The 61076-nt window shown below is 38.8% G+C and overlaps 6 protein-coding genes, 1 non-coding gene and 1 pseudogene across 24 annotated transcripts in view; 5 read left to right on the top strand and 3 right to left on the bottom strand.

The window, feature by feature from the left end:
* The first annotated feature begins 12365 nt into the window (after positions 1-12365).
* LOC122073999 (geranylgeranyl pyrophosphate synthase, chloroplastic-like) lies at positions 12366-14115 on the top strand. The gene has a single exon (XM_042638761.1). It carries the CDS (start codon positions 12786-12788, stop codon positions 13917-13919), a length of 1134 nt encoding a protein of 377 aa, XP_042494695.1. The 5' UTR covers positions 12366-12785; the 3' UTR covers positions 13920-14115.
* A 1100-nt stretch (positions 14116-15215) lies between these two features.
* Positions 15216-17098, bottom strand: LOC122073998 (pentatricopeptide repeat-containing protein At1g08070, chloroplastic-like). The gene has a single exon (XM_042638760.1). The coding sequence runs from the start codon at positions 17020-17022 to the stop codon at positions 15250-15252; it is 1773 nt and encodes a 590-aa protein (XP_042494694.1). The 5' UTR covers positions 17023-17098; the 3' UTR covers positions 15216-15249.
* A 78-nt stretch (positions 17099-17176) lies between these two features.
* Positions 17177-17248, bottom strand: TRNAD-GUC. Its single transcript has one exon. It is a non-coding gene; the product is annotated as a tRNA-Asp (tRNA).
* A 5592-nt stretch (positions 17249-22840) lies between these two features.
* On the top strand, positions 22841-41791 carry LOC122074117 (NAC domain-containing protein 83-like). Of its 9 annotated transcripts, none has more exons than XM_042638969.1 (9): positions 22841-22994; positions 24559-24759; positions 26058-26284; positions 26369-26524; positions 26850-29028; positions 38785-38830; positions 38967-39028; positions 40480-40737; positions 40854-41791. In XM_042638969.1, the coding sequence occupies exons 2-5, from the start codon at positions 24597-24599 to the stop codon at positions 27129-27131; spliced, it is 828 nt and encodes a 275-aa protein (XP_042494903.1). In that variant the 5' UTR covers positions 22841-22994; positions 24559-24596; the 3' UTR covers positions 27132-29028; positions 38785-38830; positions 38967-39028; positions 40480-40737; positions 40854-41791. The 9 variants fall into 9 exon arrangements, with proteins under 9 accessions (XP_042494903.1, XP_042494896.1, XP_042494902.1 ...); XM_042638962.1 differs by having other exon boundaries at positions 38369-38830; XM_042638968.1 differs by lacking the exon at positions 38967-39028.
* On the top strand, positions 37072-41791 carry LOC122074147 (annotated as a pseudogene).
* A 2021-nt stretch (positions 41792-43812) lies between these two features.
* Positions 43813-48871, top strand: LOC122073321 (NAC domain-containing protein 83-like). The gene is made up of 6 exons (XM_042637887.1): positions 43813-43968; positions 44930-45130; positions 46168-46394; positions 46486-46641; positions 47022-47355; positions 47878-48871. The coding sequence occupies exons 2-6, from the start codon at positions 44953-44955 to the stop codon at positions 48117-48119; spliced, it is 1137 nt and encodes a 378-aa protein (XP_042493821.1). The 5' UTR covers positions 43813-43968; positions 44930-44952; the 3' UTR covers positions 48120-48871.
* A 3893-nt stretch (positions 48872-52764) lies between these two features.
* The window catches only part of LOC122074708, a 13869-nt gene continuing 5557 nt past the window's right edge, over positions 52765-61076 (bottom strand). For 3 of the 9 annotated variants that reach the window (XR_006139023.1, XR_006139024.1, XR_006139026.1), the window contains exons 2-5: positions 58590-58709; positions 55853-55979; positions 55536-55748; positions 55283-55418 (exon numbers count right to left, since the gene is read on the bottom strand). Coding sequence is in view for 1 of the 9 variants with exons in the window: in XM_042639656.1 (XP_042495590.1) it covers positions 53414-53416; positions 53566-53626; positions 53703-53974; positions 54079-54102 (360 nt within the window). In the remaining 8 variants the exon portion in view is untranslated. Of the gene's footprint in view, positions 53417-53565; positions 53627-53702; positions 53975-54078; positions 54123-55282; positions 55419-55535; positions 55749-55852; positions 55980-57618; positions 57700-58589; positions 58710-61076 lie in introns of those variants that run through there. The other 6 variants (XR_006139025.1, XR_006139030.1, XM_042639656.1 and 3 more) reach the window with 5 other exon arrangements.
* LOC122074706 (UPF0496 protein 1-like) overlaps positions 55023-61076 on the top strand; it is a 7125-nt gene continuing 1071 nt past the window's right edge. For both annotated transcript variants that reach the window (XM_042639655.1, XM_042639654.1), the window contains exon 1: positions 55023-56264. In XM_042639655.1, the coding sequence (XP_042495589.1) occupies positions 55203-56264 (1062 nt within the window). In that variant the 5' untranslated portion in view covers positions 55023-55202. The remainder of the gene's footprint in view (positions 56265-61076) is intronic.

The following is a 61076-nucleotide window of genomic DNA, read 5'->3' as shown; positions in this document are numbered from 1 at the left end:
GATCAACCTGAGCCGTTACAGGGTATAAAACAGCCACTCCTTGGCCTGAGAACCCATCGCTCAAAGGTTCTTTCTCTGTCATTAGAGAACCGAAACTACGGAGTAACCTGCAATAGGGCGTGGCCTAGAACATCAGTTGGACTAAGAGAGGTTCGAACCGAGAAGGGTCAGCCGCCGGAGACGGACCTTAGCCGGAGAAGGGGGAGGGGGATGGCTCTGATACCATTCTTATCTCACTGGTAGACGTCAAATGGGCTCTGCCCAAATCTATTAACTCAACGGCTTTAAATAGCCAAAGGATACAACGGATAAGGGAAGGGGAAGACATGTGGGACCCTGATCATGTGTCCTTCACATGGACTTCACATGCTTGTGGGACCGTATGTCGGAGGTGTCGGCATACATACTCAATACAAACTTAATACATACTCAATACTTAAAATACACAATACATACTCAATACTGAATACACAATACATACTCAATACATACTCATACTCAATACACATACTCAATCAGTATCGGGGTCTGAAGAACTACTGTATGGGTAGAATGCTGCCTTGTCAATGAGCCAATCGTCATAGGCATCCATAAGAGGGATGAGACGTGGGCAAGGAAGACGACCGTTCTGGTGAAGTTCCCAAGCAGAATCAACAGTCTGAAGAAGAGGGGCTGGGACTTGATGTGGCTGAGTATCATTGGCTTGGCACATGTTATGAAGAAACTGTCGCCACCCTGATCGATGCTGTCGGCGATTAATGAAGAGAGTATAGGGCTTTGTTTCATAAACATGGAAGTCTGTTGTGTAGGTAATGAAATGGCAGGGGTTTAGGGTATGTGGAGGGTCAGTGATTTGGAGCACTGCTGGAGATCTATGGAATAGGATAATAGTATGGTGCATAGGGATATCAGGGGAATCAGCTGGTGGAAGAAGAGAGGTGAAGAGATCCAACCACGTTTCCATGGGAGCAAAGAGCTGTAGAAACTGGAGGATAGGGCGGTTCGGCTGGTGAGGGTGTATAGGATCACACCATCGAGAACACATACCATAAATGGCTTGAAGAGGAAAGCTGATGGCGATAGAGTAGGCTGTACATAAATGCCAGAGGATGCATTTATATATGAGGGGTAATTCCTGTAGGTCATGGAAGGAATTGAAGGTGAATACTGTGAGGTAAGGGTAATCTGGGTGGCAAGAAGAACCAGCAAGAAAGAGGCCTTCTTGTCGAAGGGCTATTCTGAGAAGCTGGATTGCTGTGAGCTTGCTATAGGTAAGGATGGCTTTGTAGGTTAAGGTGTGAAGGATTTCGGGGGGAAGATGAGGAGGGATATTACAACAGAGGTTATGGCCGGGTGAAGGTTGTGGTGTGGCTGAGGAGGAGGAAGATGAAGCTCCTGGGGTTAAAGGGTATAGGAGTGGGATAACCGAAAAGGTAGAGGATGGTCGGGATAGGAAGTCTGCCAAGACATTTTCTTTTCCTTTGATGTGTTTGATATCAAAGGACCACTTTGAGAACCATTGAGCCCACCGGAGTAGTTGATCATTAGGAAGCTGTTTCTGTTGGAATTCAAGCATTCGAGGAAAGCTTGACATATCCAGTTCAATGAGGAATCTGTGTCCAATAAGGTGAAACTAGAATTTTTCAATGCCACGGCGAACTGCAAGAATTTCCTTGAATGTGGAATGATAATGGGCTTCAGAGGTTTTGAATGAGCCACTCTTGTAACCACAAACTATTCTTGTAGAATCAAGATTTTCTTCCAAGAGAACTGCTCCCCAGTGAGTATCACTAGCATCTGTTTGGAGAATCCTACGCCCATCAGAAGGAATCTGTAAATAGGGAAGTCTTGTAGTTAGCTGCTTCAAAGCATGAATAGCTGCAGAATGTTCAGATGACCAGGGAGGAGCATTCTTTCTCAAAAGTTGATGAAGGACAGACGTGTGTCTGATTTGTTGAGGAAGAAACTCAGTCATATAGTTGACTATACCAAGGAATTGCTGGACCTGATGTTTTGTCAGAGGACCATCAGAAAATTGCTGTAGAGAGGTAGCAATATGTGGTTGAAGTTCATATGTTCCTTTGGTAATAGTGACGCCAAGAAAATCAATGGTGGAGACACCAATCTGCATTTTCTTTGGGGAGAGCATGATTCCATAGTTCTGAACAATCTGATGAAATTGCTGAAGAAGGCTTAGATGTTCATCCTGTGTAGATGAAAACAGAAGAATATCATCAATATAAATCAGGGCCTGTTCTTGAATGGGAGCAAAAATTTGCATCATGGCACGCTGGAATATTGATGGAGCCGTCTTCAAACCAAAAGGCATAACTGTCCACTGTAAATGATGACCAGGGACGCAAAAAGCTGTCTTTGGTCGATCTTCAGGAATAATACCAAGTTGCCAAAAACCTGCTTTTAGATCAAACTTGGAGAAGACAGTTGCTGAGGCTAACTGAAGTAACAGAGCAGGACGGGTTGGTAATGGAAATTTATCATCAGCCAGGAAAAAGTTCAGAGGCCGATAATTAATAACCATTCTCATTTGTCCAACACCTTCTAACTTAAGGGAACGATATGAGTCAGGAGATACAACAGTTGGCCCCTTAAGTACAGAAACCCGGTATCCTTTTATGGTCAAATATGGAAACCCTCTTCCGGAACCACCTTATATTCCACCTCCGGTCTGTAAACCTCCTTCACCACCCAAACCACCTTCTCCTATGGTCCCCCCTTGTTGCATGTATGCTCCAGGATCTTCTTCTTCTTCTTCTTCTCCTGTAAAGAATTTTCCTGGTCCTACAGATTATGGTCCTGATTCTCATGGTATCCGTCATGTTTGGAAAGTTAAACCACCTATTCTCCCTTCTGGACAACCAAAAGAGATCTCCCCAGCTGAAGCAGCTCTTAATTGGCAAAATGAAAATGCCATAGTCCAAAACCAGTACTTGGAACGTATTCTTGCTACTACCCAGCACACTCATAGTACTGTTGGCCGGCATACTCAGTTGATTCAATCCCTGAAAACTGAGATGGATCAAGTCCATATGGAACTTGCTGGTATAGCTTCCTCGACTGCTGATACAGCTCAGGCCTTTGCTCTTATAGGCCAAAAAGAGAAACATCTGAGGTTTCTTGAAGCACAGCTTCACAGCCTTCACCAAGCTCCACCTCAGGCGGCAACATCTAGTCGACAGCAGCCTCTTCCTTTAACAGTTCCTAGTATGGCTCCACCTCAAGATCCTTTTGCCATATACACTATTCCGGCTCCCCCGGTGGCTTCTCAGAGATCCTTCCCCCTTGAAGAATTAAAGGCCTTACAACGCCAGCAACGAAATCTGAACCCCAGGCAACAGCAACAGAAACAGAAAACCCCAACCTTGGAAAAACCCTCTCCCCCGCAATTCCAACCATATCCTATGGCTGTTTCCTATCCTGCACCAACACCACCTATCCCGAGCTATCCATCACCCTTACCTTCACCTTCACCTTCTCCACCTCGAACCAAACCCAAATACCCTCCTATAGGTGCCATAACCCCTTCTGGTGATGATATCCTCACAGATCTCCTCACCACTTTAGCCCTCCAAGATCCAACACCTGTCCCTTCTTTCATGAATACAGGCCAAGATCCTCCTGCTCCATATCCTGCACCTCCTACTGTTGATGAGATGGATGGTGATCAGGATGACCCTATGGTCCATAATCCTGAACCTGCACCACAGCCCCCTCCAACATATGCTCCATTTTCAAACCAAGACCCTAAACAGTTCTTTACCTTGGATGATGTCCCTGTCTCTAAGTGGGCATCTAAGTTTGCTGATTTTCATGCCTGGATTAATGCTGAACTTCTACAAGAAGGTGCTACCTCAGTCAGTGTTCTGACTAAGTTTGTTGCCAGACTTCAAGGAAAACTCAGGGAATGGTACTTAGCTCTTGGTGGATACAGACAATTACAACTTGTCCAACTTCCTGAAGGCCAGTTTATCACCGTCTTATATCAAGAATTCCTTGGTCCTGTCTCGAATGATATTACAAAAGCTCGTGAAGAGTTTTTACAATTAAAGTGTTGCTCGTTAGCTCGATCAGATCTTGACAAACACTATATCCGAATGACAGACAGGTTCCATAAGATTGGTGGCCTTGATGATGAGAACCTCAAGCAGATCTTCCTGAATTCCCTTCCAGATCCTCTTGGTGCTGATACTTTGCAGTTCCTCAGAAATCAGAACATTGCTCTCGCCTCTTGCAGCATCGGCTCCTTATACAGCTTTGCTCTCACAGCTCTTGACAAACTTTGTAATGTCAAGAAAATCTGGAAAGAATTACAGTCCAAGTCTGATAAAGTGTCCTCTGCCTGTGACACTTCCTGGATGAAGATCAAGTGTAAAGATTCTGATCACAACTGTGATTGTCCGACAAAGAAGCAGTTCCATCACAAGCAGTTCTTTCATTCCCCTAGAAAGCACAAGAAACGGTTTCCGTTTAAGCCTTCTCGGTACAAACGGTTTAAACCCCAGTGGAAATTCCTTCGGAAAAAGCAATTTCGTGGGAAATCCAGAAATACTTCTTGCTTCATTTGTAGAAAGGATGGCCATTTTGCAAAAAACTGTCCTCATAGAAGTAAGAAAGAAAAGGTGCTACATATGCTTGCCTCTCTCCATCATGATGATCTACAAGATGCTGATCTTGAATCTCTGTATTCCTTAGATGCAGAGCCTACGGATCTCTCCCTCTTTGCTATTGACTACCCAGATGAGGTTGATCCCCAACACCTCACAGACTCAGACCCAGAGTCTTCTTTTTCCGAGTCCGAGGATTCATATCCCCTCTACCAGGTTATCCCTTTCCTTTCCCAGAAAAAAGAACCAACACCTCCTCCCTGTCAGTCTATTACCTTACCTCATGCAGCAGTAACCCTTCTTCCTGAACCATATGCTAAACCAATCCCTCTAATAGCTTTTCTAGATACAGGTGCTGCCACAACTATTTTATCCCCCAAGGTTCTTCCTAACCAGTTCTGGAAACTTCAAGTCCCTCCTCTGCCATTTTTAGCAGCTAATGGTGAAACTTTCTATATCACCTTAGTTACTAGAAAACCCATTAAAATACAACTCCTTCCAACCCTTTCCTTCTCCCATGTTATGTTAGGATCCCAGTGTCCCGGAAAAGACCTTATAATAGGTTTTGATGTCCTGAGTCATCTCCCCCTTAAATGGACTCATTAAGGTCTTGTGTATAAACAACAACTTCTCCCCTGGTCTCCTTTTTCTAACATATTTCTTGCAGAAACAGGTCCCACTTTGTTTGATGAATTTAGAGGAAAACTTCTGCAAACCTCTTGTGCAGATTCTCATACAGAATTCCTGACAAAGTGCAAACATCCCCTCTGGCAGAATTCAAAGTTCTTCATCTCCTTGCCCTTTAAGAAGAATGAAGATGTTAATCCAACAAAGGCCAGTCACCCTGGTATGCCCCCTGAACATTTAACACTTGCCATCCAAGAGCTGAGTCAACTACAAGCTCAAGGTTTACTTGAACCTACGGTGTCTCCCTGGGCATGTCAGGCGTTCTATGTGAACAAAAGAACAGAACAGATCCGTGGAAAAATGAGAATGGTTATTAATTATCGGCCTCTGAACTTTTTCCTGGCTGATGATAAATTTCCATTACCAACCCGTCCTGCTCTGTTACTTCAGTTAGCCTCAGCAACTGTCTTCTCCAAGTTTGATCTAAAAGCAGGTTTTTGGCAACTTGGTATTATTCCTGAAGATCGACCAAAGACAGCTTTTTGCGTCCCTGGTCATCATTTACAGTGGACAGTTATGCCTTTTGGTTTGAAGACGGCTCCATCAATATTCCAGCGTGCCATGATGCAAATTTTTGCTCCCATTCAAGAACAGGCCCTGATTTATATTGATGATATTCTTCTGTTTTCATCTACACAGGATGAACATCTAAGCCTTCTTCAGCAATTTCATCAGATTGTTCAAAACTATGGAATCATGCTCTCCCCAAAGAAACTGCAGATTGGTGTCTCCACCATTGATTTTCTTGGCGTCACTATTACCAAAGGAACATATGAACTCCAACCGCATATTGCTACCTCTCTACAGCAATTTCCTGATGGCCCATTGACAAAACATCAGGTCCAGCAATTCCTTGGTATAGTCAACTATATGACTGAGTTTCTTCCTCAACAAATCAGACACACGTCTGTCCTTCATCAACTCTTGAGAAAGAATGCTCCTCCGTGGTCATCTGAACACTCTGTAGCCATCCATGCTCTGAAGCAGTTAACTACAAGACTTCCCTGTTTACAGATTCCTTCTGATGGACGTAGGATTCTCCAAACAGATGCCAGTGATACTCACTGGGGTGCAATTCTCCTTGAAGAACACACCGATTCTACAAGAACAGTTTGTGGTTACAAGAGTGGCTCTTTCAAAACCTCTGAAGCCCATTATCATTCCACGTTCAAAGAAATTCTTGCAGTTCGACGTGGCATTGAAAAGTTCCAGTTCCACCTTATTGGACACAGGTTCCTCATTGAACTGGATATGTCAAGCTTCCCCCGAATGCTTGAGTTCCGGCAGAAACAGCTTCCTCATGATCAATTACTCCGGTGGGCTCAATGGTTTTCAAAGTGGTCCTTTGACATCAAACACATCAAAGGAACAGAAAATGTCTTGGCAGACTTCTTGTCCCGACCAACCTCTACCGTTTCAGTCATCCCACTCCTATACCCTCTGACTCCAGGAGCCTCATCCTCCTCCTCCTCACCCACACCACAACCTTCCCCTGGCCACAACCTCTGTTGTAATTTCCCTCCTTATCTTCCTCCTGAAATTCTTCAAACCCTAACCTATAAAGCCATCCTTACCTACAGTAAGCTCACAGCCATCCAGCTTCTCAGAATAGCCCTTCGACAAGAAGGTCTCTTTCTTGCTGGTTCTTCTTGCCACCCAGATTACCCTTACCTCACAGTATTCACCTTCAATTCCTTCCATGACCTACAGGAATTACCCCTCATATATAAATGCATCTTCTGGCATTTATGTACAGCCTATTCCATCGCCATCAGCTTTCCTCTTCAAGCTCTTTATGGCATGTGTTCTCGATGGTGTGATCCTATACACCCTCACCAGCCTAACCGCCCTATTCTCCAGTTTCTACAGCTCTTTGCTCCCATGGAAACTTGGTTGGATCTCTTCACCTCTCTTCTCCCACCAGATGATTCCCCTGATATACCCATGCATCACACTATTATCCTCTTTCACAGACCACCAGCAGTGCTCCAGATCACTGACCCTCCACATACCCTACACCCCTGCCATTTCATTAATTACACAACAGACTACCATGTGTATGGAACAAAGCCCTATACTCTCTTCATCAATCGCCGACAACATAGATCAGAATGGCGACAATTTCTTCATACCATGTGCCAAGTCAATGATACTCAGCCCCATCAAGTTCCAGCTCCTCTTCTCCAGACTGTTGACTCTGCTTGGGAACTTCATCAGAACGGTCGTCTTCCTTGTCCTCGACTGATCCCTCTTATGGACGCATATGACGACTGGCTCATTGATACGGCTGCCTTCTACCCATACAGCAGTTCGTCAGATCCTGATACAGATTAGAATAGTCCTAGTATTGTTTGTATTTCAGTATTGTTTGTATTCTAGTATTGTTTGTATTTAGTTCAGTATGTAGATGTATGGTATGTATGCCGACACTCCCGACATACGGTCCCACAAGCATGTGACGTCCATATGAAGGACACATGACTTGGGTCCCACATGTCTTCCCTTAACTCTGTAATCTTTGGCTATTTAAAGCCACTTAGTTAATGGATTTGGGCAGAGCCCGTTTGACGAATACCAGTGAGAGAAGAATGCATATAATATGGAACCATCACTTCCCCTAAGGAAACCCAAGGAGGACGTTGGAGGACATCCTACGGTGGAGAGGAGGAGAGGAGCTGTTATTCCGACGGCTTTTTCAAGTGATGTCTCCAGTGAAGGTGGGCGGAGCCATCCAATTTGAAAAGAAAATAAAAGACGTCAAGGATATATCTAATAATGCATATGATTGAACATGAAAACTCCTTCAAAATACTGGGCAAGACATGCCCTTGATTTCCTGTATTTTTGATACATCATATAATATGGTTCACGGCCATGATCAGGGAGTTCTGAGATTGCTACTGCAAATATCAATTATGATCTCTGCTTGGCATGAGCAGGACCCAACATATACATATATATACCAACAATAAAAAAAGATAGAAAGAAAAGAATAGATAAAGAGACGGAGGATAAAAGAAGGGATCCTTTCTTTGAACAGTACCTAATAACTAGTATAAGAAAAATGATACACTCCGATTCTGCTGTTCTGAAGGTTTCATATTATTTAGACTTTTTGAGTGGCAGACAAGCCCCAGAAGAAGAACAGGAGGATTCCAATATTCCGTATTAAACAGTAAAAAAGCTAGCACTGGTTTGCTTTTTCCCACCATGGAATTCCTTATTCAAACTAATGGATTAATAGGTGCTGTTGCCAGTTGGTGGGTTAAAAGGTTTAATATATAAGAAGGGTAGGAATTGGGAGGAAGGATATGCGATATTGGAGTACGATTTGGAATCGTTTTTCGGATCATCACAAAACAACGATATTGGAGTATGAATTGGAATCATCAGATCATCACAGAACAGTCGGACGTTCAGCTTAGGCCCTCCGCATTCCAACCGAACATTTTCATTTCGTCGGAAAATGCAGCGATTTCCATTTTCGCCGGACAAGGTAAGCTCCGTAGAACTTCCATCTCAGAGGATAAGGAGAAGCCATCCAAGTAGCCTTCGCCGGAGAGGAGAAGCCGTTGCCCGTTGCCAGTCGCCCCCTCGCCAGTCGTCCGTCGCCCGTCGCCCGTCGCGTTCCGAGTAGCCTTTGTTGGAGAGGAGAAGCCTTCCCGTCGCCCCGTCGCCTAGCTCGTCGCTCGCGAAATCTAACTTTAGAAAAGGGGAGAGGATTTGTTGGGACAAAGATATATGAGGGTATTTTGGAAAAAAATCGTCTGTAATTCTGATCTCGTACAATTTCGTGTAATATCACATTTAGACGGTGACACGTGTATTGATACCAATACAATGGTCCAGATCTGATTTAAATGTCTTTTCACTGATTTAATGTTTTATTAGTTATACAAGATCTGGGCCATTGTATTGGTATCAATACACGTGTTACCGCCTGAATGTGGTATTATACGAAATTATACGAGATCGAAATTGCAGACGATTTCAACCCAGGTATTTTGTCTTCAAAAAGTTTCAATAAACCTAAAGGTCTAACTTGAATAAGATGATAACAGTATGAATTTTGTAGGTTTAAATGTAATTTTTTGATTTTCAAGAGGGATTATGTAATTAGGTGACAAACGATAGGTGAAGTTGATGTTAAAAAATATATATCTATATTAGGATACTAAATTTTTTCTTTTTATAATTCAAAATCTCTAAATTATTGTCAGCTTCTCATTATTTGTTCCCTCCTCCTTTTCAAACCTTTTCCTCCCCCTCTAACAGCCCCCCTTCCTCTCTCCATTGTCCCAATCCGCCCCCACCACGCCTTTAGGCTTTTACCTATCACCCTTCACCCACTGCCGTCGCCACCCTTTGCAGTCTTCTATGTGCGATTCATCATCGTCGTTAATACATTCTCCGGAGGAATGGAATGCCAAATGTCAATGCATTTTTGTATATAAAAAAAGGAACCAATAGTTTAGGGTTTGGCTGATGAAGAAGCCTTTACCAAATGCATATTAGGTAACAACCATCTTATTACCTCCTCCATCATAGTCCAACTCCAATAGCATCGAAAAAGATGGACAAAACCCCACTTTAATAATTCCTTTATTGAGGGGTTGATGTGTTTTGTATTTTGTAGATTGTGTTTGTTACGTGGGGTAATTTAGGAGAATCGTCTTTTTTGTTTCATAAAAATTGTTGTGATGGAGGGTTATTAGGGTGATTGGGAATTCTTTGTAAAAATAAAGAGGTGTGAGGAAAAGAGCACGTAACCATTTCTACATTGTTAGTGAAACATTTTCTTATCAAAAGACGTAGACACCTTGTCGAACCACGTAAATCTTTGAGAAATAGTGTTTATACATGAATTTCATTTGATTTTTACCAAAAGGTCAAAACTCTACTAAAGTTTCAATGGCAAACATGAAACTGCTTCTTCAACTAAATTCTTCATTTCAATGCTTCAGTATTTCAGCTATGATATTGTGGTTTTCATGTGTTTCGATGGAGTATTCATAAACATGGTAGAACTTTAGATTTGGAAAATTTGTCTTCTCCTTTTTCTTCTCTGCCCGGCCCAATCTCTGCATCCCTCTTACCCCTCCCCCCTTTATATGATCAAGGCGAATCAAGATCAACCCATCCTCACCTCACCCCACCATGAGGGCGATTTAAAGTCAGATTTTCAAGCCCTGAGCCAGGCCGAGCCAGGCCAACCTCAGCATAACCATGGGGACAACGCCCAGCCCAACCCAGAGTCCTGTTGCAACCCTGAAAAGCCAAAGGATATACAATCGTATCAGCATTGACCACTTGTCGAAGGAGTAATTGACCCGTGAAGCACATTGCACTTTTGGACTTTCTTAGAGATATTTTTTTTGTCGAAAATAAAGGCCATTGCACGGAGCACCGACCATTTATTAATTATTTTAAAATGAAGGGTGTCACTGTATCAGTCTCATTCGAAAGAAAATTTCATTTCGTACTCTCTACCCAATTGGTAGAATCTTACAAGTGGAGGCTCCACTACTTAGACCAAATGTCCATGTGTCCAGCCAAAAGTGCACCCCTACAATTCTCCACTCTGACACAGAAGACAATATAACGGCACGTTATAACCGTTACCTATGTCATAACGGTTTTTTTTTTTGTAATTATTTAGTGTACTTAATATAGAGTTTTCTTATTAATGAAATTGGTAGATGTAATACTTCAATTTTTTTTTTATTATTATTATTGCGAACAACATGTATGGCCTCTCGTGAACTCATATTGATCTCACAATCACATGAATCGAATCATGTATGAGTAGTCTCGAAAAGATAAAAAGACTAGAGTTGAAAACCACACACTTTGTTATGCAAAGATCTCTCACCAGCTTGATGTTTTTTTTGTAGATTTAATTAATTAAAATACTTACAACTTGTTTATTAACCCCACAACTTATATTGTAATTATTGAAAAGAGCAAAATTTCTTTTGGAAGAACTGACATACATAAAGATAGTGGAAATCTCAATAAAAGGTAAAAAGGCAACAAGTTGGCAATGGATAAGAGCCAGAAATTTTGAGTGGCGTGACTTGTCCCAAATTAATGTCTACAATATGGTTTCAAGTATTGGTATCATATTAGTTGTATTGATCATATCGTATCGAATCGATATCGGTTGAGATCGATTCTTGATCTCAGATCGATCTGAAATGGTTACCCATATTGTTTTAGGGGTAAAATAGTAAAATAATTGTACTTAAAAAAAAAAAAAAAAAGCAAAAACAAAACCACACCAATCTTATATATCAGATCAATATCAGCAGACCGTCCCCTAAATCCATGGTCCACAACCATTCTCAACCCAAGCCGAATGGGCAAAGTATTTTTGAAACTTGATTAGATAGTAATTTCTGCTTTTTGAGCTGTAAAAATGGTAGATTATGTACATAGCGAATGCAGATTTTGAAACTATTTTTTTTTATTGCTTATTTTTTTATGATAAGTAAATACTTTTGTGTATTTTTATTATAAGAAAAAAAAATTAATACATCATATTATTAATCCAACCTCCACATCCCATTATTTGATAAGAAGATTATTCTAAAGCATTTTCTTAAAAAAAAAAATCATCAACAATGGTGAGTATCACACTATCACATGGTTGAGAAGCTACTGGAGTACGTATTCAGATACTCTGCAAAGGATGTAGATTTATATTCTAACAGTGTTTAGTCATTATCGCATTATTAACGATTCCCTCCGGTGCACCAGTCCTCTACGAAAGTGAAATCCCTTAATTTTTTCTACTATTTTTTTCTCTTGTTTCACCTCCTCTCTAACTAAGAGGATTGTAGAAGATCTAAATCCAATCCCAAGGATCTCTCATCCATCCGATGTGCGTTGGAAAGGACCATGCACGTGAGAGTATCTATTTCCGTATGAGGTTGCTATGAAAAAATAACAGGGAATTTCATATTCTGAGTAAGCAACGAAAATTCCATATTTTAAGAATGTCTTTTCATTATAATTTTATTTTAAACATGTTTTAAAGCACCTTTGCAAGATTATGTGTGGAGGAAGAACTGGTTTTAGCTTCCATTCACATACTCCTTTCTGACATGTGAAAGCCAACCAGAGAAAAAGAGAGAGAGAGAGAGAGAGAGAGAGAGAGAGAAAGGGTGATGGTGATTATCGTGTTGGTGTGTTGCATACACTCTAGGCGTTGCAGCTTTCTTGGAAAATCCACTGGGAAGTTTTGACACAAACTACATTCATTGCCCTCGCTACTACAGCAGCAGATCTCCATTAAGATTCCAATTTTTGCAGAGGATTCAGAGATTGAGAAAAACCCACCCCCCCCCCTCCCTTCCATGCTTGTTTGTCTCTGTCTGTCTCTCTCAGTTTGATTGTATGAGTTTGTTTAGTTTGAGTCTCGCTCTGCTGCTTCTTCTCGGTTAAGGAAAGTAAAATCCAATTTGACAAAGAAGGATGAACTCTGTGAATTTAGGTTCATGGGTTCAAGCCTGCTCGATATTTAATCATGCAGGGAGACCCAGATCCCCAACTTGCTCGAGGGTTAGCCCTTTGCGGAGGTTGCCCATGTCTTTCTCTCCAAGGGCGAGACGAGCTATCATTTCTTCTTCTGCTTCCAAATCTGCGGTACATGTCATCAAGGAGGAAGAGGAGGAAAGACTGAAAGGAGGAGAAAGCCCGGAGATGGAGGCAGCTCAGGCGGGCTTCAATTTCAAAGCTTACATGCTTCAGAAGGGAGCTTCCGTGAATCAAGCCCTCGAAGACGCTGTTTCCCTCAAAGACCCGCTCAAGATCCACGAAGCCATGAGCTACTCCCTCCTCGCCGGCGGCAAGCGCGTGCGTCCGATTCTCTGTATTGCTTCCTGCGAGCTAGTCGGAGGCGATGAAAATACTGCCATGCCGGCCGCGTGTGCGCTGGAGATGATTCATACCATGTCCTTGATTCACGACGACCTCCCTTGTATGGACGACGATGATCTCCGTCGTGGGAAGCCCACCAATCACAAGGTCTTCGGCGAGGACATGGCTGTCATCGCCGGAGATGCTCTTCTGGCCTTCGCGTTCGAGCACGTCGCCACTGCGACAGTCGGGGTTACGCCAGAGAGGATCGTCCGTGTTATCGGTGAATTAGCTCAGGTGATTGGGACGGGAGGCCTGGTTGCAGGGCAGGTGGTGGATATTGGTTTAGCAGGGGTTCCTGATGTTGGATTGGAGCAGCTTGAGTTCATCCACATCCACAAGACTGCTTCATTGCTTGAAGGATCAGTGGTTCTCGGAGCGATTCTGGGTGGTGGATCTGATGAGCAAGTTGAGAAGCTGAGGAAATTTGCGAGGTCTATTGGGTTGCTGTTTCAGGTGGTGGACGATATCCTTGATGTCACCAAATCTTCCAAAGATTTGGGGAAGACGGCCGGCAAGGATTTAGCGGCTGACAAGACCACTTATCCGAAGCTTCTGGGCTTAGAGAAATCGCGCGAGTTTGCTGAGAAGCTAAACAAGGATGCTAGGGAGCTCCTCTCTGAATTCGATCCAGAGAAAGCGGCTCCATTGATTGCTCTGGCTAACTATATTGCTTACAGACAGAACTAGTTCGTTCCTGGAAGAAAATTTTTTGGTTGCCTATATTGTCTAGTAATAATTTGAATGGAAAGGATTCCATGTTGGGAGTGGGGAAGAAGACTAGAAGGGCTAATAGTCAGGCCTGTATCAAATCCAGAATAACTATGCAACCTTAACAGTTCAATCCATTATTTATATATGGTTCTGTCATCTTCAGCTTTCGTGATATAATTCTCTTATATTGGATCTTTATCTAAGTTGTGGTTTGATTTCATTGCGTTGGAGATGTTTTTGGGATTTCAATTCAACATCCCATTCTTTCAATTCCATATTTTGGGAGTTTCTGAGATTTATGTACAAGATTTACCAAGTCCAAATCAATTAATAGTTTATAACATCTTCATCTGAAATTCTTGGCAAACAACTCCAGAGCTCTCCTTTACTCTTTCAAACTGAACAAAAGAATTCCACATAAATGCTCTGGTTTAACTTGTTCCAATTGCAAGCACTAAACTCCAAAGGCTAAATTGCTGGCCAAGAATCAAAATAGGACAATGAAGATCCTCAGTGGCATCTGGAGATGATATTCATTGGCAGAATCAATCTGGAGTGCGATATTCACTGGTGCGATTCTATGGGAAGCAAATATCCACTTGCAGGATTTGAAGTCTGGCGAGGCCAATTAATTCAGTTACCAGCATCAATGTTAAAGAACCACCTGGAGAACTTGATTCTTCATCTTTCCAGAGTAAAATAAATTTGAAGTAATGGGACTGAAAAGCAGTCTGATTGAAGGTTGTTTGGCTTATATTACATAGCTTGCCAAGATTCCTCGTTGAATAACGCAATTTTCTTGAAGTGATTTGGTTCCAAATCCGTGTAATCAAGTCTCCTTCAAAGCATCCTACCTGATTCAGCAGTTCTCCTCGGTAAAGTTGAGCAATCTTGAAGTTGTATTCAATGTTCCTGCAGTATCTCCTTAAAAGAGGTAGATTGAATAAGGTTTGATCTTAACTTGAAATGTTGAATATTCGCAGGTGCGCCAATAATTTGCTTCCCCGGATAAAGGGTGGAAGAGCCACCAGAAGAACAACATTTCTTCACCTTCCTGGAAAAGAATTTTGAAGTAATGGGAGGGGAGAGTAGTCTGATAGAAGGTTGTCTGGCTCATGGCACTCCGCCAAAATTCCTTTTTTTTTTTTTCTGATAAAGCTCTGGCAAAATTCCTCATTGCAGAAGGTTGCAACTTTCTTAATATGACACGGATTCCAAATCAGAGGAATCAAGTTTCTTTCCTTCCGAATATCTTGCCTGATTCAGTGATTCTCCTCAGAAATGTCGACCAATCTTAACCTTTTCTTCAATATTTGTCATTTGGTACATGGACTACCACCTTCATTCTTTGAGCTAACAAATCCAGCATTTCATAAATTTCTGTAGATCTTGAATGTGATGTGTCACCGGAGACAAACTCGTGAACTTGGTGATTAACTTCAATAGAGCTGCAACCTGGTGTTCTTTTGATTCCCATTTCCACCAATTTCTTCCTCACCTCAGCAACATCATCCCACCTACCAGTGCAAGCATAGATGTTTGAAAGGGTCACATAATTGCCTATGTTTTCAGGGTCCATCTTTAATAGATACTTCATCGCTCGCTCACCGACATCCACATTTTTATGAACTTGACTGGCACTGAAAAGGGACCCCCAAATGACTGAATCAGGTTTAATGGGCATGGTTTTAACAAATTCCTCAGCCTTCTCTAGTAACCCAGCTCGTCCAAGGAGATCAACCATACAACCATAGTGCTCAATCTTAGGCACAAGGGAGTAATCCTTACTCATGGATTCAAAATAGTGAGTCCCTTCCTCAATAAGCCCTGCGTGAGAACAAGCACATAGAACTCCAAGAAATGTGACTTCATCTGGTCTCACTCTCTCAGTTACCATGTTTGAGAAGAACTCTAGAGACTCTCTGCAGCGACCATTCATGGCTAGTCCAACTATCATTGCTGTCCAAGTTATCACATCTTTCTTTCTTCCCATGTTAATAAAGACATCCAAAGCCTTCTCCATGTTGCCACATTTCGCATACATGTCTATGAGTGCAGTACCAAGATTGTTATCAATCTCAATGCCATTTTTATTTATATAACCATGAATCCAACTTCCCGTTTCTAGTGCGCCCAAATTAGCACAAGCAGTGAGGACACTGAGAAGGGTTACCTCAGTGGGTCTAATTTTCACTAGTTGCATCTGTCGGAACAGTGTCAAGGAACGATCATAGAGGCCATATTTCAGGTACCCATCAATCATGGCTGTCCAGGAAACCACATCTTTCTCCTGCATCTGCTCGAAGATTCTCTCAGCAGAGACCATATCACCAACCTTGATGTACCCTGAGATCAATGAATTCCATGAAGCAGCATCTTTCATGGGCATCTCCATAAACAACCTCTTTGCTTCTTTAATCCTCCCCAAATTTGCATAACCAGAAACCATTGAATTCCACGAAACAAGGCTCTTCTCAGGTGCATGATCAAAATACGTTGCCGCTGAAACCAAATCTCCATGTCTGAGATATCCTGCGATCACACTGTTCCAAGACACTACATCTCTCACAGGCATTTCGTCGAAGACTTTGGTTGCGGCTCTCATGCTGCCTTCACAGACAGAGTACATATTCAAAAGGGTTGTAAGGACATAAGGATCTGAACCGAACCCAGTTCTTATAATGCAACCGTGGACCTCCTTCCCACGTCTGAGCTCCAATTGGTCTTCACAAGCACGAAGAACAAAGGGATACGTGAAATTGTTAGGGAGGAGGTTCTCCCCACGCATTCGTAAGTACAGGAAGATGGCTTCCTCAGCGAGACTGTTAATCAAGGATCCTCTAATCAGGGTGTTGTAAAGGAAAAGGTTAGGTTCTTGGATTCGGTAGAAAACCTCTCTTGCGTAGCCAAAGCTTCGAGGGGTAGAAGAAAGAGCAGCGAACTCGACGAGCTTGCTAAGTAGATAAGTGTTTTGATCAATGGCGGTTTTGATCATGTGGGCATGGACTTGCTTCAGTGCTGTCAAGCCGCTTAGCTTCTGAAGCAGAAACAGGCATTGTGTGGCGGATCGATGATCCATTTTTCAGAAAAATAAGAGGTCTGAGTTCTCAATGGCTCATGTAATTTCATGAATTGGAAATTGAAATAGACTGATTTTGAAATGTTGAGGGCAGGCGCCAGATTCACTCAGAAGTGACACGAAAATAGAAGAAAACTGAGCAAAATATTATAAACGCCGTTGCCGGGGATCGAACCCGGGTCACCCGCGTGACAGGCGGGAATACTTACCACTATACTACAACGACTTCGATGTGAAAGTAATAACACTATCTTGATTGAAGGAGGAAGGGAACTGTAAAAGAAGGATAGAGAAAGAGAATAACTTATTTATGTTACGAAGGGGGATCGAGTGGCCATGGATTTGCTTCTTGGTATCGCTATTGGGGAGAATTGATGCGTATCAATCACTTTTGTTTTTTATAATTTTTACTAATTTACTCCTGAAATTAGAGGAATAATCGATCAAGAATTGGAGATTGATCTCAGTCGATACCCATACTTGAAACCATGAGTGATGCACAAGGGAGATACAAAGGAACAAGTGGACTAAGAATTCTTGTAACCTTCTTTTAAATTGCCTATTGTCTTGTATTTACAAATTATAATTTTTTTCTAGAATTTTGTATTTAATACAAGGGTAGAAAAATGTTTTCAAAAAGTTGAAACCATTTAATGCAATTTTTATGTGAAATGATAGAATATACCTTCATTGGAAAAAAAAAAAAAAAAGGAAAAAGGAAAAATGTTGGGTATGCCAGCGCATTACCTAGGAATGAGGTATCCTAGCGTCCATCGGCCATTAGATTAGATAGATCAAATATATGCCATTGATTAAATATAGTGTGTATGTATCTATCTATGCCGCTCTCTTGCAACTCCTTTCCTTCCCCTTCCCGTTCCCCTTCTTCTTCCTCTCCATCTTTGTCTCTGGCGCTACCTCCCTTACCTCGTTTGCCTCTGGCTCTGGCTCTTGTCTTGGTTCTGGTTCCAATGCCCTTTCCCCCTCCCTCCTCTTTCCTTCCACATACGTCTTCCTGCGCCTCCCTCAACCTCACCCTCCCTACTATTCACTACTCCACCTCATCCCTGCTCTTTGCCTCTGCTGCAACTTTCACAGTCTAAAAAGAATCGAGAGGAGATTGATAGACTTAAAACCAAGGTTGCGCTGGTCGCAAAAGGAAATTCATCGTTCCTCATAAGGTATATGCAAAGTTATAAAGATAATGCTTATCAATTTAATTAGGAACACAAAAATTGGAAACTATTTCCAAGTAAAGGAAAACTTCTCAGTCGATTTAATGGACTTAAAGCATCGGATGATCTCCAAAGATATCCAAAACCCTATGAACATTGCTTCCGACGTGGCTTGAATCGTTAGACCTACCATAATAGAACAATTGAAGAGGGGAGTAAGAGAGTGGAGATATATGAAACCCTATGAATGCTACTTCCGGCATGGCAGCGCTCCTGCTTCGGCGTGGCTTGAATCGTTAGACCGAGGGTGGAGATAGAATTAGGGAAGAGAAAAGGTGCAACAACGGTGGATTGAAGGTTTGGACCTCTTCTCTCAATCTAACGATTTTATTTAAGATGATCAAATCCTATGGTTAAAATTCCGCTAACGCCTAAAATTCCAAGGTAACCTGCTAGCATACCTATCCTCCTCCCAAAAAGAACAAAACATTAAAGATAAAGTTTTATTCCACATGTCGCTGAATGATGGGGATGGTCCATATGTAACCCATCACTCCCCACCTTTCTCCCGCTCCAACCCAATTGTAAGTAGTTGCATTGGCCACGATGAATGGATGGCCTTGGAAAACTTGATATGAAGAGTAATGTCATAATCTATTGTAAGTTTGTAACTAACTTTGGTTTCAACAAATTTTTCTCAAAGACCAAGTTTTTCTTGACCGAGATTCACTTATGTCCAGCATTGCGCTCAGGTAGTTTTGCCCTAGGGATTAGTAAAGATCATTTCAGATCTCCAACAAATAGAAGAAATAATAATGATGGCCGATTCATGGGTGTTCCAAAATTTCCTCCTACATAGTGACATATTCATCGAATGCCATTTGTACTGCCATCCAAGAGCAACACGTGAGGAGTGATAGAAATAATCCAAGTTTAACCATCTGAAATGACTTCATATACTAATTGGGCCTCTTCACCTAATAACTTAAACTTTTGTGTTAAACATCTCAACAACGATTCCGTGGAAGGCTCTCTTTCCACTTACGTCTAAAGCTTTCTTTACTCCCCTTTCCCCCACCCCCTCCTCTCCCTAAATGGTTTATAAAATGAATTCAATTAATGTTACCTTCTAGGGGAATTATATAATTCAGCATAAGGGCCCAGGCCGGACCAAAATATGCCGGCCTGGGCCAGAATATTGGGCTGATGAAGAAAGGGTGCTTGACTAATCCTTGAATGTATTAGAGAAAGCCATAGTTATGCCATGCCTTTTACCAACCGAATGAAATATGTAGCCCAATACTTGGCCTCAAAAGAATTTTACAAGTCCAGGCCTGGTCCACTCCTAAGCTTATTACCAATATCGATGGCGACACACCACTATGGATTCATCCAGAAAAGCTGACTTGGAAAGAGGGATCGATATAGGTCACCATCGATATTGATATTGATACCAATACCGATATGTATATTTCATGTCCGGTCAGATCAGATACTTTTGCCCCACGAGAAACTGATATGAGCCCTTGTTTTACAATGTTGCCCTCTCATTTTCTGAGGTTTTTTGTTTTACTATGTTGTTCTCTCCTGTTTTGATACCATCGATATGATATTGTGCATGTATCGATATCGATTGATAACTAAAATCATGCTTGAAAGGGGGCAGAGCAAAAGAGTGTAAAAATCCCCCTCTCTTTCTCCCTTCTTTCTTTCTTCTTTGCTATACAGGGGGCTATGAAATAAAAATTTCCCAGAATAATTGGCTAGGGGATATCTAGATTTTCACTATGCCTATGAAGTCTAACGTTTCTTCACCAAAAAAAAGAAAAAAAAAGTCTAATGTTTCACTGTTTCACCACATGGTAATACATGAATGGGTCATAGTTAGTGAGAACCAAGCAAATATCTCATTGGTAAAAATTTCGGTTTAAAATGATTAGAGAGAGTGGCTAAAGATAGGTCACTTTGTATTTTATATCCATTTTATATGGTATTGTTACTGCACGTTTCCGCTTGGCGTAGATCTACAGAACACAGATTAGAGAGCGGCCCAAAGGGAGCTTCGGAACCAGGCTCCGATGCTTAAGTCATACTCAGAACTAGTATTGCTTAGAGTGTTCAATGGATTGAGATCTTACCTGTAGGACTAGTTGGATGCCCCTTATTTAGAATATATGAATCTTCTTTATTGGTCAAGAGGCTCTGTCGTATAGATGCGTGTCCTTGCCTTATTGGAGAGATCTTCTCCCGTCGTTGTCAAGCTAGCTGGGATCATAATGATTAACTCGACCTGGGTTACTTACCGCAACCGTTAACCAAACTGTAGTAAGATCCTCTAACCGCTAACCTAACTATAGTAAGATCCACTAACCGCTAACCAAACCATAGTAGGATTCTCCAACCGTTAACCTGACCACAATAAGACTAGGGGTTAAGCAACCGTCTAACCCAGGTTAACACCTGTAGTCCATGATCTTAATTCAAGTTGATTATCGGTGTTGGTCCCATTGTGAGATTGGTCAGGTGCTTGGTGGTCTTTCCAAGGGGCAGCTTCCATGCTTGTGCTCATGCTGATCTGGTCTTGGGTCTGGTCACCTGACCATTGACCAGTTAGTGAGTATATATATGGTATATCAGGTATATTCATAATGAGAAAAATGTTGCCTCAACTGCCAGGGAGTGTATGCTAGCATCCTTTCTTTTTATATCTTTAGTACTCATATGAAATGACATAGTTGCCTTGATCTTACATATGAAACCTTTTGTCGCACCTCTCCTCAATGCCACGTGCTCAGAGAACCGTTTTTCACTTTCATAATTGTACTAAAGCTTGAATAAGCCACTTTATTGTAAAAACGCAACCCTAAAACGATGCAGAAGATAATGGAAAAATAAAACAAACAATGCACATGGATTTTACGAGGTTCAGCAAGGTTGCCTACGTCCCCGGTGAAATGAGATCCTGCTTCACTATCAATGGAGAATATGGTTACAGCGCTCGTCCTCACACCTCTCAGTATTGCTTGCATTACAGAGAAAGAAACCCTCGCTACAAATATATAGCGAAAAAACCCTAATTCGGATTAAACTACAATTGCCCTCAAATAAAAAATTCGAGCGGGGGGCTGCGCCCCCCTACACCCACTGCTATGCAGGGGGGCCTCCTGCCCCCTTTGCAACCCCCACGGCCCACTAACCGGCTAGCGGGATCGCCGTCCTGCTTGTCTAGGTGCTGCACCAGTGTACTCCCTGGATTAAGCCATTTATTTACTTATTTTGGATTAAATTTTTATCATTAAAATATTACAAATTATTGTTGCCATAAATTTCTATTATTGGTCAAAATATCACAAGGTATTGAATAGAAAGAACTTGATCTAGATTGTACATGTCAAATTTTAGAGTTTTAATTCAATCAAATACCTTCTTTTCTATTCATCGACTCAAAAGACAAAGCAAAATAGATCAAATTGAAAATGAATAATAGATCAAAGAGGTTGTTGAAGCTTTTGAACTCGTTATAAATATGGAGTGAGAAGGAGGAGGAAAAGATGGTTGCAGAGGGAGGGGAAAGTGAAACCGGGTGAAGGAGGGAGTGTTGCAGGTGGGGTTCTATGGGTGTACAATTTGAAGAGGAAAGCTGAGGAAGGTGGGTCCACATTCGTCTTCAACAGCTGGGACTCTAACGAGTGAAAAAATACTGCGGACTAATATTGATTAAAGTAATAACAAAATATATAAAGAACGGAAGAAAAAACAAGAAATTGATAAGACATATAATAAGGTGGGTCATAGACTCTGCAAAGGTCAATTATCATTTGAAAGCAATGTGACGATAAGATGGAAAAAGCAGTTTAAGATCAAATCCTAGACATCGATTAATAGACGAAAAGGGGCTAAAGGAGATTTAAGTTCTCGTAGGCTTGCTTGGCCAACAAGCAAATGATAACACAACAGAGTGAAGTCCATAGGCTACATTCCTTTTTCCGTAATATTTTCATTATTTTTCTAAGATGCAGCAATAGATAAGAATGAAAAATTTTTGAGTTGTAAGATGCGGCAATAGTCAATTTCATGAAAGATGCAAGCGAGGTTACAAAGTAATATATTGAGTTGGGTAATGTTAGTTTTAAGAATGAATGATTGTCCTTCTTCGACACTTATTGCCTGACCTAAAACGGTATGAAATGCGAGAGTGCATCACGAAAGTTCAAAAACGTGTCACGAAAGGGAAGAATGTCGATCAAAACACCCACCGTAGTATGTCATTAGACATACATAATTATAATCCTTGGGTTAGGAGGATTCGACTCTTCATCTGAGCACCCATTGCCCATGTCTGCCATAGTTACATGGGTGAATACCATGCGTTCAGGCAAAGATTCAATACTTTAAAAAAAGTGGCATCATGAATGAGGCACTGATAGATGTGCGAAAAACGAAACGTTCAGAATCATTGGATGATGGCCTGGACACGTGATGCTCACCCAAGTAATTATGGGTGTTTAGGAGAGGAGCCAGGTCCGAATCGGAACGGTAACTGCTTGGACTGGACGGGCGAGGGTTAGTTAATTCACTAACCATGGTAAGTAACTGTTTCAAGTCTTTCGAAGTCTTGCAAAGTCAAGCAGCAATATAAAGGGGTCATCAGCTCCTTCGCGGACTCCTTACGCACCAGCTCATTTGAAAAAGTAGAGAGTAGCAATGGAGAGTGAGTGAAGAAAGCAAGTGTTCTAAAGCGGATCGACAGGGAAGTGTAGAGGGAGGAGTAAAGGGACTCTTTGATCTGCTTTTTAAGTGAGACATCTGGAAAATCATCTATCTTTCTTTGTGTTTTCGCCGTCAAATTTTCTGAAATTCTTCTTTATCTGCTTGGAGTTTGTCTGTAATTGAATTGTGGGTTACTGTTTTCTTCTGTGACTGCTTGAAGCGTATGTTTTTTTGGAAGTTTGATCTCTCATTTTCTTTTTTGTTTCTGTATTCTTATTGAGTAGTTGATGTTCTGATCGAGAATTACGTTTTCTTGAAGTAGATCTAGAGTTTTATTTGAGAAAAGAGATTGAATTTCTGTCATAATCCTTTTAGATTTTGAGTTTCTGTTATACTTGATCTTTAGCCTCTGTTGGATGTCTATATCCATTGCTGATTTTCGTCAGTGCTCGTTCCTTTAGTTTTCAAACGTTATTTGTTTTGATGTTTTCTAGCCATTATAAATGTCCCAGCTGAAAAAATTCGTGAGTTCTTGATCTGATCCCATTCTTATTGGCTTATTGGTCTCCTAATTGTGGTAAGTTAAGACATATTCTTAATCCTGTCGGAATTATATAATGTTGTGATGGATGAGAATCATGAGATGAGGAAATACTTGGAACTATAAGATTTAGAATCATCACATTAGAATATAGCCGGGACTAAGCAGAGTATATGGAGCACAGTATGAGTGGACAAACCATGTTTTTTGGGTCAGAATCTGGCCAACCATAAACCCAAACATACACACATGAAAATGAAGATAGCTCATATTAGATGATGGTTAAACTAGAAAGGACTGATCCAGAAATTAATGGATTCATAGGAATCTAGTGGTAGCGGCAAAATGTTACAGGATGAGGGAAAGTTAGATGATTTCAGTCTTCTGTATTGAAGACCTGTGACTGCAATAGTGAAAAGGAGTGATATGATTTAGTCGAATGTGTTAGAAGGGCAGGGAGTCACTTAGGTTGAAGTAGTGGGTAAAAGCCTTCAGTGCTCATGTTTTAATACACATATTTTGTGTATCCAAGCCCAAGATTACTATAAGGCTTGGTGGAGAAGGTCCAAAATCTTGAGTAATCAGGTGTCTTCTCATCCGATTTATGGTTTATATAATTGATATTTTGGAATTTCCACCAAGAGAATGGGTAGTGTGACCATGTGGATTGTGGAGGTAGTTTGTTTCGTGGAAATTTTATTTATTTCTATCACTTAATTTGATATTTTGATTCTATTTTGATTGTTTTTTGTTAGGGAAAAGAATCTTTGCATGCTATGTAAATGGTTGTTACACTCGAAGCTCTTCCATTGACTACCCAGCTATCTGTGCTCACTTAGAACTTTCACTAGGTTGGGGCTGTTTTTCAATTGAGAATTTGACATATAACCATTGAAATTTAGTTTCAATATCATCTGATAATTTTTGGTGCATTAAAATGTGGGCCTAAGTTTGCTCTCTATTGACTTCATTTTATTTTTTCTGCTAAATCCTTGTTTCTTTTCCTTTTCACTTTTTTTTGTGATATCCATTTTAATTTATTGGTCAATGGTCTGACATCTTGCAACATTTGGCATGACTGACCTCCTGCTTTGAACTGTACAAACACAGGTTCTGGGCCTTGATTCATATTTTTGAACTGGGTGACCATGTGTCCTTCAGCACCTGTTCCTTCGCTTGTTAATATTGAATTCCATTTCACTGATGAAGAGCTTGTAGAACATTTGGAAAGAATGGTCCGTGGGGCTCCTCTTCCAGAAAATGTGATTACAGATGTGAACCCTTACAATGTTTCGCCCTGGAATTTGCATGGTAAGCGTTGATGTGGATCCCTGGTAAGACTTCATCAGAAAAGGGAGTCACGTGCACTGGGTTTTTTATTTTTCGTTAGGAACCTTCCTTTGCTGCAGCTTCAGCTAAAGGGACTGTTAATTTTCAGTATTCTCACTTCCAAAATGTCACACCTTATTTTCACCTGCTCTAAATTATTCTTCATTCATTTTCATTCCTTTGGGAGGGTTCTGGGTTGGCTTTATGCTGCCTCTTAATAGTTAAGGCAAACAACTATTTTTGGATGTGGTGCCTTGGGCATTTATTTCCAATAATAAAAAGGGCGTACCCAGTGCACGAATCATGGCTTCCACCATTGCGGGGTCTGGGGAGGGCCATAATGTATGCAGCCTCACCCCCCGCTTTGTAGAGAGGTTGTTTCTCTACTCGAACCCACGACCACTAGTTCGTAATGAAGCAACCTTACCATTGTGTGGAGGTCTGCCCTCTAGGAAATTATTTCCAATGTATTACAATAATGCAAGATATCTGACATGGGCTTTTATTGCTCATCCTATGCTGCGTGGATATAGAGATGATAAAGCCAGCTCCTCTCCCCCCCCTCCCCTCCCCTCCCCTTTCCCCCAAATACACACACATTGGCAATCTTGGCTTGTTGGCCCTTGAGTTGTGTGGAGAGCTAATTCTCTTTTTCTTCTGTGTTAAAGACAATTAGTCATGAAAGTTTCAAAACTTTGTTAACTTGGTCTTAAAAATAATAACATATGGCAGATCTATTCATGCTCAAAGGCTTACATTCTTTTGACCTTCTTTCATATGTGCATGTCTATGACAATACTTTTGGAAAAATGTTAGTGGATGCTATTACCATTTTCATGCACAAGTCAAGTGTTTTTATTTGTCCTACATGCATGACATGTAAAGCCCATACTCAAGTGTCTCTTACACAAAATTGTCACCCAGACAATTCCCCATACAAGTGGCTGAAACACCGTTGAGTGAAGAATTTTCCTGGATTTAAGGTGAATTGAAACACTTTCGCATAGAAAATGTGACGACAATATTTGAAAATATGCTTATAACTCATGGAAAACATTACTTTCTAAAGAGTTGCAATGCCATGAGTTTATCAGTTAAATTTAAATCACCAGAGTTTTTAGATTTAGTTCAGACAGTTCCATGGTCCTGGTTTTCGACAAAAATAGTGCAGTTAAGCATGGTTATCCAAATTATATTTCTATTGAACACTACCAATAACATGCCAGACCTTGCTTATTCATATAGTAACTCAGCTTATAAGAATGAGAATCGTTTTGCAGATGAAATCTGGTACTTCTTCAATTCGGAGGCCCCTAAAGCTACACCTGCTGGATATTGGAAAGCTACAGGGGAGGGACGTAAAATACCAAAAAATGATACAACTATTGGTTGCAGAACTACTTTGGAATTTTATGAAGGCAGAACTCCTTGTGGAACTAAAACTGATTGGATGATGTATGAATACAAGTTATATCAGGAGGGACACTCTGAAAAGAATGAGGCGCAGGTATTTTAAAAACCAATATATGCCTATTTGCTTTTCAGCTAAGACAACTCCAACCCAGTAGCCAACTTCTGCTTGCTTTTGCAGGATTCCAGCTCACTGTGTAGGGTCTTTCTCAATAGCATCCGAAGTCCAAACCATGAAGAGCACCAGAACCGTACTCGGGCAGATGATGCTAAGGGAGATTATAATCAACCAATGCCACCAATCAGGGTGAACGAATATGGCTTGAGTAGGTCTCAGGTAAGTGAATTTCATGACTTGGTTTCTTTGCTTCCTTGTTTGAAAGAACATCTTCTACAACACTATATGACAAGGTTCTCCGTACATTTCTCGACTGCCTCCCAACCCCCGAATCAATATTGTATTAATTCAGAATAAATCCCTGCTAGGTCCATGGACAGAATTTGGACTCTCTGTCCGCAGCCTCTCTAGTGCGTTTGCACCTGTTGTCTTGACTGAAAACATGAGCAATTATTGTGCTTATTTGATTCATCGCATAAATTGAGTCTTGGATTTAGTTGTGCTTTCATCTCATATTTTAAACCATATGTTTATGCCTATGTAGGTGAATTATGATATTGATGAGAATGAACCGACAGCTGTGTCTCTGCTGGTGCCAGAACAAAGGCCTGATAATCCAATTCAGGACCTGGATGAAAGCTATGATTTCTCAGGAGGAGACTTCTTGGAATTACTTGATCTTGTTGATCCTAAATCTCCTTCCAGTAGTGAAAATTCAAGTTGCTTGACCTTGTCATCGGAAGAATACTTTGATTCTTTGGCCTTGCTGCGGGATATCGAGGCTGAAAGTACACAGAAAAAACCAGACAAATCAATGCAAAGTTAAGTCACTAGTGACTTAACTCCTAGTAGGACAATTGGAAATAGTGTAAATAGAACAGCACTTTTAGCAAAAAATAAGTAAAACAGTAGGTAAACAACAGGGTCTAACAATCCCTACAACCTCAACAATAGTGAACAAAATTCCTAGTATGATTTCAGCCAAAGAAAGAATCAACAGCAGCCAAATATGGCCTATTGCAGAGCATGAACTAGAGTTAAAAAATCCAGAAAGCAAGAAGCTTCAGAAGAAACAGTAAAAACACTTGGATGGGCCTCATTTTCCCATTTAGTGGGGGTCTAGAAGGGTTGAATAAATCCTCCAAATCTCAGTCTAAAACAATGGCTAGATGCTGAGATATTTGAAGGTCTCTTAATCAAAGAGTGGCATCAACATTTTGCTCCACATTCTCCTCAACAACTGAATCACATTTGTTTTTCCCAACAGTTTGTCCACAGTCTCCTCAGTAATTGAATCACAGTTGTAAATCCCAACAGTTTGCTGAATATCCCTTATTATATAGGGAGTACCATTCCACTTACTTATTCTCAATCTTATCGGATTGAAAACCAGATCCGACTTCAAAATCTTGGCCTACATTTCAATCAGGTTGCTAAACAAGCAACCTCCCAAAAGTTTGCTGAATATCCCATATTATAGGGAATACCAATCCAGTTCCTTATTCTTAATCCTATCGGATTGAAAACCAAGTCCGACTTCAAAATCTTGACCTGCATTTCAATCAGGTCGCCAAACTGTTGAAGGTCTCTTAATCAAAGAGTGCCATCTCCACAATCTCCTCAACAACTGAATCACAGTTGTAAATCCCAACAGTTTGCTGAATATCCCTTATTATATAGGGAATACCAATCCAGTTCCTTATTCTCAATCTTATCGGATTGAAAACCAAGTCAGACTTCAAAATCTTGACCTGCATTTCAATCAGGTCACTTAAACTGTTGAAGGTCTCTTAATCAAAGAGTGCCATCAACATTTTGCTCCACATTCTCCTCAAAAACTGAATCACAGTTGCAAATCCCAACAGTTTTCTGAATATCCCTTATTATAGGGAATACCAATCCAGTTACTTATTCTCAATCTTATCGGATTGAAAACCAAATCCGACTTCAAAATCTTGCCCTTCATTCCAATCGGGTTGCTAAACAAGAACCAGATTTTCGTCATATGGATAAAATCCCATCCGAAGAACTTTCTTTAAAGATTTATCTAAAATAGAAAAATCCTTTTTAGAATTCTTAAGGGAACCAAACAAATCTTGTTAGATCTGTCATAGCTGAAGTAAAAAATCTACCTCTAGTATATTTCCCTCATGCAGGAGATTTCTTAATCCTAGAAACAGATGCAAGTAATGAGCATTGAGGGGAAGTACTGCAGTATTAAAAGCTAAACCCCCAAAAAATAAAGTCTTAGAAGCAGTCTGGATATTACTCTGAAGATCTCAGCAATAGAAAGGAAGGACCAGATTTGGTGACTAATTGCCACAGGGATGAAGGGCCAGTGGATGGCCCTTAAATTAATATTGAATAGCAGGGCTGGGATGTTCATGTGAAAAGTGTTTTGGCCTTCTAGACGTCACATCCACAAGGAAGCTTTCAGCCAAGATCCCACTGCTGGGTCTCATGAGATCTGATATGGATCCTCCATCTAAATCTGATCGATGGCTAATCTCTCTCCTACACAGCTGCTGCTCAAGATCCTCTTAATAAGCTGCTCTATATGGATGAGAGGAGCAAACATGGGCTGCTTGATAGCTTAAATTAGGGCCATCTCTGAACCAGATTTGGAGCCCCAATCGAGGACTTGGTCTACATCACAAATTCTACATTCTGTGCCTCTACATCTCACAGACCCAAACAGATGGTTCTCAAGCCAACATCTTCTGGTATGTCCACCAATCAGTTCTTTTTCCAGTTGTTTCTAATTTCTATATCATTCTTGCATTTATCAGTTGTGTTGAATAAAGTCATATTATGTCTTCAAATTTTTAAGAAATCTTAGTTTTCTTCAGTGGCAGTTATTGTCTATTAATAATGTGACAGAAAATAAATGCGGAAATGATTCATGGAGATCAATGAGCATGCACGATAAACATTACAAAGACATGTTTTAGGCATACCTGAATCCATGGCTGAAGAATAACATCTCAATTCTCTTTTCGTATGCTCCTTGTACAACATGATCAATGTTGGTCTGGTCTACCCTCTTTCCCTTTTGCTTTATGTCATTAGCCTCACTTAATGGGTCACTGATAACTATATATATATATAGGGGTGAGGGTAGGGACCAACCCTACAATAAATTTAGGGTTTCCTCCCCATTAAGGAAACAATACTTTAGGTCCACACATAGTAATAAATATTTCATACCATTAAGATGTGCTAATAGAATCCAATATCTCCATAGAGATCACTTACCAATATTGGATTCTTTCTGCTTACTCCATCTGTAGTCAACACCATTAAACCGGTTTTGGAAACAAATCTTTGACTATGCTAGCCCACCTAATTAGAAATCTTACAATCTCCCACTTGGGCAGCGTATGCCACAAGTTTTAGATTTTAAAATTTATTTAAAACGACTCTCCGGTTTAGAAAAATTGAATGTGGCTACAAACAAAACAGTGTTGAATGGAGTGCACCTTAAACCAAATGCCTTGGTCCGAATGAGAATTACAAACACCCAACCGTATCGATCATCACATCTAAAGCGAAATGAGACCAAACACGTCAAAGTGCTCATAACATCACCGACTTGGGTTGAAAAGTATGAAAGTGTGGTATGGAAATAACATGCAATAGTGATCATCATGTCTATTTTCAAATTGGTCCTGGCTCGAAAACCAAATGAGCCCTATGAGATAAATACCGAAAGTCTCATTAGCTACAAACGTCTCCTAAGCACTCATGCTTCAATCAAAGAAACTCATTGAGATTGTGTCTGAATGTCCGAATACACTAGTACCAGACCTCAATCAATCGAGGCAATCAATCGAGGCTTTACTAGCGACTGGATGTGTGTGTATTGATTGGAACCTCAGATACTGAATGAGGTAAATACACCACATATAATCCCAATTTTCTGTAGGAGGCAAATAGATACGTGTATACACATAAACAAATGGCCATAAAAATGCATATATATTCTTGAGAATAATAATAATGCATATATATTCTTGAGAATAATAATAATGCATCATATACATAAAATAAATTGAAACTCAAATGGAACTGAACATATTAAGCAAAACTCCCACTAATAAAATGCATAAAAAGAACTAAAAAGTCTCATATTAGTGATATGCTCTTAAAAAACCTTTGGAATCAAGCTCTTAACTATTTGATAAATAATTATTTTATCTGTAGTAATGTAGTTCTACAGAAATTTATGATTCATGAGCTTAGTCCCACTGATCTTTAGATAGACCTATTCAATTCCTCCTATTTTCATAAAGAATCTTAGTTTGGATAAAATTAGCAACCACTGGCTTAGGAAGTACATCAATCTAAGATTAAGATCCATTATCATAATAGTGAGAGAAATATTGAACGATTAATTCCATTCCCCAAAATTGGAACCATTTAAAGTTTTAATAGAAAATAATTGGGAAGTCAAAGCTGGCAAATATAATCATACATATTTACCAAAATATACAATATGCAAGAACAAAAGGCATATTAACATCTCAACAATATAATTAAATCTGACTAATTGGGTTATTATTCAGATTTATCCCATATTATTTTTAATAACTGTAGGAAAACAGAAACTAGGGAAAGATCCGACGTCATAAGGGTCACACCTGTGGTGGCAAGATTGCCCAACGCGTAGTGGAATCTTTCACATGTAAGACGAGACGCTCGAAACAACACTACTCTGAAGATTCCATCACCTGTGGTGGCAAGACAAGAACCTCCAAAGCTATAAAGCCCAAAATGTCACCCTCACACTATCAAGCGAAACCGACCAAATGAAGACTCACCTGTGGTGGCAAGAGCACATCATTCCCCATATGGTCTCTTTGATTGCCCAACGCGTAGTGGAATCTTTCACATGCAAGACTAGACGCTTGAAACAACACTACTCTGAAGATTCCATCACCTGTGGTGGCAAGACAAGAACCTCCAAAGCTATGAAGCCCAAAATATCACCCTCACACTATCAAGTGAAACCGACCAAATGAAGACTCACCTATGGTGGCAAAAGCACATCATTCGCCATATGGTCTCTTTGATTGCAACCCATCCCGAATAGTCAATAGTAATTTCACAATCTTAGTAACTAGCCCACTAAGTGGAAGCGTAATCACTGAAATTATGAAAACCTATAGACTTGGATTGCTACCAAATGCCCGTGGATTTAGATTTTGGGTGCAAACAATAAGATGAGCTATTTCAGTATTTAATTAATAAAAATATTCAACATAAGCCCCACAAAAGAAACCCATTATAAACCCTAATAGTAAATATGGTAACACTATAATTTAGCAGTTATCAAAGTGAGTACATTCTTAGAATGACAGTTTTGTACTTCTAACCATTACCAGAAATAAATAAAAAATCTAAATATAACATTTTCTATAATGACAGCATGCTAAATTTGAAAGTTCATAAACATTTATTCATAATAACAAAAAACATATGAAATATGTTATTTTATCCATAATTCATTAGATATACGAAGTTGTATACAAGTATGAATTTTCAACCCAAATGATTTTAATATCTAATACAAACATTAACCCATAAACTTTAAGCCAATCACAATAAAGTCTCTTAATTTATGTATGTTAACAGTTCATTAGTTGATGGGGCACATGAACCAAATAATTCACTAGATCAAAACAACAATAAATCATTAACAAATAAAAGTAATATGTGCTTAGATCCATATTAAGTGTAAACAACTTCATAGGCTTTATACCAATAAGCTACTTAAACTTCAATGGGTTCATTTAAATCATTCAAGTACGATATATCTATTTTATTTCGATATATATATATATATATATATTTTTAATAAAATTGCACATTATCATAAGTTCACATAGGGCATATAAATTCAAAGAAGTATTACTTAACCAATGCACTTATGATATTTTCAATCATAATGGGGTGTCAAAACTCATAATTATGTGTCTCATGACGAAACCTGATGTCACGGACGATAAATATAACATCGTGGAAAACATCGAAATACCCTAGATTGACTTAAAATTCATGAAACTACAAGTATAGTATGCATAATAAAACATGTATAATGCATTTATCACTCTCAATAGGATAATTTATTCTCCCACTGATATAAGAGAGTAGGACTATATAACCTAATAAAAGTATCATTTATAGGAGTTAACATCAGTTCATATTATAACTAAATCTAACTATTGGCTTGAATAAACAGGGCCAAAATAGTCAACAGTATAAACAGATTTCAGAAGTTATTACAATAAATCAAAATTAAATGATTTTTTATTCTATTTACATAAACTGTTTATGGTCTATACAATTATTAGACTCTAAAACTGGATTTCATTGAAACTATAACGAAAATAGTTAATAAACCATCAATATGTACAAGCAACATAGGATGATCTCGTGTCATAACATCTCAAATGTGAGTATATGTATCATCATTAACATTAATCTTTAAGATATCAACTCTACCCATAAAGAATTTTCACTAAAGCCCATTTAAATAGACCACACCAATAACAAAGTTCAACTTTGTGAGATTTACGTGCATTCACTGTAATGACTATATCACTCAAGAGTTATAACTGAAACTGCATCCTTATCCTTTGGGACAGGAATACACTGGTCCTCTCATTTTCTAGTATTAACTGTAAAAAGAACAATAACTTTTGAGATCCCTTCACCTTTGGGATCAGAAATCTTATGTTATTGTCATTTTCTTTAACTTTGGTGACATCATCTTTAGGTAAATGTCATCTGCTATACTGCCCTAGGGAAAACCATGAAAGAATAAGATACGTCACTTTGGTGGAATCCACATCACCCTTTCATGGCTCCCTAGAAATGCATTATGTAGCTAATCATGTGCAAAATCTTACACCTAGTTTAATTCCAATATATTTATTTATCATAGGGTATTCCAAATATGACATGCAAGCACAAAATGACATTAATTTTCTACTTACGTCATTCATAAATGATATTTTCAATATCATGGTAATGATAAACCAATGTAGAAACATCCATAAATAGAAATATAATTTCGAAGTCATTCTGGAACAATGACAACATTACAAATGTTTCAGAATAGTTATAAATTTCATCATTCCACTGGTCAAACCATATAAACAGTACAAAGTACATGTGACAAACCAATCAATTTATATTTAATAAAATAAAGCGAATAAACCATATGCCTACGGTCAACAGACCGTTTCTGTTTAGCTTTAAATATATAAGATAATAACCACATAATGCATTAATAATGTATGTCACTTTTACAATTGCATGTTATCACTACAGTGAGATGTAGGTACATGTTAGCATCACATCCATTTACATATGGTTTCTAGAACTATATTGCCATGATAACAACCAAAACTCAAAACCAATGGCAACTATCATAATCAAGTTTAAAATAATAATAATTCCAATAATTAAACCAAAACCAAATGATTCTAGATTGCACTTTTATAAGCAGTTTAAGTCTTGTCTATTTATATGGTTTCACAATTGGGTTTCATTAAAATTGTAAAAATAGTTAATTCACCCTCAATTTATAAGCCCAAGCTCAAAACAATTTAAAATCAACTTTAAAACTTATTACTTTGGTTTTCAATAAAATCCATTAAATACTATTTTAATGTAAGTCCATTACACATTGGAATTTATTTATTTCAAATTCCAAATCCAAGTCCAAGCCCAATCTTACCATCATAACCAAAAAATCCAAACTTGTCAAAAATATGGGTCACTAGGTCGGGTTGAAACCTGACCCGGCCAGTTCGGTTCAACTCTAAACCGGTTCAATCATGTGTGGCCCCATTTGGGTTGATCATGGTTCGGTTTGGTTTGGTCTAGAGTTCAAGTGAACCCCATTATTCTTTTTTAAATAAATAAAATCTCGAATGGCTAATGACTTAATAGTTTTCAATAGACTTGAAACTTTAAATAAAACCAACGATGGGCTTGAACCCAATATCTCAACATAACCCAATTATTAGTTAAGACCTTTAAGGGTATAATTGTGAAACCACTCATAAAATCATACCAATCCCATATGTAAAATAGTCACTAGTACTAATGGCACTATCCGTTGCTTCCAACCTCCAACTTCAAGTTTTAATAGACCATAGCTAGAAGACTCCCCGATTAAAGAAATAAAAAACTAACAAGAGAATCTTAAGCTTTAAAAACATGAAAATTAAACAAATCTGAGCTCATTACATCCTCACTCGTTTATTAACTAAAAATCAACACCAAATCAAAAGAAACTCGAGATTAAGTTGCTTAATTAACAACTAAAAGCACCAAAACTTATTCTAAGCTACTCAAGAAATCAATCCGAGCCGACGAACTCCTATTAAAGATAAAGCAATAAAGCATCGAAAAGGTCCGAAATGCAGCACTACAAAGCAATACTTACCGACATTGAAGTCAACCTTCAGAGAAGTTGGAAACGATCAAAGATGTACATAATGCGGATTTCTTTTATTAATTTATTTTCTGTCTTAGTTTTCAAAGTCAATAAAAAAAAAAAAAAACTTGTACGATATCTCCAAAAGAGAAACAAAATCAGTAAGAACCTTGTTTGAGTTGGACACCTTCTATTGGCCATTCCGAAAAAGTAAGAATTAGGATCAAAGCTCAATGGATCTCAATTTCAATCAGACAATTCCTTTGATCTCAACTCACTTGAGTCAAGTCGGTGAGTTAGCATATGTGTAGCCCCTTAAAAAAAATGGTCTTTTGGTTAAATCCCTAAGGTGCCGTTTGATAACACTCTGGGAGAATGTTTCTGGTGTTCTTCTATTCTGCGGGAATGCAAATAGAACAGAAATATGTTTGGTACGTCTGGTTCATTTTTGTATTCCCCCGGACTGAACCAATGAAAAAGAATGAGTAAAGAATAAATTGCAAGAGTACCAAAAAGTTGCTTTCCTATTCTTTTAGAAACTTAAAAGAACAAAACTATTCAAAACCCCCACAATCCCTTTTCTCCATCTCACGATTAAAAACCCCCAAATCCTAAGCAAAACCTATTGCAGGTTTTCACTCAGTCGCAGGTCGGTCGCCGCTGCCCTCTCTCTCCTTCGCCGCTTCCCTGTGTCTCTCTCTCGTTCGCCAGAAGTGGTTCGCGGCGGAGCACGATCTGACGAGTCATCTCTTCGAGTTGACCCAAGAGGTTGGTCGCCGCTGCCCTCTCTCTCCTTCGCCGCTTCCCTGTCTCTCTCTCTCGTTCGCCAGAAGTGGTTCGCGGCGGAGCACAATCTGACGAGTCATCTCTTCGAGTTGACCCAAGAGGATCAATCCGAGGGTAATGGAAAACTTTGAATCAGGAAAAGAAAAAAAAAAATGAAAAAGATGAAAAGGACGGATGGACGGATGAACAGATTCTCCTGCAATTTGAAAGAAAAATGAAATGAAGATTAAATTCTTCTTTATTGAAGATTAAAGAGAGACTAAAAAGCCTCGAATCTTGAAACGAATCAACCATCGGACTCATTCCGATGGCCGATTAAGTAAACAACTTTCTGATTTCCGATTCCTGAATTAGAAAACGATACTTAACAGAGGAAGGACGAAACAGAGAAGATTTAGAAATTGAAAATGGAAGTGTTGTTAATCTTTAATCCCTCTTTCTCCGGCAATAAAGGGAAGAGAGAGAATGGAAGTACTCTCCTCCAAGCCAAGTGAAGGTCCTCTACTCAAGACCATTTCCTGATCCAAATCTTACCCTCTTATATTCCCGAAATCGCCGGATTCCGTCGCTTCCTTCGCCGGAAAACTCTGGATTGTACTGGTTCGGATTTCTCCACTTGTAGTTCCTTTGCGTGTGAACTCTGTATATGAAATAAACCCTTGAGAGATAATAGAGAGAGAAAGTGAAACGGGGAAATTTGGATACTCTGTATATGTCAAACCCGCATATAATAGAGGATTGCATTGGTGCCATATATGTCAAACGCTGTTTCTGTTCTTTTCCTGTTCTAAAGCCATTTCTAAAATAGTTTTACCAAACGCTGTTTCTGTTCCGCCAGAGTGTCTTCACAGCATGAAATCGAAAAAGAACACTTCTGTAAAAGAACACTCTCCAGGAATAGAAGTGTTATCAAACGGCCTCTAACTAACTACATGTCCATCAGAACTAGAAAAACTCAGTTCTCCAGATGTGCATTGGGTCACCAAAAAAAAAATGACTTTCTTTGATATAAAAATAATAATATTTAATTATGGATGTGGGTCCTCTCAAAATTCATGGTCTCAACTACCTATTATAATATGAGAAGCAAAATTATAGTTTACCTCTTAATATGATTGAAGCTGATGCAATAAGCCAATAATGCATATGAAGTCATTTCAGTTTTCAAGATAAAAGGAAAACTTTGTACAGTTTCTCTAAAAGAGAAACAAACACTGTAAAAAGTAAATTTTTTTTTTTTAATAACTTGTTTCATACTTTTGGCTTTTAGTTATTCTGTTTTATTATACATATATAATATATAATAATTAAATATAAAAAAGGGAACCGAATAAGATTATATCCCTCTTTTTCCCAAAACGTAACAAGGAGAAAAGGGTTTTTGTTACTGGAAACCATTGCTGCAAATTGCAATTGATCCCGGTAGCAATGGCACCAAGAGCCCAGATAAAAGGTGAACTAGTTACCGCCGACTAAAATCATGACGTAAATAGTCAAAAATAAGAAGAAAAAAATTGCAGATCAAGATATTATGTTGCCGCTCGTTGCAGCTGTTGCCGACGATAATGGCATCGGCGAAGGACCTTATATCGGCATTTACGATCTTGATTTTATATGCCGAAGAAAACAAGTATTGAGGTAGTCGATTGAATTGATATAATTTCATCAAACCGCCACTTGTATGTGCTAAGGGGTGAAATCGGCTCCAAGAATGACCAGAGAACGGCCATAAACATATCAAAATTCCTTTCCGGTGAGTTCCTAGCCCTTAAAACGGCAACGGAATCACCATTACTACTACGGTATGGTTTGATGAACACATAAGCAAGGTATGCGGGTTTCAGAGGTTTCGCCACGATCAAGGGTAAGAGGGCTAATAAGGAAGGATAGCAGCCATGGCTGTGGGTTTATTTATTTATTTATTAGCGACCATCTAAACACATGATAATTATAATAAAAATTTATATGTATACAACTTATCGATTTCCATGAATGAGGCTTTGATACCATTGGTAGAAAATAAATGTGGAAACGATTCATGGAGATCAATGAGCATGCACGATAAACACTACAAAGACATGTTTTAGGCATTCCTAAATCCATGGCTGAAGAATAACATCTTCTCAATTCTCTTTTAGTATGCTCCTTGTACAACACGATCAATGTTGGTCTGGTCTACCCTCTTTCCCTTTTGCTTTAAGTCATTAGCCTCACTTAATGGGTCAGTGATAACTATATATATAGGGGTGAGAGTAAGGACCAACCCTGCAATAAAATTAGGGTTTCCTCCCCATTAAGGAAACAATACCTTAGGTCCACACATAGTAATAAATATTTCATACCATTAAGGTGTGCTAATAGAATCCAATATCTCCATAGAGATCACTTACCAATACTGGATTATTTCTGCTTACTCCATCTATAGTCAACACCACTAAACTGGTTTTGAAAACAAATCTTTGACTATGCTAGCGCACCTAATTGGAAATCTTACTTAATGTAGATACCGCAATAAGCTTGTGGCTGGACCCATTATTGTGGGCCTTTGCTTAGATGAGCTGATGCTGAATTAGCACATAGTCAGATGTTTATAGGTGGTGATTTCCATTGGTACTTACAATATGCACCCTTGCAGAGTTTGGGACCCACCATGGGATAATTGATCCTGATCAATGTGTAGTCATTTCCTATGTTATTTGAGGGAATTCATACAACAAACCGTTGCTAAAAACTGGCCTTGGCCTTTTCTTCATTAACCGGCTCTTTGGTTGCAATTGATATTAACTTTTCAATTGGTGAAAGCCTCATCTACAACCTATGCCTTCCAGGTTCAGCAGTACAGCAGCATGTCCTTGAGAGCAAGATGCAAAAAACATGTTGCAGTTCAAGGTCCCTCTACAAACTTAGCAAATTCCTTGGCATCATCAAATGGTCTTCCAGCGTATTCAGATGGAAAAAGAGAGGTTGTTGGTTGGATGACAAAGCTTAGGAAGAAATATTGGTGCTTCATTCCATTCTAGCTATCTTATGTGTGACTTTTTATATATATATATATATACATATGTACATGCTGTATGTTTTATAAAAGTGTGTAGGTCACATTGTTTAGGCTTCCTTTTGCTTGATTTGGAATGACTTGAAGTTAACGACGTAGTCATGTTAGGTAAAATATTGTTATCATTGGCTAATATGATTGTATTGCCTACTTAAATTCCTTACCATGTTTAGTAATCATACTTTTCAGGTGTAATTTTTATTCTACTTTTCAAGTCCAAGGATTTAGATGCAAGGTAAAGTAAAATTTAATAACCAAATTTGGAATGATTTGAAATTAGTAACGCAGTCGGGTTAGGTAATGATTACAAAAGTTTCTGTTTTAAGTTTGAAAATTTTCACTTCCTTACCCTTTATTTCTCTTGCAACCAGACAAATTGGATAACGAAAAGAAAGTAAATATGAGCATTTTATTATATGTACTCTTTTTAGAGGTATCACTTCTCCACCCCCCCCCCCCCCCGGGTCACATGACCCTTTTGTATAACTCACCATAAATGAAGTATATAATTTTCTGAAATTTATCCGAATTTCTGCTATTTTATGTGCGAGCATACATATAAAACATTGAAATTATATGCACTTGTTATATTAGAGTAGATAAGGATAGAAACATGCACTTGCTGTAGTTGTTATTTACTGTGCAATTCTTGTTATATTAGAATGCCCGAAAGTTGAAAAGGTACACTATCACAATGTAGCAGGTTGGAGAGAGAAATGCACTTGGTGGAGTATACTGAAGCTTATTAGGCTCATCACAGAAAATGTCTGAACAATTAGGTAGACTAATAAAGGTGTGGATAATTAAATATAAACTTGTAAAGTTGTTCTTCAGAAAATTGTCAAGGTAATAACAAAAATCATCTCTCATTGTGCAAAGTTTCATCTCCAATATCAGTTGAATTTGCAGCAGTAATGATCTTAATATTCAGTATTGAACCATTTGGCAGTGGCAAGGCATATGCCTTTGTGGACAAAAGTGTTGGGAAGCTCAGTAAAAACTACAGACAAGGGACTTTAGTTTCTAGCTAAATATGAACTTTGGATTGGACGATTCTTATGATGGAATGGACTTTTATTATTTGAACTGGAAATTTTTGTTGTGAAATAGAACTGACATTATAAATGACACTGATAAATCATATAAGACTATTATGATTTTAATTGAGGGCTGTAACTCTGTGCAAGTACTGCTTCCGCAGAGTACTAAGAGGGGTGGATTCGAGGCGGCCATAACCTTTTGGTATTTTTGAACAAAATGGCTGTCTTAGACTTGAGACTGCACTTTCTCACTTTCAGCTCAAGCTTCTAATCATTGCTCCAAGCAATGACCCCTATATAATAAATTGATTTGATAAATAACTACTAGATCTAATTGAGCAATCTTACGAGCAGTTGCAATGATTTTCTCTTGAATTGTTTGAAGTACATCTTTCATGAAACCATCATATATGACCATTGTTGCTAAAAACTATACCAGAAACCAAATTTTTATATGGGAGACAATAAATAAGAATGAAAAATTCTGCAAAAGAATGATTAATTACTTGTGGAAATTGACTGTTGCTGCATCTTAGAAAAATAATGAAAATATTATGGAAAAAGGAATGTGGCCTATTGTAGAATGTAGAATGTAGAATGGAGTTTACTCTGTTGATCTTATCATTTGCTTGTTGCTCAAGCAAGCCTACTACAACTTAAATCTCCTTCAGCCCTTATTTGTCTATTAATCGATGACTAGGATTTGATCTTAAACTACTTTTTCGATCTTATCGTGTGCATGCACATTGCTTTCAAATGATAATTGACCCTTGCAGAGTCTGTGACCCACCTTAAGATTTGGTTGTATTATACGAAGTATAACTTTTTTTTTTTTGGGTAAAAGAAAATCTTATTGAAAAGGAGAATGAGTACAAGCAATGGCTTCAGCAATATAGAGATCATGAAGCCAAGAAGAGGAGAGTGGCCATTCTATCATAATCGTGGATGACAGGGCCTTTCAAGCCAGGGTATCCGCTATCTTGTTGATACACCGTGGAATGAAGTGGAAAGAGATGTGAGTAAAGGAAGACATTTAGTGCTTGATATCTTGTAAGGCCGCTGCTTCCGACAGAGGAGGAGCTCGAGGGTTCTCATCTGTAAGGTACGTGATCAGTTCTTGATTATCAGATTCCACTTGTATATTAAGGAATCCAGTTCCAGCCTCGAGAGCTTTGGATAAGGCACATCTAATTGCGATAGCTTCTCCTTGTACCACAGATTGGAGATGGAAAGATTCATAGGAGGCACGACCCTGCTGGAATTCATTGAAGGCGTGTTCTGCTCGTGCGGGCTTCAATTTCAAGGGAGCTTCCATGAATCAAGCCCTCGAAGGCATTGTTTGGCTGAAAGACCAGCTCAAGATCCCCAAAGCCATGCACTACTCCTTGCCAGTGGCGAGCGTGTGTGTCCAATCCTCTGCATTGCTGTGATGATAACACAGCCATGCTGGCTGTTTGTGCGGTGGGGATGATCCATACCATGTCCTTGATTCACGACGACCTCCCTGTATGGACGATGATGATCTCCGTCGGGGGTAGCCCACCAATCACCTAGTCTTTGGCAAGGATGCGACTGTCCTTGCTGGTGATGCTTTGCTGGCCTTCCCATTCGAGCACATCGCCACTGCAACTGTAGGGGTTACGCCAGCGAGGGTCGTCTGTGTCGTCGGTGAATTGGCTAAGGTGACTGGGGGGGTGCGGCGGGCTAGTCTTAAGGCAGGTGGTGGATATTGGTTCGGCAGGGCTTTCTGATGTTGGATTGGAGTAGCTTGAAGTTCATCCACATCCACAAGACTGCTTCCTTGCTTGAAGGATCAGTGGTTCTTGGAGCGATTATGGGTGGTGGATCTGATGAGCAAGTTGAGAAGCTGAGGAAATTTGCGAGGTCTATCAGGTTGCTGTTTCAGGTGGTGGATTCCTTCATGTCACCAAATCTTCGGAGTCGGGGAAGACGGCCGGCAAGGATTTGGTGGCTGAAAAGGTCACTTATCCAAATTTCCATTGATTTTTCCTCTTGTACTTAAAAACATCTTCATCTGAAGTTCTTGGCAAACTCCAGCGGATTTGTAGTGGTGTTGTGGAGCTCCCTTTACACTTTGAAACTGAACAAAGAGTTCCACATAATTGCTCTAGTTTAACTTGTTCCAATTGCAACCACTTCAACTCCAAAATCTTTCTGGTCAATAATCACAATAGGACGACCATGGAGAACTCCTCCTTAACAGAGTTAGGTGTGAATATGAACCAAACCCAATCAGTATCCAATGGCAGGATTCAATACAAAGTTAATATCTGATATTCAGTGGCATCTGGAGATGATATTTATTGGCAGGATCAATCCAGAGTAGATATTCACTGGTGGGATTCTATGGGAAGTAGATATCACTGGCAAGATTTGAAGTCAATACCTGTTGGTGAATGCCAATTGATTCAGTCACCAGCATCAGTGTTAAAGAACCAGCTGGAGAACATTATTCTTCACCTTTATAGAGGAAAAAATAAATTTGAAGTAATGGGATGAAACCTGTTACTGCCGAAATCCCCTACGAGCTAATCCTACATAAGCACAGAAGGCAGAGGCCCGGATGTATCCCCGGGATTAGTTCTCTGATGCCTAAGTTGGTGACCGACAGAATAGTTTATTCACAGGAGTAATGGTGGGTGTCGGCGTACCTCCCTTTTTCCGGTTTCCTCTTATAGGGTTTCTGGGCCTAGGGTTTCGGAAAACCCCCTTCAGGAACCTTACCCTCACGTGGTTTGGAGCCTTATGGCCTTTATCGGATGGGTGACAAATTCTGCTGTATCAAAACCCAAATCAGGAATATCTCTGTCAGAACATTCTTCCTCATTCAGCAATTCTCAGAAAAGCCTAGCAATCTTGATGTTTTAGTCAATGTTCCTGCAAAATCTTCTCCTTAAAGGGAATGTGAATGTGGATTAACCTTTGAAATGTTAGAAGAGCCACCTGGAGAACTTCATTTCTTCACCTTCCGGGAATAGAATAAATCTGAAGTAATGAGAGGGGAGAGTAGTTTGATGGAAGGTTGTCTGGCTCATATGGCATACTCTGGCAGAAGCCCAACAGTTTGGCCTCAAAAGACTTTCACAAGCCCAGGCCTGGTCCACTCCTAAGCGTATTACTGACATCAACTTTGGGGTGGGAACTTGGGCTTTCAACCCATCAATGGCGATACCCTACTTTGGATTCACTCAGAAAAGTTCATGGAATTGGGAGTTTGGGACCACTAATATTGATATTGATATTATCAATTCATATCGGTTGTATCAGGTCGAATCAGACTTTTACCTCAGAAGAAACCGTATTGGTTTCGATATCATTAATACGATATTGAACATGATCAAACCGATCCCAATCCTAAAACCATGCTTGGAAGGCAATAGAGAAAAAAAGGGGGTAAAAGTCTCTTTTTCTTTACCAGATTGGGTTTCCATGATATGATTCGCGATATCGAGTTTTAAATCCTTACTCTACATGAGGCTATGAGAAAAAAAAAAAAAAAAATCTCCATAGAATAATTGGCAAGGGAATATCTAGATTTCACTATGCCAATGAATTATAACGTTTTACTATTTTCCACATAACAATACACGAATCCTGTTAATGTCGTGAGAGCTAGGCTAACATCTCACTGGGACGACTTTTAGTTTAAAATGAATCGAAAAAGTGGTTAAAGTTGTAAAAGATGTCATTCGTATTTATATTCATTTGCATCTAATAGAATTTCCATAACAAGAAAAGGTTCTCTCAGCTGCCAAGGGATGAGAACCCTTGTAAAAGGTTCTCTGTGTCTCTCTTCTGATGCATCAATCCATGTATCACTAACACTAAACATAGTGACGTTAAAAATATCCAAACAAAACGCGGCAATTACGTACCTCTATCCAATACTTTCCAATGCTTAGCCGCGTTAACTTTATGGGCGATGTATGAGTACGGGAAACTACGTGGAAAAATGTCTCCAATCAGTGGAATGGCCCACCTATATCGAGAAGAGTCACTAACTAAGCGCCACGTGCCTTAAGCTGCGATTAAAAACTATAATTAATGAACTTTTAAGCAAATCGCGGTTACCTTGCCGGAGTAGGCTGTGTGGGCGGGGAAGAGTAAGTTAATTGAGTAACCATGGTAACAGTTTCAAGTCAAGCACGCTAATAAAGAGGTCAACCAGCTCAACGCCATTTGAAAACTTAGATAGTAGACGGTAGCCATGAGGGTGAGTGAGTGAAGGAAGCCAAGTGTTCTGAAGCGGAGGGAGCGACAGGGAAGTGTAGAGGGACTAGTAAAGGGACTCTCTCTGGTCTCTGATTTTCAAGTGAGACCTCTGGAATTTCATCTAATCTTCTTTTGTTTTTTTTTTTTTGTCTTTGATTTTTCTGAAATTCATCTTCTTTTGCTTGTTTGGAAGTTTGATTTCTCCTTTTCCTTTTTGTTTCTTTATTCTTTGAGAGTAGTTGATGTTCTGCTCGAGAATTATAAATCTGGAGTTTCAATTGAGAAAAGAGATTGAGTTTCTGTTATACTTAATCTACAGGCTCTGTTGGATTTTCTTCAGCGATGTTGAAGTTAAACGAATTTTAGTTTCTTCGATTCTGACCATGTCCTTATTCATGTCAATCCAACTGATTAATGGATGGATTTCGTTCCTCTGGTTTTCAAACGTTATTTGCGTGATCAGAGTCTCGCCTATCGGGAGACAATAACCTTGTTTTTTGAGATTTTCTAGTCATTATAAATGACCCAGTTGAAAATTTTTCGAGCTCTTTGCGAGTTCTTGATCGTATCCCCATTTTTTATTGGCTTATATATAGGAGATGTTTTAAAATCATCACATTAGAGGATAGCCCGGACTAAGACAAAGTATATTGAGCACAGTATGAATGGAAAATTTATTTATATCCATCACTTAACTTGATCTTTTGATTCTATTTTTGTTGTTTTTTGTTTGGTAAAAAGAATTTTTGCTTCTTCTGTAAGGTTGTTACACTCGTAGTTCTTGTTTTGACTATGCTATCTGTGCTCACTGAGAACTTTCACTAGGTTGGGGCTGCTTTTCAATTGAAAATTGGACATATAACCATTCAGATTTAGTTTCAATCTTGATCATCTGATCATGTTTGGTGCATTAAAATGTGGGCTTAAGTTTTTTTACTATTGATTTTTATCTTGTTTTTTTTCTGCAAAAGCCTTTTTTCTTTTCTTTTATACCTATTTTGTGATAGCCACTGTAATTTATTGGTCACTGTTCTGACTCCTGCTTTGAACTGCACAAACAGGTTCTGAGCTTTGACTTATCTTTATGAACGGGGTAACCATGTGTCCTTCAGCACCTGTCCCTTCGCTTGGTAATATTGAATTCCATTTCACTGATGAAGAGCTTGTGGACCATTTGGAAAGAATGGACCGTGGGGCTCCCCTTCCAGCCAATGTGATTCCAGATTTGAATCCTTACAATGTTTTGCCCTGGAATTTGCCTGGTAAGTATTGATGTGGATCCCTGGTTGGACTTCTGGCTTCAATTATTCAGCATTATTTATTGATTTGGCTATCTGATATTGCCTTTCCTCCTCATATATCAGCTTGTTTTATATTACAGCGTTCAAGGCCATATTTTACTGGTTGGAAAAGCATTAGATCAACATTTGCTATTAGGAACCGTCCTTTGCTGCAAATTCACCTAAAGGGACAGTTAATTTCAGTATTCTCACTTTCAAGATGTCACACCTTATCTTCACCTGCTCTTAATTCTTATCCATTCCTTTTCTCTCCTTTGGGAGGGTTTTGGGTTGGCCTTTCTTCTGTTTTGAGACAATTAGTCATGAAAGTTGTAAAACTTTGTTAACTTGGTCTTGAAAATGACAACATATGTCAGATGTATTTGTGCTTAAAGGTTTACATTCTTCCGTATGTGCATGACTGTGATGATACTATTGGAAAACTAGTAGTGGATGCTATTACTATTTTCATGCACAAGTCAAGTGTTTATATTTGTCCAATGTGCATGACACCCGAACTCCGCTCAAGGGTCATTTATATAGAATTTTCACCCAGACAATTCTCCATACTGAAACACCCCTGAGTGAACAAATTTCCTGGATTTAAGGTGAATAGAAACACTTCCTTACTCCCTAGACCCCACAGTGGCGGAAGCCTCGTGCACTAGGTATGCCCATTTTTTTAGAAACACACTTACCTACTCACATGACTGGACCTGGCAGGCTGGCATTTCTTATAAGAAATTTGATGACAATATCGGATACTATGTTGATAACTTACAGCCTCACAGGAAAACATTACTTTCTCAGGAGTCTCAATGTCTAATCAGTTCATCAATTAAATTTAATCACCAGATCTTTTATATTTAGTTTAGACAGTTCCAATGTCCTGGGTTTTTAACAAATACAGTGCAGTTAAGCATTGTAATTCAATTTATATTTTCTATTGAACACTGCCAATAACATGCCAGAGCTGGCTTATTTATGCAGCAACTCAGCTTATGAGAATCATTTTGCAGATGATGTCTGGTGCTTCTTCAATTCATTGGATCCTAAAGCTACAGGTACTGGATATTGGAAAGCTACAGGGGAGAGACGCAGTATACCAAAAAATGCTACCACTACTGCTTGCAGAACTACTCTGCAATTTTACCGAGGCAAAGCTCCTTATGGAACTAAAACTGATTGGATGATGTATGAATACAAGCTATATAGGCAGGGACTCTCTGAAATGAATGAGGCACTGGTATTTTAAGAACCAATAAACACCTTACTGCTTTTCAGCTTAGAAAAATCCAACCTACTAGCCAACTGCTGATTGCTCTCATAATTTGCAGGATTCCAGCTCACTGTGTAGGGTCTTTCTCAATAGCATCCAAAGCCCAAATCATGAAGAGCATCATAACCGTACTCGTGCAGATAATGCTAACGGAGTTTATATTCATCCAATGTCAGCAATCAGGGTGAATGGATATGGCTCCACTAGGTCCCAGGTAAGTGAATTCCATGTCTTGGTTTCTTTGCAGCCTTGTTGAAAAGAACATCTTCTGCAGCACTATATGTTAAGGTGCTTCAACATTTCTTGACTGCCTCCCACCCCCAAATTAATGTTGTACTGATTCAAAATAAATCCCTGGTCATGGTCAGAATTTGGACTCTCGGTCCACAGTCTGTCTAGTGTATTTGCACATGTTTTCTTGACTGAAAACATAAGCAGTGATTGTGCTTATGGAATTGAAGATAGCTGCTCATGTTTGGACCATGCTCTTGAGCATGTGGATTTTGCATATATTTTCATCGCATAAAATGAGTATTGGATTTAGTTGTGCTTTCATCTTCTATTTTAAGCCATCAGACATATTTATGCCTTCAGGTGAATTCTGGTGTTAATGAGAATGGACCGACAGCTGTGTCTGAAAGGAATCTGCCGAACCAGAGGCCTGATAATCCAGTTCAGGACCTGCGTGAAAACTATGATTTCTCTGCAGGAGACTTCATAGAATTACTTGATCTTGTCAATCCTGAATCTCCTTCCAGTAGTGAAAACTCAAGTTGCTTGACCATGTCATCAGATGAATACTTCGATTCCTTGGCCTTGTTGCGGGATATAGAGGCTGAAAATACACAGAAAAACCAGACAAATTCCACATTCTGTGTCTCTACATCTCACGGACCCAAACAGCTGGTTCTCAAGCCAACATCTTCTGGTACGTCACCAATCAGTTCTTTTTCCAGTTGTTTCTCATTTCTATATCCTTGTAGCATTTTATCAGTTGTGTTGGATAAATGCATGTTATCTTCGAACTTAGAAAGCTTAGTTTTTTCTTCAGTTGCAACCATTGTCTATTAATAATATAGATATTGCCAGAAGCATGCGGCTGGACCCATTGTGGTGGGCCTCTTGCTTAAATGAGCTGATGCTGAATTAGCTCATAGTCAGATGACATGCAAGCTTTATAGGTGGCGATTTCCATTGGTACTCACAATATGAACCCTTGCAGAGTTTGGGACCCACCATTAGACTTATGTTATATAATTTTATAACTAGTATCTAAATGATAATTGATTCTGACCATTTTCTAGTCATTTCCTATGTCATTGTTGGGAATTTAAACAAACCCTTGCTGAAAACTGACCTTGGCCTACTCTTCATTAAATGGCTTTTTGGTTGCAATTGATATCAACTCTGCAATTGGTGAAAGCCTCATCTACAACCCAATGCCTTCCAGGTTCAGCAGTACAGCAGCATGTCCTTGAGAACAAGATGCAAAAACTTGTTACAGTTCAAGGCCCCCGGAATGTACTCAGGAGCAAGATGCACAAACATGTTGTAGTTCAAGGTCTCTCTACAAACTCAGCAAATGCTGTGGCATCATCAAGTGGTCTTCCCGCAGATTCAGGTGGAGAAAGAAAGGTTGTTGGTTGGATGACAAAGCTTCGGAAGAAATTTTGCTGCTTCATGCCATTCTAGCTTTCTTATGTGTGATTATATATATATATATATATATACACACACACGTATATACATATTATATACATATTACCCGTTTTATAAAAGTGTGTAGGTCAGGTTGTTTAGGCTTTGCCTGGTTGCAAGCAAAAGGAAGGGTAGAGAAGTGAAATTGATTTTAAAAAGAAGGAAAATTTTGTTATCATTCCTAACATGATTGTATAACCTACTTAATATTCTTACCATATTTAGTGATTATACTTTTCAAATGTAACTTTTATTTTACTTTTCAAATCCAAAGGATTTAGATGCAAAGTAAAGTAAAGTTTAATAACCAAATTTGGAATGATTTGAAGTTAGTGACAGTCATGTTTGGTGAACAAATTTTGTCATTACCTAACATGGTTGTATAAACTACATAAATATCTTACCATATTTAGTGATTATACTTTTCAGGTATAATTTTTATTTTACTTTTCAAATAAGTAAGGTAAAATTTAATAACCAGATTTAGAATGATTAAGTTAGTGATGCAGTAATGTTAGGTAATGATTACAAGAGTTTCTTTTTTAAATTTGAAAATTTTCACTTCCTTACTCTTTATTTCTCTTGCAACCAGACAAAGCCGTAGTTTGGATAACTAAAAGAATGAATATATGGAGACAGTATTATATTTACTCTTTGTAGAGTTATCACTTGTTTGTTTTTCTTTTCTGTCTCATCATTACCCCTTTGTATAACTCACCATAAATGAAGTATAAATTTTTCTGCTCTTTTGTGTGTTAGCATACATATAAAACATTAAAGATATATGCACTTGTTATATGAGTGGAGAAGGATAGAAACATACACTTGTTGGAGTTGTTATTTACTTGGCAATTCTTGTTATATTAGAATGCTTGAAAGTTGAAAAGCAGGATGGAGAGAGAGATACACTTTGTATACAAAAGCTTATTAGGTTCATCACAGATAATGTCTGAACAACTTGGTAGGCTAGTAAAGGTCTGTGGATGATGGAATGTAAACTTGTAAAGAAGTTCTGCAGATGGTTGTCGAGGTAATAACAAAATCATTTCTCTCTTTGTGCGAACGTTCATCTCTAAGATCAATTGAATTTGCAGCAGTAAATGATCTTTAATATTTAGTGTTGAACCATTTGTCTGTGACAATGCATATGTCCTTGTGGACAATGGTGTTGGGGTGAAAGTCAGTAAAAACTACAGATAAGGGACTTTAGCTTTTAGTTAAATATTGAACTTTCGATCAAGTGAATCGTATTAGGAATGGACATTTGTTGTTTAAACTGGAACTTTTTATTCCAAATAGAAAATGACATTAGAAATGACATTGATAAATCATATAAGAATTAATATGATTTGATAAAGGCCGTAAAAAATGACTTGTTGGGCTATGCCTCTTTTCTCTTACTCTCATATTTCTACTTTCACTATTCTTCTCTCTTCTCTCTCCTCTCATCTTGACATCTCTGTTGTGTGGACTTTTTTTTTCCTATTATGTTCTGATTGGATTCATGTAGTCATGTTCTAATTGGATCTATGTAGTCGATTCCATTAAGTTGGGATTAAGATTGAGATTATTGTTGTTGTATTATGCCAAAAATGAACGAGGCCAAATGCAGAATTTGGAAGGAATCTTATTTAATTGATCTTTTTCTTAGATGGATACATTATAAAAAGGGGAAGAGATAGGTACAATCAGGAGACTCGAGATCCTCGTAATGAGTGTGGACCTTACTAAGTTGATATTATCAATTTTTTTTCTTGGGTACAGAAAGAGTTGATCTTACCATTTGCTTGTTGGTCAAGCAAGCCTACAAAAAGTTAAATCTCCTTCAGCCCCTATTTGTCTATTAATCGGTTGGCTAGGATTTGATCTTAATAAACTACTTTTTCTTTCGATCTTATCCTTTGCATACTGCCACGCACATCAGCTTTCAACTGACAAAAAGTGCTTTGCTGAGTTTGGGACCCACCTTCAGACTTGGTTGTATTACACCAAAGTATAAATTGGTTAGGTTCTAAATGATGATTATTGCCCGAGTCCTGACCATTGAACAGTGGGTCCCTTTGTTATTTAGTGGGGTTACAAACAACAAAGCCTCCCTTGATGGATACTGGCCATGACCCACCTGAAACCCTTTCAGGCTTGAAGAAAGGCAACTGCATGCTTTTTGGCCCCTGGACAATGGAGTAAAGTAAATTCCATGGTGGAAGAAACGATGTAGATTCTCCCTCTTTTCAAGACAAGCAGTTATACAAATGTGTCACTAGTAAGAAAACAATAGGAACAAGTTTAAATATCTGGGATAGTTCAACAGTTTAACTTTTGATCTTTAAGAATTCTTTTTGGCCGTTAAGTGTGGCACCTATAGTTTTCAGTGTATATAAATCTGTCGAAATTATGGCATGCAAACTCGTATTGGATTCTGAACTTGTTTCTCACTTTCTCTATAGCTCAATTAACCATACAATATTTTGTTAACTATGAAAAAGGTTGTCATCTTCCTTTTCCTTCATTTTTTTTTTTAAGGGGGTCTAACAAAAAAAAAATTATAAGGGTTGGAGAGGGGGGCGGGGATGTTATCCAATTCCGTAACATGGTGGAGTCATGCTGCCTTGTCGATTTGAATATTCACCGGCCGGTTTTCACGTGGAGCAATGAGAGACTTGGCACTGCTAACATTAGGATCAGACCATACCCCTTCATTTTTACTACCGAGGCTAGCCGAGTAAGCAACATCATCTTTTTCGCTTTGAGTCAATATAGATGTTTTATCCTGATCATAAGAAAGTTATTTCCTTATCTTGAGCCACCCCTAATTGGGGCTTAAAGCCTCAATTCTTTTTAGTAAACGGTCCCATTGTAGGGTTTATTTGATTGCAAGAGAAATTTAAAGGGAAAGAAAGTGAAATTTTTAAACTTGAAAAATAAAATTTTTTTCATCATTACTCTATGTGATTTTTGAGAATAGGATCAGAGTAAAAAAAAAAAAAAAGATTACAATTCTTAGTTCACTTACTTGGTAACAACAAAATGCACCTTTATTTAAAATATTACATTTATTATAGAGACTGCTGGTGTAAGGGTAATCTGTCATCCACACCAATGACAACATGCATAATGGTATCATTGTGTCACCGTTCTTTTTTGGCTTATTATGTCTCTTGTAATATTTTCTCTTCCTTTCTTTTCTTTTCTTGATTACCAACGTAACCTTAATGATTTTCAGCTAATGGAATAAATTTATGTGTAATTTTGTTAAAAGTGGAGGTCGTATTAGATATTTTTCTAAAATATGGAGGTGACATCATATTAAATTTAAAATAAAAGGGGGTACAAAAAAAATTTCCCTCTTTATATTTTGATTGGTATAAAATTGACAGATTCAAGTCAATACAAACTTATCCAAAATTCCAAATCAATATCATATCTAAATATCTGACATTGAAGAAGTAAATTCCTACATATAAGAGGGTCAAGCTGAAGGATGAGAGGCAGTAGCATGGTTTCAAGTATCAGTATCGTATTGATCATATCGGCCATATTATATCGGTATTGGTTGAGACCAATCCCCGATCCCTGACTGAACCTGGTCGAGTACCTATATCATTTCATGGGTAATACCAAGAACTAAATCCTTGGGCAGTAGGTGTAGAAACTAGAAATTAAGGACGTTTTGAGATTTATGAAACTTTCCCACTCTTTAGTTAGTTAAAGGAGAATTAACTATCACTCCCCTACACTTAGCCTTATATTTACTAAAACTCCCCCTCCTTTTACCTTTTTTTGATACTCCCTTGCTTTCGGATTGTTACATTTCTTTCTCCCTCCTCTTTTTAAATACCCAGATTACCCCTCCTTTACATTGTAACCTATTAAACTTTTTTCAAATTTTTTTTTGTTCAAAACATGCTTTTACTAATCTCAAAAAAGGCTTTGTCCTTCTATTATTACTTGGTTTAAATGTTGCTTTGTTTGCTAAAACTCAAACTCCTCCTTGACTCTCATATCATCATTTTTTTTTTTTTTTTTTTTTTTTTTTTTTTAAATTATCATTAATATTGAGTCACTTAAAGATATTATTTATTTATTAGTTTTTTTTTTTAGGTCTCATCCATCATCAAAGTTATTGTTTATTTATTACTTTTTCTTCTCTCGTCTCATCCATTAGAGTTTAATAATCTATTTTTTATCGGTATTGGACTGGTATCAGTCTCAATCGATACTAATTCAGATTTCTATCAAATTTAATCTTACATTCCCCGTTAGGATTGTGACACATGATTTTAGAGATTAAAAAAATTGATAAAAGTATTGGATTTGTATGGTTCCCTTCCACAGTGAAGAGATTTAATTTTATGGAAACTCACCACTCTCTAATGGAGGATGGGACTCATGTAAAATATTGATTTTCATTCTCAATCAATTTGAAAAAAATTTAATAAGTTACAAGTGAAAGGAAAGGATAATCTGAATATTTAAAACGAGCAGGGAAGAAAGAGATGTAAGAATCTAAAAATAGAGAAGTATTAGAAAAAATGTAAAAGATAAAGAAATTTTGACAAATATAGAGCAAGTGTGGGAGAGTGATGGTAAATTTCTCTGTAAACTATGTTTGGTAATCAAGAAACAAAAAAAATTAAAAAGATAAAAAAAAAAATTGAATTAGAAGAAAAAAACAAGACAAATAAAAAATCATTATGTAATAATTTTGTTTTTTAAATTATATCATTTACTATCTTCTTTTCTTTTCTTCACTTTTCTTGGTTACCACACATACCCTATGTCAATTTCTTTGCGAAAGTACCTATCCATCCACTCGCAACCCCCGGATGCCAACATTATCAACCGATGTCATCATTAAATGAAACTACCCACTCTTTTAAGAAATAAACCCGCAACCCTGGCTGCTGATATCATTTACGCATATCATCTGGCTGTTATTACTTCCCTCCCTCCATAGCTTATCAGATCTTTAAATCCATGTCAATTTTTTTGCGAAGCTACTTTCCCACTCTTCTTTACTCCTTAATTGCATCCCTTTCTTCCAAAAGAAAAAAAAATAAAAATAAAAATAAAAATAAAAATAAAATAAAATAAATTGCACCCCTGTCCTCTCCGCTATCCTATTCCTGCCGTATTTAGTGCTGAGTCATTGAACACTAAACGTAGGTTGATGAGTTGTGGGCCTTTCCAAACAACCATCACAGTTGTGCCAATGGTGGATAAGATCACTCCTCATACCTTTGTTTGACCCTCAATCGTGGTGAACCTGAAAGTTTCTCTCCGGAAAATCACTGCCATAATGAGGTGTCTTGATGTCATTAGTGTCACAGACATGGACCTCAATTACCATCAAAACAAAAACAAATTAGAGAAACCAACTCTTCTACTTGAGGATAATTAAGCCAAACAAGGTTGAGAGAGAGAGAGAGAGAGAGATTACAGGATGAAACCCAACAAGAACGCCCAGAAGAATATTTTGACTGAGTGGAGGTCTTTTACCCCTGCAAATCCAAAGCCAGAAAAATCATGAGAGAGAGAGAGAGAGGGGGGGGGGTTTGGTCTTTTATATTTTTGTACCTTTCTAAGAAACAAGCGAGAAGGGAGAGGAGGATGGTAGAGATAATGTGCTCGTAGACCATAAAAATAGGGCCACTGACACCACTGGAGATGATGGATTGCAGGAGAACTAACAACCTATGATGACGTGTCCATATCAGATCCTTCATGTTGCATTGCCACAATTTGAAAAGGAAGTAAAGAATTTCAAGGTTGCTGGGAACCCATTGACGGAGGACTTCTTCCAGGAATTCGCAATGGTTCACAAGCATCAGGTGTTGATGTTCCAGAAACTGCAACTCCGAAAGAACACAATAGATAAGAAGCTAGAATCTGCAAAGCCATGGAGGAAGATTTCAAACATCATATGTGCTGCAACTTTTGCTGCTGCACTTACTTGCTCAGTGGTGGCGGCTTCCATGTCAGCGCGTCATGCTGTTGCTGCGAATAGAGAAGGGGAGGCACTGAAGATTTTAGTGGAGGATTTCAAGAAGAAGTTGGGGGTTTTTATGAAAAACATAGAGGATTTGATCGAACAAACTGATAGATGCGGCCAGGATATTCAAAGGGCGAGGACAGTTGTTCTGCAAGGGTAAGTAAACATCCCAAGAGCTGAAGAAACCTATTAGTATGCACCGCTGAGTGCTGAGTGCTGAGTGCTAAGTGCTGCTTGTTTCTATAACTCTGTAATTTTCAGACTTGAGATACGTTCAGTTCTTAGTTTGGATTTGTTAAGGTGGTATTTGTATATTAAATTCTAGGTTTTCAATTATCTAGTATTGATCTTATTCATACTCACAGAATGTAATTTAAGTACCAAGTTCACCAGTAGTAGTAAACTTCAGAATGTGATGATTCTGTCTGCATAGTACAAATATTCGATTTCTACTCTCTCTCTTTGTTTTCAAGAATTCAACCTTTATGATTGTTGATCTTCAGGACACCTGGATTGCAGCAGACTATCATTCTTCACATCAGTGTACTCTCAGTTTGATGCAACTCTTAATATGTAAAGATGATATAAATCGACATATATAACCAAACAATCTCTTCATCAAGAACCACAACCGAGGATTCTATCTGGTGTACAGTTGCACATGCTGGAAATAACTAACATCTTTTTGTTCGTGTGTCGACTGTAGACCTCTGAAAGAGATTTGACAAGGTATTACTCGATATAAATATTGGAGAGGATTTTTATCCAATAAACAGGTTACACATGTCCAATCCAAGATCAGGTTCTCGTACAAATACCTGATCCGGATTCAACAAGATGTCGAAACTCCGGCTGCTGACATCATCAACCCATATTTCAATTTATCTGCGTGACACTTTCTTTACTCTTCAGCCGCAACCCCTGTCCTGGCCGCTGTCTGATTTCTGTCGTATTCAACCATCTTCGGCAGTAGGAACCAACCAAGTAGCTTCCTTCTGTAAGCTTTATAAATAGCAAAACCCTCAATCCTATCAAGCCCAAGTGCCCTTCAAAATCTCTCTCTCTCTCTCTCTCCCTCAGCATCGATGGGAGGACAATTCAGTATGAGAAAAGGGGAGGCTCCACCTGTCCTTCAGCTCGATACCAATTTGCAGTACACAGCAGAGCTTAGCTCAAATGAAGCAGCATTCACGCTCGACCCAAATTTGCAGTCTTTTGATTGCAACCCACAACTCGGCCCCAACCGTTTCATTGACACAATCGCCTCTGGGGTCGAGCTTCGAGCTCTGTGCTTTGAGTCTCTGAAAGAAGTTAGTGGAAGCTTGGATGAGGTGAACCATCAAATCATCCAAGCCATCTTAGATTGTAAGAAAAGTAAATGGAAAAACCAGCAACTCTTGGAGATTGTGAATGATTACTTCCAGAACAGTCGCCAAACTTTAGGTTTCTGTACGGCCTTGAAGAAATGCCTACTGAAAGCCTGTGAGAACCAGTCATTGATCCTTCATGTTGCATTGCCACAATTTGAAAAGCAACTAAAGAATTTCAAGGCTGCTGGGAACCCATTCACGGAGGACTTTTTCCAGGAATTCGCAACCGTTCAAAAGCATCAGGTGTCGATGTTCAAGAAGCTGCAACTCCGAAAGAACACAATAGATAAGAAGCTAGAATATGTAAAGTCATGGGGGAAGATTTCAAACATCATATTTGCTGCAACTTTTGCTGCTGCACTTACTTGCTCAGTGGTGGCGGCGTCAATGCCAGCTTCTCATATTGTTGCTGCAGTTGCAGCGGCTACTTCAATTCCTGTAGGATCAATCGGTACATGGTTTAATTCACTTTTGACAGGCTATGAGAATGAGCTGCAAGGACAGATGGAATTGATTATCTCAATGCAGGCTTGCACTTCTGTTGCAATCAAGGACTTGTATACTATTTGGGTTCCGGTTAACTGTTTGGCAATAGAAATTCAAACTCTGATGCAGAATGCTGATTCTGCGCATAGGGAAGGGGAGGCACTGAAGATTTTAGTAAAGGATATCAAGAAGAAGTTGGAGGTTTTTATGAAAAACATAGAGGATTTGATCGAACAAACTGATAGATGCAGCCAGGGGATTCAATGGGCGAGGACAGTTGTTCTCGAGAGGGTAAGTAAACATCCTAAGAGCTGAAGAAACCTATGGTATGCACTGCTGATTGCTGACTGCTGACTGCTGACTGCTGCTTGTTTCTGTAACTCTGTAATTTTCAGAATTGATACTTTCAGTTCTTCGTTTGGATTTGTTTGGGGTAGGGCACGGTTGGGGTGGTGGGGTACGTGCCTGGTGTGTGAATCTCGTTAAATCTCTGTGTCGTACGGATCTATTGTATCTTTATTATTCGTGTTTCTTGGTGTTTTATCTTACATAAAGGATCATTTATTTTCCCTATAAGCAGTCATGTTCTTCTCTTGCTGAATTTTTTCTTCATAGTTTATTGTTTTAGAGATTATAGTGGTCAGACACTACTGGTCCTTGTTCCAGAGTTGGGAAAGTTGGGATTGGATGGTGAAGCTCTCTCTTCCTCTCTCTCTGTGTCTCGCACACAAATATCCATCTTCCCTGTTTTTCTCAGACCACCATTAAAGAGTATCAAACTATGATATATAATGCAGATCACATTTCCTTTGAAGGGCATACCGGTATACCAGCTAGTGTCTACAAGATCATTTGCTTACTTAGTCCTTGTGATGGGGCATCCTCCTTACATCTTGTCCGTGAATATATGTGATATACCATACACCCATTGACCAGTCAATGGTCGGGAGGTGGCACCTTGACCTCATTAGCACAAGCACAAGCCAACCTCTTCAACCAGCAATAGGGGCTCCGACCTCGCGACCTCCTTGCACCCTTAAACCCTAACCAAGGTGGCTAACCAAGGTCAGGCAGTTATTTTAACCCCCAAACCCACCACGGTTAAGTTAGTCGTTACAGAACCTTACTGTGGTCAGGTTAGCTGTTGTGACAGCCAACCCAGGTTGAGTTAACTGTTATAGGACCAGCCAGCTCAGCCACGACAAAGAATAACTCTAAAATAGGATGAGGACATGTGTGAGCATGCCAGAGACCCCTTAACCAGTGAGGAGGAATCGTGTTGCCTATATAAGGAAGACTCAGCCAGTTTTACAGGTAAGAATCTTAATTGACTGAATACACTATGTACGCATGAGAATATCAGGACTTGACTTTGGCATCGGAGCCTCCTCTCGGAACTCTCTCCGGGCTAGTTTCTAATCTGTGTTATGCAGGTTCGCGTCATCCGGAATCTTGCAACAACAATATGTTTTGATTTATTAAGGCTATCTAGTTATAGAAATGAGAAAATGTTGGATAACATAGTTTTAGTTTCAAGTGAATATATCTGAATCAACCTGTACAGTCACTGTTCAAAGAATATGCATATTATTTAGTCGACAAAAAATTAAAGAAAACCTATAAATAAAATTTTTGGACAACTTACATATGCTGTTGATGCAAGCAAGGATATGCACAAAATTCCTTTCTCTCCCACTAGAGGATTTATAAGTTGAAGCACCAAACTCTAGTGGCCAAATTTCAGCACCAATGAATGGGGGTGGGGGGGGGGGGGGTGGAGGTTTTAAAAATGTTAAAACATGATCATCTACTTCTCTCTGCACATCAATGTAGCAACGAAATTTCCTTGAAAGAAACAACAGATGGCGAAAAATTAAGTTCTAGAATTGAAGATTTGGATCCAAAAAATCAAATTAAGTGTCAAGGAATGAAATTCTTAAAAGCTACAGAGTCTAAAGCATCTTGGAGGCAAATGGTAACACAATTTGAACTCGATCATCAACTAATCATAAATAATACAGAATGCGCCTTAAGCCTAAGAATTCAGTGTTTGACATCAAGATTAGACCAATACCCAAACGAAGCAAGGGAAACTTCAGACAGGAAAAGTACAGTTTATGAACTTTGTGTCAGGTTGGAAGCTTTAGGTTGGAACTTTGGTTATCCAAAGCTCAGCTTTAGGTTGGAAGCTTAAGATCTTCTTGATCAGTCTGTTTTGGGCTTTGTGTCATTCCAGTGAAACATCCCAATCCCATGGATGTAGCATTTCTTAATGGGTTGTTTATATATGAAGTTCCTTGCCATAACTTTCCAACCACAGTTTTTCTCACTGAAAATAAATGTCAAAACTGAGAGAACTACCTACCATGGGCTAATTAAAGCCACTGACTACTAAATACTTTTCTGTGAATATTTTTTTACTTCAAAGTAAAAGTGCAAATAGAGGAATGAACACTCATGGAGAAATGGCAGGAAGGAGACCACGATTTATTTCATTTAGTCTGAGCTCAAATTAGGATGATCAGGATGAAATAGTCTCACAATCCTCAGTTTCAACACATAAAAATCCATACAGATTCCATAGTATCAAAATGCCTGAAAAGAGAAGCTCCACACCTGAGAAAAAATAGAACCAGAAATAGATGAATGTCGGTCCTGCCTTGGAACTGGCTTAATTGTTTCAACCAGAAATAGCTTCAAATAAACTGGACAAACTGCTCGCAAGAGTATGGATACCTGAAAAACAGTGTTGTCAAATAGGTATACTGGGAAAGAAATTATACAGACATATGTTGTTAAAACTATGACTAAATTTGAGCAAGAACATGCCTCAAATATAATGTTCAGGAAGAATACGTGACAACAGATTACCCAGGAAATTTGAAACAGCAAAAAGACCTTTAATCCATCCAAATGCTGCAGCCTTCATACTGTTGTCTTCCACAACATCAACCTTACCCTAAACCGAGTCAATATATTTAAATCTAAAATTCTGACATCCAATGTTATTTGTATTGATATGTTAATTGATCTATATAACAAATCACTTACCTTCATTGCACTTACCTCCGTTTGTACTTGTGCACTGGATTATATATATATATATATATATATTTTTTTTTTTGTTATATTCTAGAAAAGTTGACCCTATCTAGTTAGGATCAAGCTAAGTTGAGTTTAGTATTTTAGTAAAATCATTGTAATGTTCATTTCAATAATGCTTTATTTTTTGTAGATGGATCCACTTTTTATTGAACGACGAATTTATGAAGAAAGGGAGGGTTTTGAATGTGGGGAAAATGATGTTGATTATTCTATATTTGGATCAGATAGTGATGAATCATTTGATGATACTGCCACTGGGTTCAATCAATCAGAGTGTGTTACTATAACTGAAGGTCAAGAGTTCCCCAATTATGAAGAAGCATTTGAGCATTATGTGCGGTATGCAAGAGCTCATGGGTTTGCTATTAGGAAACAACACACTTTTAACAGGGACTGGGGTGATAGAGGGGTATATAGGAAGGACTTTGTATGTTTTAGAGGTTGCAGTGTACAAAAGAAGGCAAATATTAATAGAGATATTGTCTATCCTAATAATGATGTAACACACAATGATGTTGATAATATTGGCGGCAGTAATGGTTCTGAAAATATCCAAAACTCCCTACAGAAGCAGAAGAATATCAAACGATCATCTAAGAGATGCAATTGTCCTGCCTACATGAGTGTGAAAGAGGAGAAAGATGGTGATTTGCGGGTTTGGAGGGTGTTTCGATTCAAAGATCAACACAATCATGAGCTTTTGACCCAGAATGAAGTGTGTCATTTAGTTTCCTATCGTCATATATCGGAACAAATGAGGGACCGTTTGTTGACCCTTAGTGAATCACGGGTACCTGTTAGGCAAATGATGATGATTTTAGAAAAGGAACTCAACGTTGGTGTTGGTGGACTTCCTTTTAACTCAAGGGATGCTTACAATTTCTTACGGGTTGCGAAAACTATTAAGAATACGAATGACGCAGATAGACTTGTGCTTAAATGCAAGGGGTTGAAGGAAAAAGACAAATGATTTTCAGTATGAACATGTGGTCGATGATGATAATCGGCTAAAGTATATTGCTTGGTCTCATTCAGCGTCTCTATATGGGTATCAACATTATGGTGATGTCATAGTGTTTGACACGACGTACAAGTTAAACATATATAAAATGCCAGTAGGTATTTGGGTCAGTGTAACCAATCATAGTTCAAGTTGTGTTTTTGGTTGTTGTGTGCTAGCAAATGAGCCTGTTGAATCCTTCCAATGGGCATTTAAGGTAAATGATCAAATTCTAACCTACTAAATACTATGCTTTGAATTATATTTACTGTCTAGAGCTCCTACTTATTATTCTTATGGTATGTAGGTATTTGTAAATTTTATGGGTGGAAAAGCACCTCAAACTATCATAACTGAACAAGATCGTGCCATTCAGGATGCCATTCAGAATGTGTTGCCCAACACAAAGCATGCTTTGTGTATGTGGCACTTAGGTAAGAAAATCCCAAGTTGGGTGGGTCCGAGGTTGGGTGCAATGTTAAAGGAGTTTACTCATGGCTGCTCTGGAAATGCTAATACCAAGTTGTTAGTCAGCAAACTGGGTTGAAATTTTGCATATGCTTTTAAATTATTATCTTGTGGTTTGGGTAGGAGTTCTGGGTTTCATGGATCAGTACTAGTCAATGCACCATGGTTTCATAAGGATATTGCTGCTCTGGAAATGCTAATACCAAGTTGTTAGTCAGCATATGCTTTTAAATATCTGGCAAAAATTTCCTGTATTTGGATTAAATTTAGAATAATTAATGCAATTGTAATAATTTTAAGTGAAGTATATAGTCATACATTTCCGGATCATGATGTACCAGTATATATAGATGTAGGAGGATATATTATGGACCAATCAAATGGGTGTTCGGCCAATCAACAGAGACCCTAGCTTTCTTAGAGTGGGCTGGAGCCTGTTACCTGTTTTTACTGGATAACTCCATGTGAATGTGTTGGATCTTTCTTTTGATCCCTCTTGTCTTTGTAAGGTTGAGGATACAAAGGGAAGT

This window comes from Macadamia integrifolia, chromosome 3, assembly GCF_013358625.1.
Source record: "Macadamia integrifolia cultivar HAES 741 chromosome 3, SCU_Mint_v3, whole genome shotgun sequence".
NCBI lineage: Eukaryota > Viridiplantae > Streptophyta > Magnoliopsida > Proteales > Proteaceae > Macadamia > Macadamia integrifolia.
This window is presented reverse-complemented; position numbering and strand designations above follow the sequence as displayed.

Bases quoted from the DNA above. Each gene is read 5' to 3' on its own strand.
- LOC122073999 (XM_042638761.1), top strand. From the start codon at position 12,786: ATGAACTCTGTGAATTTAGGTTCATGGGTTCAAGCCTGCTCGATATTT.
- LOC122073998 (XM_042638760.1), bottom strand. From the start codon at position 17,022: ATGGATCATCGATCCGCCACACAATGCCTGTTTCTGCTTCAGAAGCTA.
- LOC122074117 (XM_042638966.1), top strand. From the start codon at position 24,597: ATGTGTCCTTCAGCACCTGTTCCTTCGCTTGTTAATATTGAATTCCAT. The intron at 24,760-26,057 runs GTAAGCGTTGAT...ATCGTTTTGCAG, and splicing joins TTCGCCCTGGAATTTGCATG to ATGAAATCTGGTACTTCTTC. The intron at 26,285-26,368 runs GTATTTTAAAAA...TTGCTTTTGCAG, and splicing joins CTGAAAAGAATGAGGCGCAG to GATTCCAGCTCACTGTGTAG.
- LOC122073321 (XM_042637887.1), top strand. From the start codon at position 44,953: ATGAACGGGGTAACCATGTGTCCTTCAGCACCTGTCCCTTCGCTTGGT. The intron at 46,642-47,021 runs GTAAGTGAATTC...TTATGCCTTCAG, and splicing joins ATGGCTCCACTAGGTCCCAG to GTGAATTCTGGTGTTAATGA. The intron at 47,356-47,877 runs GTACGTCACCAA...AATGCCTTCCAG, and splicing joins TCTCAAGCCAACATCTTCTG to GTTCAGCAGTACAGCAGCAT.